This window comes from Myotis lucifugus, unplaced genomic scaffold (assembly GCF_000147115.1).
Source record: "Myotis lucifugus unplaced genomic scaffold, Myoluc2.0 scaffold_746, whole genome shotgun sequence".
Lineage (NCBI taxonomy): Eukaryota > Metazoa > Chordata > Mammalia > Chiroptera > Vespertilionidae > Myotis > Myotis lucifugus.
In genome coordinates this window covers 79659-151747 of record NW_005871794.1, presented here as the reverse complement: position 1 = coordinate 151747, position 72089 = coordinate 79659, and the positions used below count along the sequence as shown (strand labels likewise).

General features: G+C 37.6%; 1 non-coding gene across 1 annotated transcript; it reads right to left on the bottom strand.

Annotated features, from left to right (window-relative positions):
• Nucleotides 1-29910: 29910 nt before the first annotated feature.
• On the bottom strand, nucleotides 29911-30030 carry LOC111823927. Its single transcript, XR_002827037.1, has one exon. It is a non-coding gene; the product is annotated as a small nucleolar RNA SNORA61 (small nucleolar RNA).
• Nucleotides 30031-72089: the final 42059 nt, after the last annotated feature.

The window sequence follows — 72089 nt, the reverse complement described above, 5'->3', positions numbered from 1 at the left end:
TATACTCTCAGTTCACCTTCCTCTCATGTTCTATATCCAGTCCTAGGTCTTGAATAGTTCTTAGAATAAGCTCACTTCTTCTTGCCCTAACCAGTTTGGCTCAGTGGATAGAGCATCAGTCTGCGTACTCAAGGGACCCAGGTTCGATTCCGGTCAAGGGCATGTCCCTTGGTTATGGGCACATCCCCAGTGGGGAGTGTGCAGGAGGCAGCTGATCGATGTTTCTCTCTCATTGATGTTTCTAACTATCCCTCTCCCTTCCTCTCTGTAAAAAAAATCAATAAAATATATTTTTTTAAAAAGAATAAGCTCACTTCTTTACTGTTTCTGGGGAGTTCTGACTTTTCATTATTATACTAGAGGCCCGGTGCACAAATTCGTGCATGGGTGGGGTCCGGCTAGCCCACTCTGATTGGGGCCGATTGGGCTGGGCCGGCCAGGGGGAGGGGATGTGGCCAACCCCACCCCTGATTGGGGTGCGGGGGGACCGAACGGGGGGTGAGGCCGGCTTGGGGAAGGGGCCTGCCCCTGGTCAAACTCTGGTGAAACTCCGGTCGAGGGGACAATTTGCATATTACCCTTTTATTATATAGGAGGATAACAAATTTCCTCAAAACTGTACTATATTTGAGGAATGTTCCTGCTATGAATTTTGGCAGAACTCAGTAGGATGGTTCTTTTGGGGTGGTGAATACACACTATAGTGTACAGATGATGTTTTGTAGAATTGTGCACCTGAAGCCTGTGAATTTTGTTAAACTAGTGTCACCCTAATAAATTAAATAAAAATAAAAGGACAATCTTCAGAACATCTCAAGCTTTGTAGGCCATTATAAAGATTTTGTACTTTATCTTAATAAAACTGAAAACTTCTAAGGATGAAAAAGACATTAATTTCATAAAATATATACATTTCTGTTGGCAAACTACTTGCTGCTTAATTTATGAATCTTGAACTGTTAATAATTTGAGAGTTAGATCCATCTACATTTTCTCTTTTTTTTCTTAACAAATACTGGTTATTAATCTGAACATAAGCCTGAGATATGCATTCTTTTGTCAGGGTGAAGAATTATGGGCTCAAATCCTTTCTATATGTAATGTGCTGCTTTAGGAACTTGAAGTGTACTATGAACCTGCAACTACACAGCAAATTCAGAAATATATTTCTGATATATCAGTTATGATATTTTTATTGATTATATAGTCAGGGTTTTATACCTTATTTAGATAAATAAGTAGCAAAGAAACCTAGGAGAGGCAGGATTGCTTAAGTAACTTGTTTGTTGTTTATTTATTTATTTTATTTTATTTTTTTAAAATATATTTTATTGATTTTCTACAGAGAGGAAGGGAGAGGGATAGAGAGTTAGAAACATCGATGAGAGAGAAACATTGATCAGCTGCCTCCTGCACACTCCCCACTGGGGATGTGCCCCCAACCAAGGTACACGCCCTTGACTGGAATCGAATCTGGGACCCTTGAGTCCTCAGGCCGACGCTCTATCCACTGAGCCAAACCGGTTAGGGCTATTGTTTATTTACTAGAGGTCTGATGCACAAAATTCGTGCAAGAGTTGGCCTTTCTTCCCCCAGCTGCTGGCACCATCTTCCCTCTGGCACCTGGGACCCGGGCTTCCCTCCAGCCGCCAGCAGGCACCCAGGACCCAGGCTTCCCTCGCAGCCCCAGCTTTGTCCAGAAGGTCATCTGGAAGGACATCTGGAAGGATGGCTGGACTAATTAGCATATTATGCTTTTATTATTATAGTTTCTTACTCTGGCCAAGGTCAGAGGGTGATTTGAGAAAACAGAGGATTTTGTTGAAGGAGAAAAAGAAACTTGCAATAATACAAAGTTTTCTTTAAACTGGCACGTGACACCGCCTTTCAAGCTGCCTGCTTACTCATATTCCCAAACCATGGGAGGTGTTACTCATGGGGCACCTGACTTACATTGTGTAGGGGAAGGAAAGGTTATCTCACAGCCTATCAGTAGCCCCAGCCTCCCCTGTAATTAACAGGGCGAAAGACTGAACCTCCTTGGCAGTGGCTAAATTCACGTCGTAATTTTACATCTCTTACTTTAGGAAGTTTTTAAATGAAAACCAACCAACCATTGAACTGCCCATATTTCCTAATAATGCATTGTTTGATTTACTATGTCAATAGAATTTTATGGGATTTATGCTGAAATGTAAGGGAGCCCATTCACATGTTAAGAACCCAATTTTGGAACACATAAAAGCCATGGGATTTATTTTACAATGTGCTGAACATTTATGATGAGTCAATTGCTACAATTGCATTAGCAGTAAACATGTAAACTATGGCTATTGTTAGCCTTACAATTTATTGCTACTGAATAAATTCCTCAATGTCTAATCCCTGAGCACACCAAACTCTAAATATTTTCTTTCTTTTCTCTTTTTAAAAATATAATTACAGCCCAGCCGATGCAGCTCAGTGTTTGAGCGTCCACCTATGAACCAGGAGGTCATGATTCTGGGTCAGGGCACATGCCCAGGTTGCGGGCTCAGTCCCCACACTGGGCCAATAAATGATTCTCTCTCATCATTGATGTTTCTAGCTCTTCCTCCCTCTCGCTTCCTCTCTGAAATCAATAAAAAATATATTAAAAATTATAATACTTTACTTTTTAGTACAGATTTAGATTTACAGTATAATTGAGCAGACAGTACACAGGATTGCATAGACCTGCCTATCTCCCCAGTCTTCTGCCCCAAATGTCTGCTATTATTTGCTCCTTGCATTGTTGGGTTAATTTGTTAAAATTAATGAACTACTATATATATATATATATATATCATTATTGCCTATTCCAGAGTTTTCTTTAAGGTTCATTCTTTGTGGTGGATAACTCTATGTGTTTTGACAATGTATAATGTCCAGCATTAACATTTTATACACAATAGTTTCACTTCCACAAAAATCTATTTCTCATGTATTCATATTTCCCCTTATTTCCTGTACAACCAGTGACATTCTTAACTCTATGGTTTTGCCTTTTCCAAAATCTGAAATAGTCGAAGTCATACATTATGTAGTCTTTTTAGACTGGCTCTTTTCATTTATCAATAAGTATTTAACAGTCTTCCATATTTTCGGTGGCTCCATAGTGAAAGGGTTAGCTATCTAGTTTAATTAGGCAGGTTTCGGAAATCTTAGAGATAAGGGAAGTCTATGGAGGGAGGAATACATAACGGAGACTGGAAGATGCCAGGGTGTTTATCTTACTTATACAGAGAATAAATAAATGCCGCAGGCAAATAGAAATATATCTGGCCTGTGCAATTAAGACAGCCATAAACCAAGGACAGAGGTTTCTCAGGCCTGAGCAATTACAGTAAAGTGACCATAAGTTAGGCCAAAAGTAGCCCTGCCCTGAATAACTAGGAAGGCCATAAGATAAGGCTTTCTCTGCCAGCACAACTGGGAGAGCTATAAGATAAATCAACAGTAACTCCAACCAACAAGATAAGGGGGAAAGAAAGTGGGGAGATACCATGTGGGCTTTGAGCTTTAAAATCTAATTCTATGTAGCAGAATGACCAATAAGAAGGGGTCAGGTTCAGACAAAGAACTGCAGCCTATGTAACGCCTCAAGACAAAGAAAGCAGCGGTCACCCTTCTCAGGGGGCCCTCTGTCCCTCCAGGAGGGACAGAGTCTTAGGCTTAGAATTTAGAATTAGGTTTTAGAGGTAGCGTCTGCTTGCAATAAAGTTTCTGTACTTTTCACCTATCACCTTTTGTCCATGGCTTCATTCTTCAAATCCATCAGGGCAAGAACCTGGAAATTCAGGGGGTTCCAATTCAACTTTTGCATTTCAATAGCTCATTAAAAAATATATTAACCCTAGCTGGTTTGTCTCAGTGAATAGAGTGTTTGCCCAAGGATTGAAGATTCCGGGGTTCCATTTCTGTTAAGGGCAGGTACCTCAGTTGCAGGCTGGATTCCCTGGAGGCAACCAATCCATGTTTCCTTCTCATATAGATGTTTCTCTCTTGCTGTCTCTCCCTCTCCCTTCTACTCCCTCCAAAAATAAATGGAAAAGTATCCTCAGATGATGATTAACAACAACAACAGCAATATATATATGTATATATATATATATATATATATATAGTTTTTCTTGAATGAAGCAGATATTGATAAAAATATTTTTATTATAAGAAAGTCTTTTAGTGGGGAAAAAATTCATGCAGCTGGTTCCCTGTTGCTACCTTAGTTGTCTCTCAACTACAAAGTTGAGTGATTCTATAGGGAAGGCAAAAAATAAGATAGAAAGAAAGTATATAACCAATGGGATCAGAGGGATCAGCAGAAAGGAAAATAGAATGGAGTGTAGACCTAGAGGAGCTGTAAGGTCATTAAAAAGAAGCTTGAGGTACAAAAATAGATGGTAAAAGTCATTATAATATCTTAAGACCAGTATCCGGGATGACAAAAATAGAGATGTGAGGGCAGGTAGGGGAGTGGAGGCTCTCAGGGAAACCACAAAACAAGCTTGACCAAAGAGAGAATGGCTGGAGGTGGGGAATGAGAAATTAAAAGCATGGTGTGTGCTTGAAGGCAGAGTACAACTTTAGTTACTGTTTGTTATGCTTTAATAATTTTACCTCTTGAGAGTCTATATTTATTCTATGCATAAATCTTATTCATCCCCTGAAATGAGAGAACTGGGAAAAACAAAAAACAAACAAACAAAAAACTTGTTCAGTCTTTGATACTTTATTGCATTTAGAGATCTTTTTTTTTAAATGTGTTTTTATTGATTTCAGAGAGGAAGGGAGAGAGAGAGGGTGAGAGAGAAACATCAGTGATGAGAATCATCGATCGGCTGCCTCCTGCATGCTCCCCACTAGGGATCGAACCTGCAACCCAGGCGTGCGCCCTTGACTGGAATCAAACCTGGGACCCTTCAGTCCGTAGGTTGACGCTCCAAACTGGCCAGGGCGAGATCTCTTTCTTGTTCTCTTAAGAGAAAAGGGGAAGAAAATAAATTGAATTATTAAACATCATTATCTGTATGTCTAGAGAACAACAGAAGCAATTACTGGGAGCGTTAAGGAGATGGGAGGAACTGAAAGCAGCCAGGATGCATTTCTACTACCTACGTTTCAGAAATGGATGGAGGGTAGATGAAACAAGGGCATTTTTGGGGTTGATTTTTTTTAGTTGGTTCAAGGTTGTGAAGCAGAAAAAGCCAGTTAGTGTTGACCTTCCATGAAAATATGTGTGCCTTCCTCCCTGAACCCAGCTAATGGAGCCCTCACTGCAGTTTTTCTACTCATTTGAAAGTCCATCTCATATGACTTGATTAGTAAACCATGCAATTGATAAATATTAAAATTTATTAAAGTATTAGATTGTTAAATTATTTAATTAATAAATATGCAGTAACCTAAGAAGATGGATCTCTTGTCTGTGAAATTTTTATAACTGTGCTATTTAAATTCAGTGGCCACTAGGAATATGTAACTATTAAAAAATGACTAATCTATATTTCAGGGGTAACTGAAATTCATGGAATTTCAAATACTTACTATAAAAATGTAAAAATCTCAATTTAGATATAGATTACATGTTGGAATAGTAATATTTTGGAAGTGTTGAATTAAATGAAATATATTGTTTAATAAATACCCACTTTTATAAATTTACTTTTAGTGAGACTACAAGAAAATTTGTAATTATATATGTTGACTGCATTCCCGTTTATATTTCACTTTCTTTAGACAGTGCTATTCTATCATATTTAGTAGCCTATATTGATAATGTAGCCTGTATTGACAAGATCCTACTGCTTACCCACTCCCCATTCTTAAATAATTCCACAACTTAAATATATCTCTGTTATTGGGAACAAACTCTGCTTTCTTAAAATTCAACTCCATAGACTTTAATGCTGCTCTTTCTATTTACAAAAAAATCAGTAAAATGTTTTAAATATACCAAGTTCATTCAACTTTCATAACATATCAATAACTTAATCTGCATCAATGTAATAAACCTGCAAACTATTACATGTTTTGAGGTGATTTAACTTGTGTTTGAATCTCTGGAAATCATTTAGGCTAGTAAGTGTGGTTTTGGGCATAGGTGAACCTTGGAGTCTGCCAAATTATAGCATGTGATCTGGACTCTTTCAGTTTTATGGCCACTATCTTGGAGTCCATACATAGCTTCCTCCACGTTTCTGTTATTCCTCTCACACTCCCCTTTGCCCTGTCGAAATTTTTGTGATGGCTTTTTACATGAGGCAAAGGCAAAAACAGTCTTTGAAAACATTTCTTCTGCATGATAAATCTCCTTGATTATGGGGGATGTAACGAGGGTTCCATAGAAGAACAAGGGGAAGATCAACTCAATTAATTAAAAAGATCAGCAGCTCAGATTCAACCAACAGGGTTTCTTCCAACACTGTTCCATCACATTAACCCTCTTCAAAATTACTACTTGAGAATTATTTTCTTCCAATTTTATGGCACTATCATAGACTCCACAGAACTGTGTGACCTTCATGTGAGCTTTTTGGAAGGCATAATTGCTTGCTAAATCCTGGATCTGACAGTCACAATGCATCTTGGTTGTAAACATAAAATATGCAAGTTTGACCATTTTTGCTGCTATATGGAGATGGAACAGGGTGTGAAAAATACTTTTCTCTGTAATTAAAGGGAAGTATATGATTTAGTATGATCATTCTCTGTATGCTCAGGAGAGTGCTAGGTCCTGCTTCAAACCCAAGGGAAGGTTAATCTCTTTCAGGAGTCATTCCATCATCTATATGGTGGGGAAAGCATACCCTAACCCCAGCTAGGAGAGAAAGTGCATCATATGAGTGGTGATGTAAGGCTCTAAGCATAGTGGAAACAACAATTAGAATAATCCTGTACATTTAAAAAGTGCTTTTGATATTATTGTGATTTTCTATACATAATTTGTTTTGTCCATGTCTATTATAACCAGCTAGAGGCCGGTGCACGAAATTTGTGTGTGTGGGGGGGGGGGACAGGGGAGCGGGTGTCCCTCAGCCCGGCCTGCATCCTCTCCAATCCAGGACATCCCTCTCAAAATCCAGGACTGCTGGCTCCTCACTGCTCAGCTGCTTGCCTGCCTGATCACCCCTAACCGCCTCCGCCTGCCAACCTGATCGCCCCTAACTACCCTCCCCCTGTGCTGGCCTAGTCACCCCTAATAGCCCCCCTCTGCCAGCCTGATTGCCCCTCACTGCCCCCTCTGCCAGCCTGGTTACCTCCAATCCCCCCCCCCTTGCTGGCCTGGTTGTTCCCAATTGTCCCTTCCCTGCTGGCCCAGTCGCCCTCAACTGCCACCCCCTGCAGGCTTGGTCGCCCCTCACTAACCCTCCTGCCAGCCTGGTCGCTCCACGCAGCCTGCTTGTTTAATTATTTGGATGTCCCTCACTAACTCCCCTGCCAGCCTGGTCTCACCATGCAGTCTGCTGCTCAGTTGTTTGGCTGTCCCTCACTAACCACACAGCCTGTCCGGTCGTCCGTTTGGTTGTTTCGGATGTGACGGCCCCTGGCTCTTTATATATATAGATAATCTTGGTGTTATCATTAATATTATAATATTAAACTTTAACAGTTAGAAAATCGAACCATAAATATATTGATAGAATAAAAAATAAATGTAACAGTTAATTTGTGGTAGAACTGGGCTGTGTTAGGTTATCTCTTTGATCATACTTACTCTTTAAATATACCTAATGGGAGTGCTATCAATATTTTTGGTTTATTACTTCTCTTTTATTTTTAAATAGATTTTTATTGATCTCAGAGAGGAAGGAAGAGGGAGAGAGAGAGATAGAAACATCAATGATGAGAAAGAATCACTGATGGCCTGCCTCCTGCATAGTTTGATGCTCAACCACTGAGCCATGCCGGTCCGGCTGGTTTATTACTTTTCAATGAAATGTACACAAGTTACAAAGGCAGTAGAAGGATGAACATGAAAGGTACCTCTCTCTGGTAAATATAACAGCTAGGATTTATTTTCTAAATTCAAAAACAGGAACTGGAATTTAAGAGGATGGAAGGGAGGGTGGTTAAATATGAGTGGCATTTAGTGGATGAAGGGGTAACATGGAGAGGAATAAGAGGACACCTTTTGTCTGAGAGGGGATAAGACATGGAGAAACAAGTATGATTCACCAGACATCAGTGTGGCCTTGTTAGGAACATGTCAATGTAGACAAGAAACTTTTCCATCAAACTTCAGGTAAAGAAGTGTTGTTTTAGAAGAGGCTTGGTGTCATGAGGTTTTGGAGAACTGAGACCTATTTCACTTAGCAGCTCAAAGGTTGTGGGAAAACACCTCCTTTCCTTTGATTCCACTGACATAATACGGCAAATAACAATGAGTGATGTGGCCATCAGGGGCTATGTGAGAGTAGTTGGACAAAATAATTTTATAGATGGTCAGTATTTTTGTGATAATAGGGGATTTTGAGGCCCTTTTAATTTGTGGAATGCTTTGTAAACGAGCTATATTTCATTCATATTTAGCTCTAGCAGAAAGCTGCATCAGAGGAGTTATTTTTGAAACCCACGTTCTCTAGTTAGTGACTTAGCCGTGTCAAGGGTGGCATATCTGAAAAGTGTGTCCTACAGCAAGTAGCTAAATGTTGCTGAAAGGTGGTTGAAGATGCTGGAGCTGGAACACCTAATGCAAAGAGATGGGAGACCATGCACAAAACTCAAGGATGCACTGTCTCCTCTATGAACGTCACCACAGCTAATTCTAATTCCTAAATAGAATCATCAATTCTTGTCATTTTGTTGAAGAGAAATTGACAGCAAGGATGCATTTATTATTATCCACGTAAAAGTAAATATATTTGAAAGAAATCAGTGATGGTGTAAAAATTATAACTGAAATTTGGCAAATAATGTCATCACTTCTAATCTGCTCAGATTTAGAGCAAATGGATATGGGGAAGCTCATGTGTGCAGGTATGCACAGAGCCACCTGACACTAATCGCACGCAACAGGAGTGAATGAACTCAGGCACTTGGGGAAGAAACACATTCGTTCATACTAGCATAATTTAAAAAACATGAATCCACAACCTTGGATTGTATTCAACATCCTTGGAAATGTATTGACAAATAAGACACAGGTTTCCTCTTATATTTTATAAATAAGTCAACACAGTGTGAGAAATGTACAGACATCAAGACAAATATAAAGGAAAGAAGAGCATAGAACATAAGGTCAAAGATTATTCCCTCAAGAAATACATAACTTCAAATGCAAAGAAAACTGTATTAGGTCTCCCCAGAGAAACAACTACCAACAGGAAATATATTTTATAAAGGGTATATATGTTATATATATGTTATATGTATATAACAGTATAATCATATCAATAATAGTATAACATATAATAGTATTTATGTGTTATATATATATATATATGTATACACACACACACAAATATATATGGGTAGGGCAAAAGTAGGTTTACAGTTGTGATTACATGAAACACAATTTATTCTTATATTATTTTTTATAAGTTATTGTATTTGAATAATTATAAACCTACTTTTGCCTCACCCTGTATGTATATTTATTTGTTTTTCAGTTCGGAATGCTGGGGGTCTGGTGGGTGGGGGGCATCACCCCAGTTGAGAACCACTGGCCTGGAGAGATACCTGAACCTGCAGCGGGTTTGTTTACAGGAGAGCATTGAGCAGGAGTACCCACTGCTTTATAGCATCTGTTAGTAAGTGTGGTCTTTTCTACAGAGAGACATTACCTCATTCCTCAAGGTGGCTCATCACAAACACAACGACGGCTGGACATAGCAGCCTGGGCCTTGACCTCCGAGTATAACCAGCAGACTCTCCGAGAAGAGTCTGCCAACCGCCACACAGTGCATTCGACTTTCGTTTATTAATAAGCATCCAATGAGAAAATAAGATCAAAATACAGTCTCCTCCAACTTGCATTTAAGTTCCCATATTTAATGTCCCCGATCCACTCTTCTCAATTTTTAGTGTGTTTTTTCTCTGACAATAGAGCCTCATTTAGACTTAGTCTGGATTACATCATCACTTGAGCATCTTGGGCATCTTTCAAGTGTAGTGAATTGAGCCAGTTCAGCACTCCTAAGTGCTTGCAAGGAGTAATATATAGCCTACAGAGCAAACTAATCAATGTGTCTTAGTCATTGATTATTTTCTTATGTGGTTTGGACATCTCAATATCATATGGAATGGTTGTGAGAAGAAAATATTCCCTGGAAGGTTGTGGTTGATAATGGCCCCTTGAATGGCAGATCCACATGATGAGGACTGAGAAATGAAATAAGTTTAACTTACCAGAACTCACAGATGGGAGCAGATAGGCCACCACTTCTAGATTTTTACTACAAGCATGACCCGACAAAATCTACAAGGGCCACACTGCTGCTGTTGGCCAGAACTTTCTCTTATCAGATAATAAGGAATCGGAGGCGAAGGGAACTTGTCACCATATTCATTCACAGAAAATTCACTTGGACTTAATACCTCATCTCTCAGTAAATAGCATGTTAAATGCTACTTTCTTCTTGTGAATTCATAAATTTAAAATTTTCTTTTATTGGCAGCTTTGGTCTACAGATCCTAACTATGGTTCTTTTCTTCCTATAAATGTCTTTCAGAAACCTTTAAAACCTTTAAAATTTCACCTTGCATTTTATCCTTATTTCCTTTGTGAGCAGTGCTCCAAAGAACATGAGCTCAAGGCAGAACATGCCCTGTCACCAAAATTATACTTGTAAGTCCTGTCCACAGACCTGCGGTCTTTCTGTCAAGTGTCCCATAGCTCATGAAGCTGCATACTAGGACCCTCAGAGGTTTAAAGGTATGTTTCTCCATTGATTTGAATCTACTTCTAGCTTTAAAATTGTTAATGGCTTTTTGGATCAAATAATTATTTAACACATGTAAGTTCATTCTCTTAATTCCTCTCCTTTGTTATGTGGATCTATGCATCCCATCTATCACCTATCTATCAATTAATATTTTCAGGCCTGCTTATCTGATCTGATCCAGAATTAACTAGAAATTGTCCAATTTTTTAAAGCAGATATATATTAAGGCATCTCTGTTTCTTGTTTAAAAAGTAAATTTCTAGCTGAGACATTAATCTAAGGGGCTTAAGCTTTCAACCTCTTTTTCCTATAGTTTTCCCTCTGTCTTTTTAAACTAGATGGATGGATGGATAGATAGATAGATAGATAGATAGATAGATAGATAGATAGACAGATAGATAGATTTGACTCTGGCATTATCAATTTTTTCTCAGCATTAGCTTTTGTAAACTTTTATTGACCTGGTTCTGAACGTCATCTCAAGCCACTCACTTATCTACTGCACAATCAAGACATATTCTTTACTTAACCCTTACCTCCATTTAAATGCATCTTTACTCAATGTTTCAGACTATTTTTCCAAGGCAAACATTTTTATGCTCCTGATTTATTAAACTTGCTCTTTTGCAATCCAGGACTAAATTAGGGCATCAGAAACAGTAGGATATCTATGGCACATTTCATATTGACTACCCATGTTTTCTATCTTTTATCATTGTTCATTCCACCCTCTTTCTATCCCCTGAATTAAGAATTAGCTCTTTTAGGTACCCTCTTCATGCTTCCCATTTGTCTCAGGATACAACATAGTCCCAGCTGAACTACCAAACCGGATTCAACTGATTCTGTCTGTGTCTGAGGCACTTTTTCATCTTTGCAGCCTGAGCATATGCTACATGTCATCAGCTTTTGTCCTGTGTGTAGTTTCTGATGGCTCAGCAAAGAAGGTAGGGAGGAGGAGGGTCATGCAAATAAAAGGAAGTGAGGAGCTTCAACAATAGACTGGGATTTATTCCCTTTCAAAATACCTGATTTAAATAAATGCACCTTGCCAGCCAGCGTACCCATTAAGGCTGACTTGGCAGGGACCCTCCTCCTGCATGGAGACTGGAGCCCTTGCTATCAGGCACAGCCAGCACTCACTGGGGTGCCTTCAGGGCAGTTCTGCGGGGCAGTGCTTCTCTTTCATGTGTCAACACGCACAAGTCTTATATTTCCTTTGTTACACTTTAAAGTGAGATTAAGTTAACTCCAATTCGGTGGAAAACTTTCTACGGGAGAAAACTCAGCCTACTGCCTTGGTGCAGGTAAATGGATGTTTTTTAAAAAACAAAGATGGTGGTAACTGTAAGTGGATTCTACTCCAGACGTTCATATGAAACAAGTATCATCAGAACCTGAAACTTTTCGTAAGAGGCGGAAGGATGAAAAGAAATATTCTATGTGCAGTAATGTCTCCCCAAACGAACCTCAGACCTTTATAAACACAAAGTCTACTGAGGAAAGGAACCGGGGATAGCACCTGTTCATTTCTCCTCCTATAGACACATGCTGTCATTGCCCTGAACTCTGTCTCAAACCCCTACTGTTCTTGCTTTGGTAAGATTATGTCTACAGAGAGGCTGAGGCCCTGGAATGTCCAAGGATCCAAACAATTAATTTATTTGTGTCTTCTGTTATGCTTGTATTCCTGACTTGTTTTGATGATAAAAATCTATACAGCTTTCTCAAAAAAATATTTTTTAAATTCTTTCATTTAGCTTATCTGAGAATTTCATGGTTCTGTTTGATATATCACTATAACTATATGTCTTGTAAATTAGTATCTTGTTATTACTAATGAAGAAATCAGTTGCTCCCACCTCCTCACGTATGAACTTTACTGTGAAGCAGCTTTTCATTAACAGATAGTGGAGATTATCATGCTGAAATGTGGAAGGCTTGCCTCGATTCATTGGACCCTAGAAGTGAACAGAGATAAATACCGACCTCGATTCTCTTATCCTAATAACAGCACTACCATAATCATCTAAACTACTCCCACCCCCACTCAGAACAACTGACAGAAATATCTGAACCACTATATAGCAACTGAAAAAATGAACTGAGAAGGTGAGCCTCTGAAATGCGAATCTAGAATATCTTTTCTATCTGTAATATAGCTCCTTCCTTTCCCTCTCCTCCTCCTGGTTGCAATTCTTCTTTTCTCCTGAAAACTGGAGTACAGAAACAGGGAAATATAAGTTTAGCAATGCACTCATGATTACAGTCAGTATACAAAGAAAGAAAGTGGATTTCCTGGCATTCTCTCTCTTTTGATATCTCTTACCAACATTCTACCTGGGACAAGCCACATAGTTAGCAAGGCCCAGTGCACAGTGAACATGCAGCGATGCTTGTTCAAGAATGATTCAGGTTGTCCTCAGGGAGACAGCAGAGCATTCTGTTATTGGTGGAAGTGGGGTATCCCTTTCCCCACCCAGTGCTTGGGGTAGAGTCCTTACAATCTCTCAAGAAAAAGAATTTGCTGAGACTCCCATAGGAGGGTGAGTGATTTTTAACTTTACATCTCTGAGTTTCCGAAGTCCCATTCCCCTGAATCCAGTCCTGGGAGAAGTGCAGCTGGGAGTTCAGCACAGCTAGAAGCAAAGCCAGTGTCCAGAGTTTGCGTTCCTTGGCACTGGTTCTGGAACAGCACCAGGCTAGTGGCGGTCCATCAGTCCATTGTGTGGGGCCCATATGGCTGTGAGCCACATGGGCGAATGCTGGAAAGCCAAGAGAGTGTGCCCCCTGCAACAAGGATCCCAAGAACACCAGGAGCCAGGAAAGCAAGAGCCAAGAAAGAGAACTCCTTTGTTTAGGGGATTAAATATCTCAAATCTTTCAGCACGTGCAGTGGCCACGCCTACCCTGCCCAATGATCTGTTCCCAGGTGTGACTGATGAAATAAGTATCTTCCCTATTTCACCCAGACTTTACTGGGCATGCGTCTATTCTCCATCCTGTTCAGTCCCTTCCCCACCTGTGATCAGCAGGGAATAGACCGGTGGCTTCCTGAAAACTGAACGTCAGCTTCCGGTCAAAGAAGCAAAAATGACATACCTATAATATTTAGCCATCCCTTTGCTTCTTTCCAGGTAGTCATAACTAGATTAATTCCAGGCAATCATAACTAGATTAATTACCAGTTTTCATGCTGGTATCAAATTCCACCGGCATGAAAACATTCTGAGTGTGGGGCCCTGTGTAGATTGCACAAGTCACACACCCTGAAGCCAGCCTCAATTCTGTCCCCCTCACCAAAGGCCTCTTGTTCTCGGAGATACATGCTATGTAAATAAGAATGGAAATTATGAAAGAATGACAGAATTGGCAATGATATCTTTTTTCTTGCTTTGGAAGCTGAGATGTCTAGAAATTGCAGGCTAGAAATAGACAATACACATCATAAAACCATGAAATATTTTAAATGCCAACAAAATCAATTTAAGTACAAACTGGGCTCTATTCTGAGAAAAATAAAAGGAATCCAGAAATAATTGAACCTGACCATTTTGCGTCTAGAGAGCCAGAAACCACAAAGTCGCGTCTTTCCTGGTAACTGTCCTTACATTTGTACATAAAACCTTTAAAATGGAGTTTTATTTAAATCTATTTATCTGACTCAGCTCCAAGATCAATTCTATTTGCATTAATAGATCTGGTCTATAGAATCCAAAAAAAGGAAGCAGTTGTTTCGTGTTTATGTGTACCTGTGTACACATACTGAGCTGTCTAATTTAAGAACTGGGACTATAGAAGGGAATCTAGACACAAAGATGTTTTTAAAAACACAGCAACTAAAACTCGTTATCATGCCATTATTGAGTACATAATATTCTTCTGCATAATGTGTCTCATATGGGATTGCATGTGTACTTTGTATATGTATTTCTCATAACTGACTGGCTCAAACGGAGTACACATCTTTTTAAAAATATTTTTATTGATTTCAGAGAGGAAGAAAGAGGGAGAGAGAGATAGAAACATCAATGATGAGAGAGAATCATTGATTGGCTACCTCCTGCACACCCCACATTGGGGATCGAGCCCACAACCCTGGCATGTGCCCTTGACTGGAATCGAACCTGGGACCCTTCAGTCCACAGGTCGTCACTGTATCCACTGAGCTAAACCAGGTAGGGCTCGAGTAGACATCTTCATCCACTGGCCACCCAAAGAACTCAAGAGAATCCAGAACCCACATGGGGATTAGAACTTTGGCAATATAAAGTTTAATATTTAAAAACACCAATTTATTCATGGTCAGTGAATGAGGGAAGCTCCCCTCCCCCAAAAAAGTTTCTCATCTGATGCCCCAAAAATGCAGTCAGATTAATTTCAAGCATGAATGGAGCTTACTTATGCACTCAGGCAAGAATAAGCTCTCAGGCTCCCTACCCAAAGAAAAGTACAGATTGCTCCATAGCCCCTGCTTTCAAATTCACCTTTTTTTTATGGAGAACATGCTAACGTGCACCACTTACAAATGTATGACTCAGTGAATGCTCACAAACACTATTTCTAATCTGACAAGCAGCAAAGCAAAAAAAAAACTGTCACAAAATTCAGCGTGAGTGATGTTTATGCTTTTAAAGGTCCCTTTCTAGGTTGATATCTAGTGAATGCAGTAGGTTTTTCTTTGTTTCTTTTTTTAATATAAGGAACTGTATCACACGTGAGAATGGGACTATGATAATTTTAAACTCGTGGACAATGTCAGAAGCAGTGACAACGTAATTATATCTAAAGTGCAAAAGGGCAGTGAAGTGACAAGGGATTGCCTGTGCTGCCAAGTGAGTAATACCACAATAATATCTTAAAGCTACACCTTTACCTAAAAATGTCTATTTAATCACTTATTTGGGGATAGTATGCAGGTGTTGATGGTCCTACAAAAACTCCAGAAGGTCATCTACAGTGTTCTAAGCCACTACCACCTACTGGTAGTAGGCCTAGAAAACCTTTATCATTATTTTTTATTAATTTTATTATTATAGTATTAGGTCAATGACATTACCCATGACAGATTCAAGGGACAAAATACAAAATGACATGAGGAGAGTGTGCCAGTGAAAATATGAAAAATTGGACAAGATGAGCATGGTGAGAGCTAAGAGTATTATGAAACTATATTTTCCTAATAAGGTCAGTTTTCCCTGGAGAAAGCCCTCTAACCGAGACAAAGACAAAATACCCAAACTTCTCTTACGTCACCTACTTGAGCTTTCTGAAATTTAACTAGAGAGGACAGAAAAAAAAGAATTCTCCACTTGTGTCATTTCTTGTTAAAGAAACACCTCTAGTTGTTTAATAGGCATTTATTTTCATCACTACCCCCCTTTTAAATGTTTTTTTATTGATTTTTAGAGAGAGGAAGGGAGAGGAAGGGAGAGAGAAACATCAATATGAGAGCGGAATATCGACCAGTTATCTCCTGCACACCCTGCTACCAGAGATCCAGCTGCAACCCAGGCATGTACCCTGACTGGGAATCGAACTAGCAACCTTTCAGTGCAAGGATGATGCCTGAACCAACTAAGCCACACTGGCCGGTGCCTTACTTTTTTTTTAATAGCAATTTTTTTTCTGTCTCTGAACTGTGAACTCTCATTAGATGCATACACACACACACACACACACACACACACACACACACAACACATTTATATTTCTCTACTCAGATATGTTCTTCTAATGTTCATTTTCCGAGTAAGGTCATTATGTTGAAACACATAGAAAATACGGGCATCAAGAGCTGCCATGTCTGCTTGGCTTGCTGAAGGTCAAAGTGTGGTTCCCCCATGGAAGAAAGCCCTCCAGCCGTGGGAGTGCATAATTGTGTCAGGACTGCAAAGATAACATCAACTTCCCTTCCAGAGCCCTTGCCATTGTTCTGTGCTGGGAGGGGCTCATCAGTAGAGGACTGCTCTGAGAACGTTGAATCAGCTTTGGCTCGGTTCATTTGTACCAGCATAGAGCGTAGGCTGGTCTGGGCACTGATGAGCTGCTTTTAAATGATTGTTTTCTCCAGCAGTACTTTATAAATGGCTGTTGCATGAAAGAGTAAATGAGACTTCCTTGAAGAACACACTCCACCATGCCTTTAATGCCTTTGCTGACACATCAGTGAAGACAAATGAGCCCTAAAGAGCTAGCTGCAAACTAAGTGGGTCATTTTTGTCTCCAAGGGATGTTTTATATGCTGCAACATGTGACAAAGGCCATTACAGAGATGATATTTCCCAGCAATGAATCCACTGTCCATCCTCTGCTATTGCAAACATTCAGACAATTGCTATGGAATTACTCGTGGCCCCGAACGCAAGCAGTCGTTGACTTGCTGCCCTGATCCTTTCCCTGAAGATAGGGCAATGGCAGTACGTTTTCCAAATTGAGATGGACACTGACAATATATTTTAAAAATTACTTTCTAAACATTACTCATTCAAATTTAAAAAAATATATATTTCAGAGTTTATGTTGACAATCAAGGATAAGATTTGGATGATCAATTAAAAAGAAATGTTTGATTCTGCAAAATATATATTGTTGGCTTTCCCCTAAAATGAGTATCTGTGCAAACTGGCTTTACAGATGTTAGACTGGCCATGTTAAATCAACTAAAACACTGCTCCTATTTGTTGAAAATTTCTAAGCTGGCAACAGGGTATATATAAAAAGCTAATATGCAAATTGTCCCTTTGGGAGTTCAACTGGGAGACTGGGAGTTTGATCACTTGCTATGACGTCAGCTGACCACCAGGGAGCAGCGCAGAATGAAGGAAGGCCCAAGCTGGCAGCCGGAATGCCCCAATGGGCCCTGATCACCGGCCAGGCCTAGGGACCCTGCCCGTGCACAAATTTTGTGTACTGGGCCTCTAGTTATGATAGTAAAATGAGATCACCCACAGGCAGCAAACGTGTACAATGAAGGGGTGAAGTATGTGCTACATATCTGAAAGCATTGACAGGAGTACATTTACCAAATGCAATCACTGCCAATGTTGGGCTAAGGTAGGTTTACAGTTATAATACAAATAAATAATACAAAAATTCACAAACAGCAAAACAAAAGTAAAGTCTGTGTTTCCCATAATCACAACTACAAACCTACTTTTGCCCACCCCGTATGAGTTTGAATCGGAACTCCCTGACAAGGTTACCTTAGGCAAATAACTTTAAAACACTAATTCTCAATGTTCTCATATATCAATAATGTGGATCATATTACCTTAAATATTTTTTGTGAAAAGTGAATGAGATTATGCATACTTGGCACATGGTAAGCACTTCATAAATGATGTGAAATTAAAAGCATCATTATTATCAACATAAAAGTGTGTATACAACTTATATTCGTTAAGCATCTACCATCAACTATTGGTATTACAGATACAACTATAAATAAAACAGATTAAATTTTCTACTCTCATAATACATTTGTTCCTTTGGGATAAGAATACAAATAAAAATTAACAAGAACAATCTATATGGAGTGTGTGAGATAGTATTGAGTACTGTGGTGAAAATAAAACCGGAATTACAGTCCAGGTTTTAGGAGTGGAAGGAGAATGTCACAATTTAAAATGAATGGATAAGAAAAGTTTTTCTTAAAATGTGATATTTAAAAGTTTGCATCTTCCTAAAATTGTATGTGTGCAGAACATTTCTGATAAAGGGATTTCCCATGCTATTTTATTTTGGTTTACAAACTATATGTTCAATATAAATTGTTACATATTTACTTCTATATCACATTGGTCATCTTAATCAGCACACACACAGATGCACATATTTTGCATATGTTTATATATTTATACTTTTTATGAATTCATACATAATTCTCATTTTTTCCATGTTTATATACCCTTATTTTTATATGCACCTAATATTTTTCACAAATATTTGTGACACTTGCATTAGGAATGGGCAACCTAATTTTAGCTTAGTTTTTGCTAGATAAAGTTGTTCTCTAAAATATCCGCATTTTTCCATCTACACTAAGGAAGTTCTAGATGTGCAATGGTGCACACAGTAGATAGACGAAGGCCTAGGATTGCCATTATTTGAGAAGCACAATTGCACTGGGCTTTGAGAATGGTAAAATGGCTGGGTAAAACTCCATCTAAACCAATTACTAGAGGCCTAAGGCAATAGAAAGCACAAAGTCTTTGGGAATTCCAGAGATCATGGAAATATTATGAAGAAATTATCAAGTTGGTCTAATTAAGGGTAATGCTCATGGTGTTAAACACAGAGGGTAAGAGGAAGTCAAGAGAACTTTTTTAGCACATTGCATTCTATCTCAGACAGTCTTTTGTGTGACTTTCACTGAATCTTCAAAGCCAAGGACTGACCAGACACCATTACAGGAGGCTACTGCTCCCCCAGCCCAGTCCATTTCATGTCTGACAGAGGAATGGGGGCAGACCTTGACATTCATTATCAAATGCAGAAGTGTACTGGGTAATTGCTTTTATTTTATGCTCAATACATGAAAAACACATCTGCTCTTTCAAATTAATGAAAATTAAACAAGAAAAGAAAATCTAGATAGCATACCTCATTCATCAGAAAAAAAAACCTATCAGCATTTTACTTAGCAGTACAGGCTTAATTATGTTAGTTAATGTAGAAGGTGAACTTGAGGAGTAAGGTCTTCTGTTGAATTAAAATTGATTGACTCCAGAACATGTCCTTAAATTGAAGAAAAGAAATAACTTGACCTTTGAAGCCATCAAAGTTATAAAGCTTCCTTTAAAAATATAATTTTCTCTTGGGGAAGTTTGATTGATCACTTCTAAGCACGCTGTCAGCAAATGTTATAATTTTCCAATAATTTGGACAGGCTTCCTCTAAAGATGGAGAATGTTGTTCAGACAGCAGTGGAAGAAACATTATTTGCAACCCCGGATAGGGGAAAGCATTAATTTCCAATTTATATGCAAAACAACAAATATGTGTAATCCATTCCTTCTGGCTTAATTAGTAAAAAAAAATAAATAAATAAGTAAGCAAAAGGGAGTGAGAAAGACTGACTGAGCAACACTGTATTCTATGCATAATATTGGTGTTTGGAAAGGGCGCCAACTAATTGGTCACATCAGTGCTTTGCCAGCCTAGCAAGTCACACATGATGAGCTGGGCTATGTACCTGACTGAAAAGCATACAAGCCAAAGCTCAGGGAAGACAATGAGTGGAACATTGGAATATATTTCTGAGTATGTACTTGAAGATTTACCAGACACAGAGCACAATCAGACATTGGATTGGCAATAAAGGAGAATGTGCATTCTAGTTGCATTTTCCACTGTATTTCTAGGGCAGGGGGAAACTTTCTTAATTTGTAATTAAGTCTCAAATAAGCTTTATGTATCCTAGTTCTTGTTTAAGCTTATTCTCTACCTCCACCCTCATGTTCTTTCCCTCCCCCTGCTCTCTCTCTCTCTCTCTCTCTCTCTCTCTCTCACACACACACACACACACACACACACTCACACACACACACACTCACACAAGCCCACACACGCAACATTGACTTTACACCTAACCAAACTTAATAGAGGATTTAAATGGAGAAAACCTGGCACTCTAGCATTCATACAGCTGGAAAATACCTGTCTAATGTAACCTCATTTAACTCTTGTGCAAACATACTGTAGTTCAGTTATAGCAGAAAGGGGTCATCTTTACATTTTAATTGCAGGCCAAATTTCAATCTACTGTGAAAGGAAAGTAGGGAAATTGCAGTTGGAAAACTGCAAGTCGTGCTAAATAAGAAAATGTGCCTCGTGCTATTGATAGTTTGACATATTCAGTGGGTCTAAAATTGTACCAAAAAGTCATATATTTGACCAAACAGGCTGAGGTCAATTGCAATACTCTGAAGTCCAGCACTCTTTTCCTGAAATCTATCTTTTCTTCCTATCTGCCTTCCCTTAATGGATGTGTCCATCCATACCACACTATGCAGATTCTAGATCTCTTTCTGCTTCTACTGCATGTGCGTGGATGTTTGTATGTGTGTGTGTCTAAATGGTGGCTGGGTTAATTATAAAAAGATAATATTCATCAGTCTGTTCTATGATGAATTTCAGAGGGAAGGTGGGGGTGGGTGGGTGGTGGGTGGGGACTGGTTAACTGAGGAACTTATATGTATATATGTACAGCCCATGGACACACAGACAATAGTGTGGTGAAGGCCCAGGAGGGGACAGGAGTGGGGAGGAGGAGTGTCAATGAGGAAAGTATTACATCTGTAATACTTTCAACAATAAAGATAATTTTTTAAAAATCTATATAATAATTTAATAATTAATGCCTCAATATCTATATGTGCTGTTTGTGCTCTGTAGCTTTAGTTATTTATCTTGTGTGGTACTAATATTTCTGACATTGTCTTGTAAGCTCCCTGTATATTTCTGCCATTCTTTATGCTCTCACAAATCCCGGCTAAATTCCCGAGAAACCTTGTGTAATGGAAATAATAATGAACTCTGAGAATCTAAGAGATTATGTGGTTTGTTTATGAAAACAACATTTTATATTCATAAAGACTTGTAGTTCTTACCATGACAGCTACTTAATATGGGAGAAAATACATTTTCCTCCTTTATAAAATGAAATCTTTGGAGTAATTGTTAAGGGATTCAATGAAAATGTGTTTAGAATGTAAAAAATCTGATATTAATGATATAAGAAAAACTTAGGGCTTTAAAATATCTTTTATATTTTTATGTTCTTCAACAATGGGGCAAGGTTTAGGATATTTTTCACTTAATTCCAATCCATTGCCCTTGGTATTAAATACATTGTATGACTAAGATCCCATAATGTTATTCAGTCATGCTTCTGTCATACCTCCTAACGGCTTAGTCTTTGTAGCAGTTACTAGTTCTTGGAAGATGGCTGAAAGTTTGCAGAAAAGTAGATGCATTCTGAAACAGAATCTTAACAGCTGTAAAGGGCAAGTACAGTTTCAAATGTTTGCATGTTAGGGATACATTTCTAGGTTCAAAATGATTAGTCTTTCATGGCAATGTTAAATTAAATCGTTATATCCATAAATAATTATCTGAGTGCTTCAATAAACACCAGACCATAGTAACTGTAGGAATTCGGTGGGAAGCTGTGACTGTTCCCCTTCACTGTGCGAAAAAATAGTACTGTTAACGTTTGTGTAAATAATAATTTCCTAAATGCCCACTATATTGTAAGGTATTAGGATGGACACTGGGAAAAGAAAAGATAATGGTAGCAAAGTAGCTCAGGCCTTCAAGAAGTTTAAAATCAAAATAGAAATGCCCTAGCCAGAGTTGCTCAGTGCTTAGAGCATCAGCCCTCAGACTGAAAGGTCATGGGTTCCATTTCAGTCAAGGGCACATACCTTGGATGTAGGCTCCATCCCCGGCCTGGTTGGGGCACATGCAGGAGGCAACCAATCGATGTTTCTCTCTCCATTCCACTCTCTCTAAAAATCAATGGAAAAAAATATCCTCAGGCGAGGATTAACAACAAAAAAATCAAAATAGAAAAATATTTTTAGAATAATTATTAGATAGGGGTGAATAAAGGTCACCTTCCTCTAGACTACCTCATATGCACGTGTGTAACAACAAATCTTTTTTCATCTAATGTTATTTTGTCAAGAAATTATGCTACTCTCATTTTCTGTTTGACACTCTGCTTTTCTTTCTTCATTTTTTCTATTCTTTTCTTTCCCTTTCTTTTCTGGCATTCCCATATTTTACATTGTTTTATTTCTGCCAGGAATCTTTCTCTCCCCTAAAACAGGGCATATTTTGAATAGTGTTATATTTTCTGTAATAACATACTTGCTTTAAAAATGTATTTGTACATATAGTATAAAAATAGTATATATGTGTATTTCCAAGTATTTTGCTTTAGTAGGCAGTTTGCAATCAAATTGATTACTTTTTTATTATATTTATTGGAGTGATATTGGTTTATAAGATCATATAGGTTTCAAGCATATATTTCTATGCTACATGATCTGTATATTGCATTGTGTGCCCACCACCCAAAGTCAAATCATCTTCCTTCACCATATATTTTTCCTTGTTTATCTTTTACTACCCATCACCCCATCCACTTTCCTCTACCACCGTACTGTTGTATGTGTCTATGAGTTTTAGTTTTATAGCTCATATATGCATGAAATCAAATCGTTCCTAGCTTTTTCTGACTGACTTATTTCACTTAGCATAATATTCTCAAGTTTCATCTATGTTTCACAAATTGCAGTATTTCCTCTTTTCTTATGACTGAGTACTATTCCATAGTATATATGTGCCACATCTTCTCCATCCAATCCTCTATCAAAGGACACTTTGAATGATGCTGCAATAAACATAGGGATGCATATATCTTTGCAAATAAATATTTTTGAGTCTTTCACATAGATATCCAGAAGAGGGATTGCTGGGTCATATGGTAACTCTATTCTCATTTTTTTGAAGAACCACCATACTGTTTTCTATAGTGGCTGTAGCAGCTTACATTCCCACCAGCAGTGAATGAGGATCCTTTTTCCTCCACAATCTCTACAACACTTGTTATTACTGGTCCTGTTGATAATAGTCAGTCAAGCAGGTGTGAGATGGTATTTCATTGTAGTTTTGATTTTAGTTTCCCTAATAGCTAGTGAAGTTGAACATCTTTTCATATATCTGTTGACCGTTTGTATGTGTCTTGGGAGAGAAATCTGTTCACATCCTCTGCTCATTTTTGAATTGGTTGTTTGTTTGGTGTTGAGTTGCACGAGTTCTTTATATATTTTGGATATTAACCTCTTGTTGGAGCTGTTGTTTGCAAATATCATCTCCCATTCAGTTGGTTGCCTTTTTGTTTTGTTGTCAGTTTCTTTTGCTGTACAGAAGTATTTTTTTCATCTTTATTGTTGAAAGTATTACGTATGTCCCCTTTTAAAAAAATATATATTTTATTGATTTTTTACAGAGAGGAAGGGAGAGAGATAGAGAGTTAGAAACATCGATCAGCTGCCTTCTGCACACCTCCTACTGGGGATGTGCCCACAACCAATGTACATGACCTTGACCGGAATTGAACCTGGGACCTTTCAATCCGCAGGCTGACACTCTATCCACTGAGCCAAACCGGTTAGGGCCATATGTCCCCTTTTTTCTCCCATTGATCCCTAATAGCCTGTTCCCAACCCCCACCCCAGGCATCCACCACTCTATTGTCTGTGTCCATATTATGCATATCTGCATACAAGTTCTTTGGTTGATCTCTTCCCATCCACCAACCCAGCCAGCCTTCCCTCTGAGATTTGACAGTCTGCTCTATGCTTCTATGTCTCTTGGTCTATTTTGTTCAACAGTTTATTTTTGCCTTTACTTCTCTGTTCCCATTAATTGAAGTGATCCATTTCCTGTGTTTCTACTTTTTCAGTGTGTAAAGCCCATTTGTGTATGTTATTTTGTCTGATACAAATAGGTACCTTGAGAAGAATTCAGAGTAGTTACCATAATTGGATTTCTTTAATATGAGATAATAAGTTAGTTTTTTTAAAAATCCATACTTCTAGTGAGAATGGCACATTCTAAAACAGAATTCAGGTCTTATGTACCTTGTGTAATTTACTTTCTAAAACTAGAAAGTAGACTCATGATTTTCTATAGATTGCTAACAACAAAAAGACTTTTTTGTTGTATTTGTTATGTTTTATTGAATTTTGTTTGTTTGTTTTTATAGAGAGGAAGAGAGAGGGATAGAAACATTGGTGAGGGTGGAACATCATCGACCAGTTGCCTTCTGCAAGGCCCCTACTGCAATCCGGGCATGTGCTCTGACAAAGAATAAAATCTGCTACCTCTTGATTCCTGGGTCGACACTCAACTGCTGAGCCACATTGGCCAGGCCAAAAATGATTTTGAATTAAATTCTCAGTTAATCCAACCTTTTGATTAGTCACAAGCCCCTTTCATTCAGCAGTTCTTTTAGGTAAAATGTTCTTATGGAAAATACATAATGTATTCTCTGAAAACAGAAACATTAAAATTTTATGCCATATACCCTCCACACATTTCCATTTACATATTTTTTGAAATAAAGAAGAGTTTATAAAACCATAAAAAGAATTTTTAAAAAGATATCACAATCTATCTGCCAGTTTGGTATCATGATCAAATATTGTGAGTTTTATTTATTTCTTCATGTAATAGAATTTAACATAAACTTGATATTGATCATAGTAGCTCAATTATCTCCTGTTTTGATGGCTGGATAAGTTCATTTATGAAGAATGACATAAAGTTGTTAGAAACATACATGAATCACCTTAGTAATTATTTGTCAAAATAATATATAGTGAAAACCTACCAGTGAGAGGCACTATACCATGTCTGTGTAATACAAGGGAAAGCAAAACTGAGATGGTCCCAATCCTAGTGGAATATCTTTTCCACCATCTGAGTCTATTTTATAAATCATGCATTATTAAATAAATTGTATACATGCAGTTTCCCCTATGTAGTAATAGTATACTTTTTTTGTTTGGTTTGGTTGTGTCTGTTGAAATAGCTCTTAGTTGACAAAATTATTAACCCATGTAGTATTATCCATTCAACTGTTCTACTTTAATGTAGTTTTTGTCATAATACAGAGTCAAAGAATATTAACCAGAAGGAAACTCATCTAGTCCAAACCCCATTTTTACCATAAACTATTTTCTAGATAAGCAAAGTGATTGATTAAACATCATAAACCAAGATCCTTGGGACTACATCCGGTCACTATGATGCATCACAGTGGAATGTAGTGAGAAGTCATTGTATGCCTAATATTTTAATGGCAAATGTTATCAATTCATATTCCTGCCACTATGTCCTAACCCTCAGGTAGATTATACAGAATTTAATACTGTTTTAGAAAGTTTATTTTTATAATCAAGGACTTTACTGTAAGTGCTTTTATGACAGCGATATTCATTCATCTATATTCATCAATATTCATCTATTTAAATTGATCACTGATAAGTGATAAAAATAAAATTCACTCTGAATTTTCTATCTATAATAATAAAAGCATAATATGCTAATTAGACTGGACATCCTTCCAGATGCCCTTCTGGATGAAGCCGGGGCTACCCGGGTCCCGGGTACCTGCCAGTGACAGGAGGGAAGCCCGGGTCCTGGGTGCCAGAGGGAAGCCGGTGCCAGCAGCAGAGGGAAGGAAGGCCTACTCTTGCACAAATTTTGTGCATCAGGCCTCTAGTATTACAATAAAACAAATAAATAACAAAAAACTGTTATGAATTTTTACTAATTGACCACCAGCATATTCTTTAGGAGAAAAGAAATTAAACTTTACTCAATATGTATGTATTTTTCCCAGTGTAACATCAAATAATAGATTATTGTAATTTATTGGTTCTATAGACTCATGATTTTAAAAGAATGCAACTCTTCTATGAGCCAACTGTGATATTTCTATATGGTGCTATAATAGCAGGTATGAGGCATACACACCTGCGCAATGCCCAAGTCAGAGGTACATTAACTCATCATTATTCTTGCCACTGCTGAATCAATCCAAATACTCTCCAAGACTTGGAAATTGGTTTTGTAACAATATTGGAGAGTATGTCATGATGTTGTTTAGTTTATTGGTCTCAGTCTCAAAATTAAGGATCCAACTTTATAATCTATGATTACATTGTTTAGTAGGCTTGGCAGCCAATGTTAATTAATTAGTTTTGGCAAATGAAATGAAATCTACTTGATATCCCTTAGGTAGGTGAACAATTACTTTATCATAAAGATACTTCTTCTCCTCTTTTTGTTTCATTTTAGCTATTCTTTAGATTTTGACAATTAAGTTTTAATAAAATAGTAAATCATGTTATTTTTGTGGCCATCATGGTATGATATAATGTAGTATTTTATGTAGTAATTTATAGAGAGGAAGAGAGAGGGATAGAAACATTGATATAAAGAAATCAAATTAACAGGTTTTTGTTGTTCATTTAGTGTCTGGCAAACAGTATCCCATTCTTAACAACAGAGAGGTGGTACGAAAAAAACAACAACAACAGAGGTTTATTCAAGTGCCAGCAACCAGAAAAGATAGGGGACTATTGTCCCAAAGCCCATCTCTACAGCTCTGGTCAAGCTAACAAATTTTATAGGGACAATAGAGGGGGAGAGGATACTGTAGATGTACAGGATATGTAGGGTGTACAGCATGTATAGGATGTATATAAAGTCTTCCTGTAGACCTTGACATAGATATTTTATGGCCAGCATTTATGAGCTGGCCATCTATTTTTTTGTCAGCTGAATTCCTGTGGCTGGGCAGTGAGTGTCAGCTGGAGTCTTGAGGCCAGGCTGCTTCCTAGGTTCACACAGGAATGGAAACTTTTGAACTGTAAGCTATCCTAAAAAAATCTTTTAACATGCAAGCTCTAGTTTTGAGAGAAAAATCAGGTTAGAGTAAAAAGCTGATTTTAACATTTACTAAGATTAGCATAAGTAGCTTTATATAAATTATTTTATAAGTTTACTATGTTAGTTTTATACTATGGCTAGTCAGACTAATAGAAGTAGTATGTCACATTCATTACATGTTACATTAAGAGGATCTCAATTTGGAAATTGGTTTTGTAACAATATTGGAGAGTATGTCATGATGTTGTTTAGTTTATTGGTCTCAGTCTCAAAATTAAGGATCCAACTTCATAATCTATGTTTATATTGTTTTGGTAAGGAGAAGAACAGTTAAGAAAATATTTTCTATCATTATGTCCAAAAATGCTTGATAAAAGTAATTTCTTAATTTTGGAAAATCATTTTTAAAATTAAACTTTTTACTATTTTAGATTTTATCAATTCTTGAGATAATGAATTAAATAAGGCCATACTGCTTAGTATGTACATGTTGGTTTACTTGAGCTTCCAATCTTTAAGATGCTTGAGGTAGAGGGTTTAAAACACTTAATCTGATTTCTTCTGATAAGACTTGAAATCATGCTCAATTTGGTAAATGTCAGATGAACAGCAATGATTGTAAGAGGTATAAAACTTTAGATGTTTAATATTAGTAAAAAGTTTCATTTCATTAATATACTATGCTAAATGAGGTACCTATCTACTAACTATTTTCCCCAGATGTTTATCTTTATATCAGAAGTAGCTTCAAAAGATAAATACTTAGAATTATCTATATTAAATAATTTCTATATAAACCTATGCACAAAAGTTGAGATTGATTGATTAACATCACATCATAGCAAGATATTGGCAAAGCCTAGAATTCAATAGTTCTAATAGATCCTATATCAATTTTACACTTTCTAGGAAAAGGAAAGATTCTTAATTATTTAGTGTGTGCTCCTAGAGCAGCATATCTATGTTCATATCCCAGGTAAGTCTAGTTGTTTAATTATGTATGTATATAAGATATAAGTATAAATAGTGCAATCTCATAATGTATTTTTATTCCCTAACATCCTGCATAGCTCAAAATGAATATTTAATCAATCGGTACTTCTTAATTTGAAAAAAGGACAATTTATTTTGGTTTATTTTTCTTTTGTTTGCTTGAATATGTAAAAAACAAGAATAGAAGATTTTTTGTGAGCAACATGTTCAGAAAAAGAGTACACTGTTTTATCCAGAAAAACATAAAGTAGACTACTTTAAGCTGATAAGAGCCATGATCCTATAAAAGAAAATGTGGTCATAAAACTCCAGATAATTTCTACTTGTTGCAATTATAATTGAAAATAATCAATTCTCAAGAGTGGCAGGTTTATTACACATTGATTTTATGGTCCCAGGCACTGCTTAGTAAGAATTCTATTTTGTAATGCCATTAAAATTTTTGTAAGTTAGATATGTACATAGTTGTTTTGTATTAAATAAGTTTGGCATTTTAAATCTGTAATTTGGGGTTAAGAATGAATTCATTTAAGTGATAGCTAAGAAAAATCCAATAGTAATTCCCTTAAAATTAAAATAAACAGGAAAACAAATTCAAGAATTTTATTTCACCTCTTCTGTTGGATCCATGCTAAAGTAATTATGCAATCAGCAATTAATCACTTCTAGGCAACAGTAGGATATTGTAATTATGGAAAATAATGTATTCTCCTAAAATGGTTGGATAATAACCAACTGAGCTTTTTAACACATACATTGAGATAATAGAGAAGAGACAATAAAAATTAGTTGTGCTCCTCTGGAAAAGCAAACACAAATTAAATTAGCATGCAAATATGCAAATTACTGAATGCCATTCCTGAATGTACATTAAAATGGAACAAACTAAGCTAAAAAAATGTTCACTTGGGTTTCTACAGTGATGATCTCTTTCTTTGCCTATGCCTGTTATGAATTATTAATATTAACTAACATTTTAATATCTCAGAAATATTTTAGATAATAAGATCCATAGGCTAAAAGAAAATAAAACTATGTGAATTAACTGAATAATAATTTATAGTGATTACTGTGATAAAATGAAACATTAACCCCATATTTACTAGTAATTGCCATTTTTCTACCTACCAGGAAAAGATAGATTCAGTTAATTTCTGCACATCTTTTCTTAGAAACAGCTGAGAAATAACAAAAAAATGAGTGAATTCTAACTCTAAGCCTTGTTTATCCATTTACTTGTTATCTTCCATAAATTATTAAGCTCCTCAAAATTTTAAAAGATATCTCACAGTTTTTTGTTTAGGTCCAGTGTGATAATTTGTAGGTTGAGCCTCATGATTTGATATTCTAAATATATTACAGAGATAGATGATAGATAGATAAATAGCTAGATAGATAAAGAGATATATTTATTTTTCTTATTTACTTCTCCCATAACTCTATCCACTAAATACCTCCCCACTTAACATATTTGTCTTAGCATAAGTTCTCATAATTTTTGAAATTAGCATAGCCTGATTTATATTTTTTTTCTTTTTTACCTTGTTTGAAACTAGCCCACAGACTGTAAGCACTGTGAGGCCAGCTTCATTATTACTTTTCCTCCTCTACGACCACCAAGATCGGTGTTCAGATCCGATGGGAAAGGGAACTGGAGGGTCTGATTTGTATTTTTATAGCTTTTCTATTTTCCACAATTATCTGAATTATTGATAAGCAAGGGTAATTTTTAAGCTCTTTAATATCCTGAGCTTATAAGGTGCTCAGAAGTAGTTAGGCAGGCAATGGTACAATTTCATAAGAAAAATAAAAATTTATAGAATCTACTGTTAAACTAAAAAGACAAGATTTTCAATAAATAAATTCATTTAATGCAGTGGTTCTCAACCTGTGGGTCGCGACCCCTTTGGCAGTCGAACAACCCTTTCACAGGGATCACCTAGGACCATCCTGCATATCAGATATTTACATTACGATTCATAACAGTAGCAACATTACAGTTATTAAGTAGCAATAAAAATAATTTTATGGTTGGGTCACAACATGAGGAACTGTATTTAAAAGGCCAGAAGGTTGAGAACCACTGATTTAATGCAAAAGCAATCACATTGATAACTCCAAATTAACTCAGACCTGTCCCCTTTGTCTTAAGAATTTATTTACAGAGCTTTATGAAATAGTAGAGGCCCAGTGCACGGATGCATGTACATTGAAAGGAAATTAATTAGAAGGTGGCCAGCAGGGTGGAACTGGGGGAGACAGGTGGGACATGCCCTGGAGCCAGTCTCCAGAGGTCCCTCTCCAACTGGCTGCACCTGGGGCGGCGTAGTGAGCAGGGTCCTTCCGGTAGGTGGGGTCCCTTGGCCTGGCCTGCAGGGATCAGGCCAAATGTCACTCGTCAGGCCAAATGTCACTCGGCAGCTCCTGGGTTGAGCATCTTCCCCCTGGTTATCAGTGCACATCATAGCTACTGGTCAGTCAGTGCGTCTGCCCCCTGGTGGTCATTGTGCATCATAGCTACCACTCGGATCGTCGAATGGTCGAACAGTCGGAAGGTCGCTTAGGCTTTTATATATATACTAGAGGCCCAGTGCACAAAAATTGTGCACTTGGGGGCGGGGTCCCTCAGCCTGGCCTGTGCCCTCTCGCAGTCTGGGACCCCTCAGGGGATGTCCACCTGCTGGCTCAGGCCCGCTCCCTGGGGGATTGGGCCTAAGCTGGCAATCAGACATCCCTTCTAGCAGCCCAGGAGCCCTCGGGGGATGTCCACTTGCCAGTGGGGAGCAGGCCTAAGCTGCAGTCAGACATCCATAGTGCTGCTGAGGAGGTGGGAGAGGCTCCCGCCACCACCGCTGTGCTGGCAGCCGTCAGCCTGGCTTGTGGCTGAGCAGAGCTCCCCCTGTGGGAGTGCACTGACCACCAGGGAGAGCTCCTGCATTGAGCGTCTGCTCCCTGATGGTCAGTGTGTGTCATAGTGACCAGTCATTCCCAGTCATTCTGCTGTTAGGGTCAATTTGCATATTACTCTTTTATTATATAGGATATATATAGATTGGTTTTCTCCTCCAGAAAACTTGTTAGAATGAGAAGTTGGTGGTAAGAGAGTACAATAGTAAAGTATTAAGGCTGATGGATTTATAATGATAGAAAAATTGAGAAATTATGTGAATTTAAAGATTATTTTGAATATATATGCAATTACTGACAGTTAAATAAGAAACATCTGAGTTGCTTTTTATACATTATAATTCCAGCTGCCACACTGTCATGCTAATTCAGTTGAAACTAGGAGTGTAGTATAGGAATTACCCTTAGATGACTATTAATTTCATCAAATTTGAGAACTCTTAGTCTTGCTTCAAACATAATACCTTATGAGTCTTAGTGAGCTCTAGATTCTCTATGACAGGGGTGGGGGAGTTAATCTTTATAAACTACCAAAGAACATTAGGTCACACCAGGTTATAATAGAAAGAATCTGTAGTTCCAAGAACTTGCTTATATCACATTCCATCTATTAACTGCTATGCTCCTTTTGTTAACTCTCATCTTTGTGGTCTTTCTTTCATCCATAAGTTAACTATGATCTAAGCTGTTTTTCTAATGAAAAAACAACAACACGTATATAAATATACATATACAAAAAAATATGCTAGGCACACTTTGGGACATTTTCTCAGAAACACCAAAGTCATCAGGATTTTAATCACTAAGCAAGGATTTTGAAGTCTAGAAGAGTCAAAGTACAGTTCCTGTGGTGTTGATTCTAACTATGCTTTCCAAAGGATTTTCTCACCTTCTTAGGTATAGCATCTCAAAAAAAAAAAAGAGATAATATTAGAGATATTCCTCCTTTTAGGAAGATGGGATAGATATATTTTCCCTACTACTTCTTCTAAGTATAATTAAGAAACCTGAACATTATATTAAAACAATGATAATAAAACTTAGTGTTATAGAGAGAAGAGAGGAAGACTAATAAACCAGAGCCCTCAGAATCTGAAGAACAACATGGCAATGAATTCTCATTTACTTTTTCTTCTTTTTTAAAAAAAAAAAATTTGGTTTTATATATCCCAGATATAGAATAGAAGAAACAGAAAGATCCAAAATGACACAGAATGAAATGGTGAGCACAGAAAGAAATGCTGACAAGTGTCTCCTTTCTCTATTCAGAGACCAACAAGACCAAGAGGATCAAGAAAGATATGTTGTGTATATATAATGTTATACCTAGAACAACCTCTAAGAAAGCTGTTCAAGGATAGATACTCAAAACACTATAAGTTAATCAAAATGTAAATACAAAATTGTTCAAGTAACTCAAAGGCAGAAAAAAATTTTAAAAGAATAAACAAAAAATAAATAAAATACCTGGCAGAAGCCCTAAAACATCAATAATTACATCATATGACTCAAGTACAAAACAGAACAAAGTAAAAAATGGAAAAACATAAATCTAAGGAAAACAACAGTGGCTATATCTGGTAAAGTTTATTTCAGAGCAAAGAAATAAGAGGTATAAAGTTTATGCAATGAGTAAAAAGTTGTTCCACCAAAAATACCGAATAATCCTCACTGTATATGTGCCCCTCCGCTCCCCCCAAAAAAGCTGCAAAATATATGGAGTAAAATTTGACAGAATTGAGAGCAAAAATAGACAAATTCACCATTGTACTGTAATACTTCAGTACCCCTTTATCGGAACTTGTTAGGACATCTAGATATAAAATCAGCAGAAATACAGGAATAACTAAACACACTATCACCCAATAGGATCTAATCAATGTTTATAGAAGTTACATTATCATTATATATAGTTATATATCAAGATAGACCATACCCTGGAGCATAAAAACAAACACTGGCGATTTGAAAAGAATTAAAATTGCACATACTATGATATCCAATTAAAGTGGACTCAACTAAAAAGCAGTAACAGAAAAATAAAAAAGTCCCCAAACTCTTTTAAACAAACAACACACTTCTAAATAATGCATGGATTAAAGAGGAAGCTTCAAAGGAAATCAAGATGTCAATTTCAGGAATTGAGTCTGCAACCTGGGCATGTGCCCTGACTAGGAATTGAACCTATAATCTTTTGGTGCATAGGATGAGGCTTAACAAACTGAGCCACACCAAGCAGGGCTAGTTTTAGATATGTTTTTATTGATTTTAGGAAAAAAATGGAGGGGAGAGGGAGAGAGAGAGAAACATTGATGTGGTATAAAGGCGAGTAGTGTCTCCTGAGTAATAAGAAGGTGTGCTTTGGAATTCAACAAATCTGCCTTCCAATTCTGGCTTCACCACTTTCTACTGTGTGTCCTGAGACAAACAACTTAATCTTCTTGAATCCCAATTTTCACTCTGTAAAATTGGGATAATATACGTTTGTTCAAGTCAACATGAAGATGAAAAATAAGAATGTAGCCCAGCTGGTGTGGCTCAGTGGTTGATCTTCCACCTATGAACCAGGAGGTCATGGTTCGATTACCTGTCAGGGCATATGCCCAGGTTGCAGGCTAAATCCTCAGTAGAGTGTGCAGGAGGCAACCAATCAATGATTCTCTCCTATTATTGATCTCTCTCTCTCTCTCTCTCTCTCTCTCTCTCTCTTTCTCTCTAGCTCTCTCTCTCCCCCTCTCCTTTCCTTTCAGAAATCAATAGAAATATATTTTAGAATAAATAAAAAATAATAGTGTATATAATGTGTTTAACTCAGTGCCTGGCTTAAATTACTTAATAAATGACTATTTCATGTTATTATCCTTATTTTGTTCTAGGGCTGATGTTTTCCTATATAGGCCTGGACAAGTAGGAAATTAACTATTGAGTGGATAAGGAAAAGTGAAGGGGGAACTAATGAAAATATATAAAACAAGACAAGCCCCACCCATTTCACAGGGCTGCCTGGGGCTACCCTGGCCTACTGAAACTTTAACTTAATCTTTTCCAAAAGTTGACTATTAAACTGATACAATTTGGTCATTTATACAAAATTATCTTTCTTCAAACTATTAGTATATAGATAATTAGAAATAGGATCAGCTGATGACTTCATTCTATCTTAATAGACATACTAAATTAACATGAAAATAGAAGATGGACAAAGGGAAAAAGGATAAAGTAACTGCCATTTCTTGCTCTGACTCAATTCAACACTAACTTGATCTATTTATCACCATAATTAGAAGCACTGCTTTGTTCTTCAATGAAGGATACTGCAGATAAGTCAATATCAGCCATTCATTATCCGTGAATGCTGAATAATTCAATGCACAGTGTTTGTATCTCAGGTAAGTAGTCTTGGATATTCCCCATCCCATCCTCATTCCTCCAGCAAGGTTGAGGAACAGTCACAGGAAAGGACATACTATTGAGATGCAGTGTACGTGAGGAAAAATTTTAGTGTAAGAATTAAAGCAATTCACATTTTTGCCTGAATAATGTTTTCTACATCCACTTACTAAGCTTTTCTCTCTCACAAATCCTGCAAAGTACGGGCAGGGAGGGCAGTTCTTGTTTGTGAAATATCCTAATCTGAACACACCCGAGATGAGTAGCCTTGCCTTGATATATTACTAAAAACAGACATTTCCCTATACTGACTCATTTGCTGTCTCTGATGTGGCTTTTTTCTGTTCTTACTGCATAGTTATAAGTTGCAGAGAATAGTAAATTAGGCCCGGGTTAATCAGAACAAAAGTCAAAGTTGGCATCCCATCCTAACTCTAAAGAGGGCAAAAGGAACTCTCCATTTGGCCTTCACAGTAGATGTCAATGTGGACAGCATAACAGAACCATGTGAGGAGGCATTGCTTCAAATTTAGTGACTGCTGCCCTTTGAAAGAGAAGCGCCTCAGATAGAAGTCATACGTCTCCCTCAGCCCTCCCTTTCCTGTTTATGTTCTCTGTGTCTTCCAAGTTTCATGCAGCTAATTCTTAAAACTTCTGGGACTCCAAATGGCCTCTTGAGTCTTAGTTTAGTTCTCTTTCCTTTATTCTCTGTCATTAGAATAAAGAAGTCAAAATGCTTTCGATTTGTTAAGACACTGATACAGGCATCCCAGAACTCCTGTGATGTCCTTAACTCCACTGGTGTGAGAGGCCTGGCTTTTTAAAAAGTGTGGCCAATTTTGCTTGTGGGATTGAATCGATTGTGCAATGATCTGTTCAATTGCTCACCGCTTACCTGCAAAGAATCAATCTAGCTAGTCATGTAGATATGCCTTCCACTCTCACTAATTACAATGAATGAATCCAGTTTCTATTTAATATACCCATAAAGAGGAGGATTCGGCAAAACAGACAGAAATTCAAGAGCTATTTGGAAGGAAATTACTCATCCTTTCCCATTCATACGTAGCTTGAATTGCAATTACAACAGGAGAGTAAATGTGTTGTAAATGTCTCAGAATAGACTGATCCTAACCAAATTTATGAACTGAGATTTTTTATTTTTTTTTAGTGCCCTAGACAAACAATGGCCAAAGATATACAAACAGGGTGGGCAAAAATAGGTTTACAGTTGTGAGTATGTGAAACTGAGTTTATTCTTGTATTATTAGTTATTAATTATTGTGTTATTTATTTGTATTAAACTATAAACCTAATTTTGCATTCTATTAGATAGTAGCTAAGTATCTTCTCCCATCAACCCTGTTGTCAAAACTAACTTTTGAATCTGGTATGAACGCATCACAATTTAGTTTAAACACGTTTAAATTCAAACTTCATTTCCTGGAAGAACGTACGGTAAGGTTGACAAAATACATACCATGATTAAATTAACAAAAGTGAAATTTTAATGATGAAAACTAAAGCATAATTAGTAAGTAGAAATAAATAAAAATAATTTGTTAAACAGAATAAATTTAAACTTTAGTAAGCAGGCATGTATATAAAGAGACTCAAAGACATCGATGGGAGAGAAACATCGACCAGCTGCCTCCTGCACATCTCCCACGGGGGATGTGCCCGCAACCCAGGTACATGCCCTTGACCGGAATCGAACCCGGGACCCCTCAGTCCGCAGGCTGACGCTCTATCCACTGAGCCAAACCGGTTTTGGCAATTTACTTTTCTTAAATGCAAATATTCACATCTCTGAACTTAAAGTAGGACATTTCTTTTCCCTCTTTAATTTTTGTCTATTTCACCCCATTTTTATTTGCTTAAAAAACTGAAATACAATAATACATTGGAAAGAGCTATGGATATTACATTATATAACATTTTAATAGGTTAAATTTTCTCTACATTCTAAGCAGTCAGGAGTATAAAATCCTGGAAGAATGTGCACAAATAGTACAGGATTTAATTCATGCAGTGAATTCTAGCCATGTCTAGTGTAATCAATAAGAATGTTCTATTGATTATTGTTCTTAGTGAGGATCTATAAACTAGAAGCATTATAAATTCTACAGACAAGTTCTATCTGTGTCTGCACTGCTTTAGAAGACAATGCAACTTGTTGCTACTCAAGCTCAGTGCAATCAATACAAGTAGCTCAGTATGTAGTTTGTTATAACAGTCAGCTGCATTCAATTATATGAAATTGCCATTTCTACCCCAAGAGGATTTTAAAGTAATAAAAATAAATGTAACATCAAAGCCAAATGAAACACTGTATTTTAGTTGTTGACATGGTGATGCAAACTTATCTACTTTTTATTTAAGTCTATACTACAATTAGGCCAAAAACATAAGGTGTAAATCCACACAGATATAAAAATAAGATGGGGAGCATCCGCTACTACGCAGATCAATAAATTTCCACATCAAAATAGAATAAGTGGCCCTGGCTGGTATGGCTCAGTTGGCTGGGCATCTTCCCATGCACCAGAAAGGTTGTCGGTTTTCTTCCTAATTCAGGGCACATGCCCCAGTTACGGGCTTGATCCCCAATAGAGGGCTTGCAGGAGGCAGCTGGTCTACGTTTCTCTCTCACGTTGATGTTTCTCTCGCTCCCTCTCCATTCCTCTCTCTCTAAAAATCAATTTAAAAAATCTTAAAAAAAGATAGAATAAATGGAGGAATATTTGCTATATCAAAATAGGAGAAACTGCATCCTTGAGAGTGGGGAAGCATGGGATTTGGTTGGAAAGTCTGTGGGAGGATTTTTAAAAAAATATATTTTATTGATATTTTACAGAGAGGAAGGGGGAGAGATAGAGAGCTAGAAACTTTGATGAGAAACATCTATCAGCTGCCTCCTGCACACCTCCTACTGGGGATGTGCCTGCAACAAAGGTGCATGCCCCTGACCGGAATCGAACCTGGGACCCTTCAGTCCGCAGGCCGACGCTCTATCCACTGAGCCAAACCGGTTTCGGCTGTGGGAGGATTTCTGAAAGGTTAGAGGCCTCTGCGGGACCTTGCCGAAGGCCACAGACCCTGCCTTGATTTTCCCAAACAAGTCTGAGCCCCCGGGTGTTTTACTAGAATCTTTATGTTTAGATTTCAAAACGTCCTTGTCTGAAAGACACTACAGATGCAGGTGTTTCTTCAAGGATGCTTACCCTGCTGATTGTATCTGGAGGTTAATTTTAGTTCAAGCTATTGTTCCAATAAAAGCCAAAGGAGGCAGGTGAACTGGGCTACTTGGTGGCGATAGCCAAGTAGTCCATTAGCTTCTCTTTCACAGAAACACGTGTCAGAGTAATCATTCATCTGTCATTCAGGGTCTGCCCTTCAGGGTCTGCCAATCAGTCCCGGCACTTGAGTATGTGGCATGTAGGGTCAGAGCCAATGCAAGAGGCTGCCAACCCAGCAGAAACCTGAGAAAGGTCAGAAGTACCAGGTCCCAAGGGGTGGACATGAAAGTGAGGTCCAAAGGAGGAGGATTAATTAAAGATTAGGGTATGAAACAATTGGACATTAACCAACCGTTTTCTCTACCTATGTGGTATTTCTCTATTTATTTATTTTATCTGGACAAGTAAACCCAAGGTAAAATTTGCCATGCAACAAGCTCTAGAGGCCTCTGTTATAATTTAATCACTTTATATTGAAATACATACACACACAAGCACGTGCATGCACTTATATGCACACATGTGGACACAACCTATAAGGAAATGAAATTCAGATATTTTAAGAGATCAATATGAATAAAAAATAAGGAATAAGAATATATTTATTACTTTTCTTAGAGGAAATAGAATGATTTGAAGGAATTTAATTTTATAATGATCATAATAAATATCTCCAGGGAGAATTATAAAAATAGTGCATCTGCACAAAAATAATATTCTATGAAAAAGGAATAACCTAAAGCTACTGGAAATTTAAACTATGATATCCAAAATAAAAGAAAACCAGAAAAGCAAAATAAAGTTGGTACTTAAGGTATAAATATTTGAAAAGTGAAAAAAAAAATTACCCTGAGTAGGAAGTATATATATCTAAATGATTAAACAAATAGATAGCAACATAGATATTAGAAATATGACCATGACAGTAAGTACCAGAAAAAAACACGAAACAAAAAAACAGCTCTCAGATGGTGGATAAATCTGAGGCCAGAAATCCTGCTTTTCATTGTGAGCCCTTTGCACTATTCAATGTTTCAAAGGAACACAATTTATTGTTTTTATTTTTAAAACAAAAGTCAGACAAAACAACAGCATGTCTTTAGAAATCTACATAGTACACCACACTTTAGATTTTTTTTGAGATCAGAAATAATTGAAGCACTGTTATTTTTTAGTACCTGTAAGTCATCAGTGTGAATCAAAATCTTATGAATGTACTGGGTAATAGAGTTTTTGTTAGTGGGATGTCACAAAAATTATCATTATGGAATTATTGAATTTGTTCTCTTCCTTTATTCTTTTCAGAAATATTTTTAAAGTTGTCGGGTACATCAGTTTGTTATCAGTACAATGATGTCGAGAGCCAAATGAGAGAGGGGCATCTGAGTTACCTCTCTCTCTGAGGGCCAAGAGGTAAAATGCTATTCCACTGTATACCTGAGTAAAGTTATTGAAACATCAGAAAACTCTAAGCAAATCCTGTTGAAGAAGAGATCATATTTTCCAGTGAGAAGGGTAAATTTTTCATTCATTTTCCAAGAGCAAGGAAGACAGCTGCCAAATATTGTTACCTAAAACCAAGAACACATCAGGCAGAAATGAGAACTTCTAGATTAAACCCCAGCTTTAAAAATTTTTCTTCTGAAAACTAGATTTCCAAACAGATTTTGTATGCTGTTATTTTGCTGAATCTGTTTACTCTTATATTTTAAAATATATAAAATGAAAGCATTCTTGCATATTTAACATGTAGTCAATAAAATAAAAGAAGCAATAAAAGAGAAAAATTACGTTTTCTAAAGAAAATGGCAATAAGTTCTTCTGAAGTATATTTTCCATTTTTTAAATTTAAAGTTAATAGTAAAAATCAGTGCTTTGTATGGATGTCCTTGCCCTGAGATATCCACATGAAAACAAACCAAGTTGAGTGAAAACTGTAAAAGACTTAAAAAAATACCCATTAAGATAATCAAAGTCATTAGATCTACATCAGATCTAATAGACTAACTGGGCATAGAAGTTGGTACTTAAGGTATAAGTATTAGAGGCTATTTGAAAAGTGAAAAAAAAAATACTACCCTGAGTAGGAAGTATATAGGTACTATAGATATATCTAAATGATTAAACAAATAGATAGCAGCATAGATATTAGAAATATGACAGTAACTACCAGAAAAAAACACGAAACAAAAAAACAGAAGGGGACATGTGTGATTTTGATATCTACATGGTTCTCTTCAAGAAACACAGGCATTTCCAGGTAAATAATGACACAACCCAATGACCTCCATACTGGCTGACACTATAGAATTAAGAAAATAGCTGTTAGGATCTTCTTAAGGGTCTGTCTTATTAGATTTATTGTATTATTTATTCATTTATTTAATTACTTAATCACCAAACTTTTTACAGAGTGCCCTCTATGCCAGGAGCTGTACTAAGCAATGGAAAATAAGGAAAAGTGGATGTGATTGGTCAGCATCAATTGAGTGTTCTTGGCTGCTATTAACACTGTGTGACTACAAAGAAAGGGGAGTATGAGTGTCCTTTGGCTCCCAGTCCAGCGGGCAGTTCAGACAGACTCAATATGACCAATTTGTGTTACATGAGTTCAAATATCAACAAACATTTGTCTATAGGGACCACTGTATGTTAGACTTTGTGTCTGGACCTGTAAGGCTCTTAGAGATGGCCAATGGTGGGCTCTGTGATGTCATCCATCTTGTATCTTTCACAAAAAGATGCTTACCAAAAATATTTAATAATGTTCAAGTCTCTCCCATCTTAAAACAAACATATTTAAACAAGCAAAGGCTAAAACAACCACACCAACACATACCAGTTGCTCAGCTAATCTCATTTTGGGAGGAGAAGGGTGCGAGGTGACATTGTTTTCTCCTCTCTCGGGAGCCAAACTTTTGCCCAAAATTCATGTTTCTACACTTCGTTGCTACTTTTTTTCTTTTGTAAAAAATTTCCTACCTTCTATTCCTAATTCAGTCTATCGTTATTTCTCTTTGGCCCCACTCGTAATGAACACAGGAGCCTTGCTAAAATCACCAGTTAACTATATGTTGCCGAACTCATGGAACATATTTTGGGCTTTCCTTAATTTTATTTATCAGGAGTACCTCAAATATTTCCCATTATTACTTTTTAAAACTTATCTTTCTTGTTGAAAATATTACAGATGTCCCCATTTTTCCTCCATTGGCCCTCTCTACCCCACTCTTCCTTCATCTTCTATGACACAGTGACCTCTTTCTCCTGGTGTGAACGCTCTTTCTCAGTCTCCTGGGTTTCATTATTCTCTACCTTGACATTCCATAATACAATTTCTAAGGCTCATCTCTGGGCGTTCCTTTACTTTTCATCTTCCTCATTCTCCCTAGTCAATCTTAACTGTGCCTAAGGTTCGCATTACTAAATGCTGATGACTTAATTGTTATTCCTGCACAAACCTCTTTCTAACCTAAAAATAATATACATAACTTGCTAAAATGTTTCACTCAGACATTCTAAGAATACTTCAGGAGGAAGAGTATTCTCTTTGCTTTGCTTCAAGTTTTCCTCTTACTCTCTCTTTCTGTAATTGGCATGAATATTCACCCAATTGCCAAAGCCTAAAAACCTGAATTATCCTTGAAACTTATTTTTCTCTCTCTGCCTATACACAACCCATAACAGAGGCTTACTTATTTTTGTCTCATAAAACTGTTATGAATATCTCGACTTTTCTTCTTCTCCATTGAGAACTCTTTTATATATAGTAATAAATATATTGCTGATCTCATCATCCAATATAAGGGGGTAGGTGAGTGGGAAGAGATCAACCAAAGAATTTATATTCATATATGCGTAACACATGGACACAGACAATAGTGTGGTGAAGGCCTTGGAGGTGGTCTAGAAGGGGTCAATGGAGGATAAAGGGGGACATATGTAATACTTTCAACAGTAAAGATTTTTTTTAAAAGTCATTATTTGTTTTGTAGCCAGAGGGGACATATGCATATGGAAAACTTATTGTTATTCTCCTGTTTAAAATCCTATATAATAAAAGCCTAATATGCTAAGTGTCCAGTTGGCCGTTCAACCAATCAAAGAGTAATATGTTAATGATATGCTAAGACCACTCAACTGCTCCCTATGACCTGCACTGACCACCAGGGGGCAGATGCTCTGACCAGTAAGTTTGCTTGCTGCTGGGGTCCAGCCTATCAGGACTGAGCGAGTTGGGCTGGACATGCCTTGGAGCCCTCCTCTAGTCCCTCCCCAGCTGGCCAACCTCCCGTGTCCATCCCCAGCCCTGATCATGCACTGGTGGGGTCCCTCGGCCTGGCTCGTGCCCTCTTGCAGTCCAGGACCCCTCAGGGGATATCAGAGAGCCAGTTTCAGCCCAATCCTGCAGGCCAGGCCAAGGGACCTCACTGGTGCACGAACTGGTGCACCAGGCCTCTAGTACTTAAGTAATTTCCCAAACTCCTATACAAAGCTCACAACTTTGTTCTCTGAATCTTTGTGATCATCCGGAGCTTGGCAAGGATTTATAAACTCTTTAGTTCATCGTCTCTCTGTTTGCACCACACATTATTAAATAATTAGTGAATTTCTGATATATACTGCATCTGTAACACTCTCAATAATAAACATGACTTAAAAAACTAAGCAACTTAACAAAAAAGCAAAGTTTAAATTCTAACATATTATTTATTAAAAAGCCTTTTTCTTTTTTATCTCTGGAGGCTGTACTCCTTTTATCTCAGTTTTCATAGTAATTAATGAATATACTCACTTATATTAAAACTAGAGGCCTGGTGCACAAAAATTTGTGCACTTGGGGGGGGGGTCCCTCAGCCTGGCCTGTGCCCTCTCGCAGTCTGGGACCCCTCGGGGGATGACCACCTGCTGGCTTAGGCCCGCTCCCCGGGGGATTGGGCCTAAGCTGGCAATCAAACATCCCTCTGGCAGCCCGGGAGCTCTCAGGGGATGTCCACTTGCCAGCGGGGAGCAGGTTTAAGCTGCAGTCGGACATCCTTAGTGCTGCTGAGGAGGCAGGAGAGGCTCCCACCACCACCACTGTACTGGCAGCCATCAGCCTGGCTTGTGGCTGAACAGAGCTCCCCCTGTGGGAGCACACTGACCACCAGGGGGCAGCTCCTGCATTGAGCATCTGCCCCCTGGTGGTCAGTGTGTGTCATAGTGACCAGTCATTCCCAGTTGTTCTGCTGTTAGGGTCAGTTTGCATATTACCCTTTTATTATATAGGATATATTTTTTATGCACTCTGGTAAGGCCAAAAAATGAGCTCAATCACAGCAATCTAGCAATAAATTCTTGTTGTTTCTTAATATTTTCATTGGTTAACATATATAATAAAGAATCATTACATTTATTACTTTTTTAAATATAAATTTTCAATGATTTCAGAAAGGAAGGGAGAGAAAAAGAGAGATAGAAAACCTCAATGATGAGAGAGAATCATTGATTGGCTGCCTTCTGCACACCCTCTACTGGGAATGAAGCCTGCAACCTGGGCATGTGCCCTTGACCTTAATGAAACCCAGGACCCTTCAGTCTAGTCTGCAGTCCAACACTCTATCCACTGAGCCAAACCAGCTAGGGATACATTTATTACTTTTACCTGTGATGGCTTTTAAGGGTCTCCCCCTCCCTTTCCTTTTTGCCTTTTATCAGGCCAGGCAGGAAAGAAAGTCCAGGTGCTCTGGGAAGATCAAACCATTTAAGACCCTAATTTAGCACCAAACCCCCACTTCAGTCCCACTCCCCTAATTACCATGAAAGCCTCAAGCATCCAATCTCCTCCCCTAGCTCTATAGAACTATTTTTGGACCAGATGGGAAGCCTACCTTACTCTCCTCAGAAAACCACATTATGTAACTAATAAATCTTTTCCTAGCCTCTTGGTTGCATAATATTATGAGTCCCAGCATTCAAACCAAACTTTGGGTGGAGGTCTATCTCATTTCTGTGGAGTGGTTAAAATAACGGCCTTGTCACTATTAGAATAGAAGTTGAGTAACCACAATATGTCTAAATCATATCTTGGGAAACTGTAATTTTCAACAAAATGGTCATCCAGGTGACTATATTAGCTAGATAATAGACAAACATGCAGATTTATAATGTCAGGGTATGAGCTACAGATTAAATTATCCAAAACATGTTTTTAATATATTTTATTGATTTTACAGAGAGGAAGGGAGAGGAATAGAGAGTTGGAAACATCGATGAGAGAGAAACATCGATCAGCTGCCTCCTGCACACCCCCTACTGGGGATGTGCCTGCAACCAAGATACATGCCCTTGACCAGAATTGAACCTGGGACTCTTCAGTCTACAAGATGATGCTCTATCCACTGAGCCAAACCGGTTAGGGCCAAAACATTTTTTTTTAAAGTTACTTGCTCATTCATAATTCAAAAAGTATCAGTTGAGCCAACTTCTATGTTTCAGGCCTAGAAGTTGATAGTAAAAAATAACTATGGATCTTTTTTTGTTTATAGTAAGAGAGAGTTCATAATATTTTTACCATCTGGTGTCAAAGAGTAGGCATTATCTTAACTATATGCACAATGGTCTTGGTTTAAGTTTGGAGAAAAAATGCCATGGATTTTATGCCACTGTTGGCCCTCATTTGTGCAAGAAAGAATCAAGATAACAAGGAAGGAACTCATGTAAGAAGAAATTAAATAAGAATTAAAATGCATGCAAATATACTCATTTTTTTTTAATATTTTTTTATTTTTCGCTTAAAGTATTACAAAGGGTATTACATAAGTGTCCTTTTTTTTCCCCCCCGCCCTTGACACACCCCTACCCTCCCTTACCCCCCAGTGTCTTATGTCCATTAGTTATGCTTATATGCATGCATACAAGTCCTTCGGTTGATCTCTTACTCCCCTCCCTCCTGCCCCCCAACTCATTTTTTACTGTTATTTGTGTTATGGTTTATTTTACAAGTAATAAAAATAACATTCAGCACCAGAAAAGTCATGGAATGTTTGGAAAACAAGAGGGTAGTGATTCATTTGTGTAGGTTGTTTGTTAAGTGACTAGCCTTGTGGTTTGAAAGGTTTTGGAAACAGGTCTTTAAAAAAAGTGGACGAAATGGATATACTTTAATTTACTGAATTAAATTTTTTCAAGAGTGGCGTTAATATTGAGTTGAAGGGTACTTTTATGCAAAGACATATTGTACCTGGAGTTATTTTATTGGTTAGTTGTACATATCAAAGTCATTAGTGGAAACTTTGTAATTTCAGAGTGTGTGGCAAGATAAAATGATCAACAAAGGCATATGTTGCATATGTCAATAGTGTGTCATGAACAATGCGATGAGTTCTTCACCTGGCTGTATACAGAATCAGGAGGTTTGTGGCAACTTAATTATGGTGAATGAAAGCTCGTGCAGTGATGACAAACTGCTTTACATATTTCGGAATTAGTCTGGTACACAGTCATTGACTCCACCTGGATTCTCTCACAGTCCTTGTCTCTGTCCATTTATCAGGCCACAATACGTGATGTCCTGTGGTACAAGATTAAATGGGATAATTCATGTGGAAACACTCTGAAGTTGTAGACTGAGTATTCAGTTATGTTCTGCATTATGCATGAACAAGTGTGATATTTCAGACCAAACAAGCTGGATAGTAGATCACTTGTTATTTTGTTGGCACTGGGAATAAATTCCGGTCTTATATTATTCACAGGTTGCCAGAGGAGCCTATATTTTGGGGTTATCTTTAATGGGAAAACAAGTGTTCTATTTGAAAATGTCATGCTCTTGGGGAAACTAACACACTAAGTTACTGGTATTTTCATATTAAAGTAAAATAGCATATTTGTCTTTTCCTTTCCTATTTCCCTAGATAGCAAAACATTGAAAAAGGAGGATCTTGTAGAGAAAAAAAATCAGTAAAAATATGCAGCAGAGTAGACTTCACTATACAGGGCAAAAGTAGATAAATGACTCTGGACAGCCGGAGGAAATTGAAACGAATGAGCACTGCCCACCCAATCTGACTCAGTGGTTGAGCATCAACCTATGAACCAGAAGGCGGGTTCGATTCCGGGTCAGGGCACATGCCTGGGTTGCCGGCTCGATCCTCAGTAGGGAGAATACAGGAGGGAGCTGATCAATGATTCTCTTTCATCACTGATGTTTCTACCTCTCTCTCCCTCTCTCTTTCTCTCTGAAATAAATAAAAATGTTATTTTGTTTTGTTTTAATAAATGAGCTCTGGTCAAGAGGTCAGGAGAATCCTGTTTGCATCTTGGCTGTGCCACCGACTGGACTGTTTTTATGACCTTGAGCATCTATAATTACTATAATTTATAGTAAATTTACATATTTTGCTAGCAGTGTTGTGAAAGTGCTAAAATTCTAAGTAGTTAAGAAGATGTGAGCACCTTCTAGGAAGCATTGCTTCTGTGCAAAAGATCTGATAACAAATGGATTTATGGTTAATTATTCCCGTACACTTTACCATGGCACATCTAGTAGCTCTAATAGTTTATGAATCTTTATTTTGCCTTATTTATGTTTCAACTTTATTAGTTATTTTAATTCTGTAACTGAAATTTATGCCAGGCTTATTATTAACATTTTATTGTCTTTATATAAACTATAACTAAACTTTCTTAAACTTTCTTAATAAAATCTTATTTTCCAGATAATTATAAAAATTCCCCAAACAGTGAATTCAAACAAAATTTAATAAGCAGTGCTTCCAAGATTAAGTGTAAATGAGTAGGAAACAAAGAGATTATGTGACTTTAAAGGGAAGTAAATAAGAGCACTTCAGACAAAACTCTTTTGGATGGACAAATTTGTAGAATTTAATAAGATATACATAGCACTGCATTTATTCTGGTTAACCCGTTCTTTGCAAACTGCTATAAAAATTTTTTTCAGAGTGTTTCCTCTACCAGTCTATAGGGAGTATTTAATTAGACTTACTATGACCTGCTCATTCTTTTGAAATTAAATACTATATATTGAAGCTTTAGTACATTGCTTAAAATCAATGATCCATTAGTTAGAGGTAGAAGACAAGCATAATTTTTTTGAATATAACATATAGAATTGCCCTGGCTGGTGTGGCTCAGTTGTTTGGAGTGTTGTTTGTACACTAGATGGTGGTGGGTTGGATTCCCGGTCAGGACATATACTTAGGTTGCAGGTTCTATCCCTGGTCATGGTGCATGCAGGAGGCAACCTATAGATATTTCTCTCTCACATTGATATTTCCGTCTCTCTTCCTTCTTTTATCTCTAAAATCAATAAAAAAATGTTCTAAAAAATGTGGAATTGGGAAAAAAATGTATGCTCTAAAACACCTTTTCCAGAAGAAACTCAGCTTTCTTTACATGTCACATTTCTGTTTAATTCACTTTTAGGTATTCTGATATTCAGCCACTCTCTTATGTTTAATGTCTTATGTCTTGCCTTCACAAATTAGGTTTATGAAACAAAAGTGAAGTAGACAAAGAAAAAAATCAAACTTTTGGTTTGGTTTTCTATCACTTAGTACCATGTTCACACATGCCACAAAATATACAACCTTTAATGCCCTGTTCTCTATGTCTTAGTTTTTCTTGGTTTATTTTTTTGGTTTGTATGAATTACTTTTAGAAATTATGATATAATCTTTAGGCCTGCAAGGCTCCTTTTAGGTAGTCACTCCCCTATCACAGTGTGCATTGAGCATCATGGGAAAACGGAGTTCCTGTTGCATATTACATGTAGGCTCGGATTCTGAAGGGCTCTCAACAACGTCTTGCAAATGTCTCAGTCATTTCTGCTAATGACTGTGCACTCTGGTCTCCTGGATAACCCTCACCTTGTACTTTGTAATTTGTTAGAGTTTAAAGGATTTTCTCAGCAATGATTTCACTTCTCATTCCTACAGCTGTTCCTCAGTGAGACCTATGCCCCTCTGAGACTGACTGCACATGACAGGCTGTACCACCTCCAGGCACCCACTGTCCTCACCAGGAGGAAGGGCATCTGTGTAAACAGAGCCTCCACATGTATTTTACCAAAATATTTTAACCCCTTCCAAATTGACACTAAAGGTAAAATACTATAATTAAATTAGTTAATGATAACTTATATTTATTAAATTAAATGTCCCGACCTGATAATGAGTACATTTTATTGTCTTACAATTCAGGTCATAAAGTAATATTGAGATACTTATTTAAAATGAGGAAACTGAGATACAGAAAAGTTAATAACTTTCAAACAATCTGTCAATGTCACAGAATAGGTAAATAAAAAGCTTAGATTAATCAAAATAAATTGTTCTGATTCCAAAGTTTATTCTCTGCCCCTTTCCTTAAAAATATAAATTAGATATATAGATACATGGTTAGATATACACTCTATAAATCTAATCTAATAATACACAAACAGGGTAATTGAGCTACGCCTCCCATTGGCTAATCAGAGAGATATGCAAATTAACTGCCAACAAAGATGGCTGTCAATTTGCATATGTAGGCGCGAAGCAGAGCAGCAAAGGCACTAAAGGTGGCTCCAGCCAGAGCAGCGAAGGCTGAAGGCCTGGGTGCCGGGTGCCAGAGGAAAACCGGTGCCGGCAGCCAGGGGAAGGGAAAGCCTATTGCATGAATCTTTTCATGCAACAGGCCTCTAGTATGTATATAAAATAAAGACATTATTTACCATACAAGTAATATTTGCTTAATATGGAAAAATGTATAAAATAAATGTAAACTAAAAGAATATCAACAACAGAAAGTAATCTGGAATAGTAAAGATCTTTAAAAATATCCAATTTTTATAAGGGCAATGGGAACATTAGCAAAACTTTCAAAACCAACTGTTTTAGAACTCTTGGAAATTTACTAAATGCCTGCAAACATCAGAGGAATATGTACTGTTTTTTAAACAATTAATCCTTGTAAAAATATCGAGGTGTGTGACAATTTACTTGGCCTAATCCTATCAACCTTTGGTAGCTTTGCAGTAGCTTCCATAACCAAGAGACGCATAAGCTTTGAAACCATCATTGAGCAATTAACTGGAGAAAGCAGATTAGATTTGGTATTTCCCCAAAACCGTATACCTGGAACATTTTCACTACTTGATCTGATTTACAATTAAGTGAAAAGTTCAATTCCCAGATATTTCTTATTACTTTACTGATTCAGAGTGTGCTTTCTCAGAACAGCCTTATCTTGTCAAAAACAATTAGCAACAATTGTTTAAGATTACAGATGCTGAATTGGGGATATAAACCAAATTTACAAGAGGCTGACCAAAACACTTCCGACAAAATTTAAAGAATGAGATGTCCATAGAAGTGCTCAATAAACACCAACATACACTTTTGAATTTATAAAGCCATCTATGCACACAGGGCTCTGAACACTTCCAAGAGTGCACGAATATAGTTCTAATCTCTTATGTCTAGCTCATCTTCAGCTCATGCACATACAGAAAGTGAAGACTAAGACAGAGGTATTAAATGCCAGACAAAGGTTTTAAGAGGTATCACAACTCACACAAACAGTTTTGGAGAATTATTTGTCCAAGATATTAATATAACATTAGTCCTTTCATTAGCTGACCAGAAAGCTATCTAATCAGAGACTTGCACACAAAAAAGAACAAAACTTTACAAAATTTCCTAGAAAAGATGGGGATTGATGGGTGGGAAGAGATTAACCAAAGAATTGATATACATATATGCATAACCCATGGACACAGACAGTAATGTAGAGAAGTCCTGGGTGGGGGGCGGGGAGGAGCAGGAGCAGGTGCAGGCTAGGAGGAATCAATGGGCGGGAGGGGGGAAAGTTGACATCTGTAATACTTTCAACAATAAAGATAATATTTTTAAAAATTGTCTAAAAAAGTCACAAAAAAACAAATGGCAAAAAGTATAGCAAATAGCTACAAAAACAAAATCTGGGGCTCTGATTTCCAGGATTGACATACAATATGATTTAAAATATCCAGTTGTTTGGACCTGGGAGTCAACCTTGGAATGGGTCCATTCTCATTTAAGATCTGCCTATTATCATGGAAAGATTAACAACCTTGTTGCCCAAACAACAGAGTCCCATCCCAGGCTATATAGCCTTCTTCTTTGTGCCTGTAATCTCTACTTCCCCATGTAAACCTTGTCCTACCCTATATAAACAGCTGGTTTATGGGGGGCTTCAGAGCAGATTTTTGTGGATGACCTGCTGCTCTCCCATACTGCTGGAAGTATTGGAATAAACACTCATATATGATTAAAAAAATAAAATACCCAGTTGTAAACAAAAATTTATGAGAACTACAAAGATACAGTATGGTATGACCCATGAAGAAGATTTTTAAAATCTCAATAAAACCAAATGTGAGGAGAACCAAATATTGAATTTATTAGACAAAGACTTTAAAGCAGGTCTTATAAATATGTTCAAACAATAAAATAAATCATGTCTAAGTAATTAAAGTAGAACATGAGAACAATGACTGCCCAAATAAGTGTCAATAAAGGCATAGATATTATAAACAGAATACAATTCTGGAGTTGAAAATTGCAATAACAGAAATAGAAATCCCATAAAGGGTTTTATGATTGGATTTGAACTTGATGAAAAAAACTACAAACTTCAATGCATGTCAATTAAAATTTTTATTTTGAAGAAATATATTAAAAAGTGTAAAACATTGAATAAAGTCTCAGCACCTGTGGGCACCATCAATCATACCAGCATATGCAAAATGAATGTACCAGAGGGGAAAAAAGATATAAATGACAAGAAAAATTGTTTTAATGCCTGAAAGCATCCCCAATTTGATGAAAGATGAATAAACACATTAAGAAGTTCAATAAAATCTAAGTAGGATAAATCAAAGAGACCCATGCTGAAACACATCATAATCAAACTGTTGAAATATAAAGACAAGGAGATAATCATTTTTGTTTTTTTTGCTTGTTTGAATATATAGCATTAAAAAATATTTCAAAACATTAGCTGAACACAAACTAAGGAAGAGACTTTCCTGACAATATATGAAAAGGAATATGGTCTCTGCAAAAATAAATGAGAAACCAACCTTAAATAATTTTTTAAAAAGAGAGAAAAACCTTTGAGGTATGAGAACATGATTTCCAGACTTATGACATTATACTATTCAACTGCTCAGTTTTCTAACAAAAAATTGTAAAGAATGCAAAGACAAAAATATGGCCCTTTCAAAGGAACAACAACAAAAGAAAATATAACAGAAACTCTTTCATTTGACCCCAGATATCAAAATTACTAAATAAATACTTAAAACAACTGTCTTAAATATACTTACAGAACAAAACGGTAACATAGACAAAAGACAGTGCAAGAAAAAAAATATGGGAATATCGATGAAGAGATGGTAATTATAATAGGGAACAAAACAAAATTTCTGGATCTGGAAAGTATAGTAACTAAAAATTCATTAGAAGAGTTCAATGGCAAATATGAGAAGGCAACAGTCAATAGGCAAATGTTAGAATAAAAAATAATTGATTTTATTTAGTCTGGGGGAAAGAATAAAAATGAACAGAACATTAGTGACCTGTGGAACACCATCATGTGTATGGCATACGCATGATGAAAGTTCTTAGAATGGAAATAGGCACAGAGAGAGAAAAAGTATATGAATAAATAGTAGGGCAAACATTTCCAAATTTGAAGAAAGATATGAATAGACACATTCAAGCTCAATGAACAAACTCAAAGAGAGGTCTGAGACATATTGTAATCATTGTTTTGTTGTTGTTGTAAGGAAAAGACAAAGAAAATCCTGAAAGCAGAAAAAGAAAACTGATCCATCATATACAAGGAAACCTCCATAAGATTAACAGCTGGCTTTTGATTGGAAGCCATAGATTCCAAAAGGCAGTAGAAAGACATTTTCATAGTACTGTAAGAAAGACTCTCAACGAAGAAATTACACTTAGAAACACTATTGTTTTGAACAAAGGAGAAACCAAGACATTCCCAGATAAACAAAAACTGAATTTGTTGCTAAGTGACCTGCCCTGTAAGAAATATTAAGAAAGCATTTCACAGTTAAATGAAAGGACATCAGACAGTAACTTGAATCCAAAAAAAAATAAAAACAGAAAAAATATATATTTATTTCTAAGCCTTCTCCTGAGTCAAAATGCAATTTCATGCAACTGGATTTATAAACTGTGTTTATAGGTTTACCTCTCATATGAGCTTCAACCAGGGATTAAACCCGAAAGCTACATATGTACCCTGACCAGGAATTGAACCTGCAAACTTTTTGGTATAAAGGACAATGCTCCAACCCTCTGAGACACTCAGCCAGGGCAGTGCTTGTCTTTCTATATCTGATTTATCTTACCATAATGTCCTCTAGGTTCATTCATGTTCTCACAAGTGGCACTTTCCCCCCCCAATCCATTCCTCCATTGGAAGACATTTAGTTTTCTTCCAAATCTTGGCTATTGTGAATAATGCTGCAATGAACAAGGATGTTCAGGTATCTCTTTGAAATTTGTATTTCGTTTTCTTCACATATATGCTCAGAAGTGGAATTCCTGAATCATAAGATACTTCTATCTATATATTTAAAAGTCTAAGCATCTGGCTGACTGGCCAACCATTCAACTGTCTAACCGGTAGCTATGAAATGCACTGACCACCAGGGGGAAGACTCTCAACACAGGAGTGAAAACCACAGGCATGGAAACATGGAACAGACTGATGAATCTCAGAGGGAAGAGGGAAGTGTGGGAAGAGATTAACCAAAGATCTTATATGCATACTAAAGGCCCTTGGCCTGGCCTGTGCCCTCTCACAATCCAGGACCCCTCGGAGGATGTCACAGAGCTGATTTCAGCTCGATCCCCACAGGTCAGGCTGAAGGACCCCGCCAGTGTATGAATTCGTGCACCTGGCCTCTAGTTTTTAATATTTTGAGTAACCTTCATATTATTTTCCATAATGGCTCTGAAAATTTACATTCCCCAAAACAGTGTACAAGAGGTTACCTTTTCTTCACATTCTCACCAACACTTGTTATCTTTTGTCTTTTTGATAATAGCCATCATAACAAGTGTGAGATGTCACTGAGGTTTTGATTTGCATTTCCCTAGTGGTCAGTGATATTGAGCAACTTTACATATACCTGCTGGACATTTGCATGTCTATTTTTTTAGAAATTCTATTCAGGGTCAGCACCATACTGTTTTGATTGCGGTAGCTTCACGATATATTTTGAAGTCAGGAAGTGTGATGCCTCAGGCTTTGTTGTTCTTGCTCAAAATTGTCTTGGCTATTAATGATTTTTTTCTGGTTCCATAGAAATTTTAGGATGCTATTTTTCTATTTCTGTAAAACATGCCATTAGGCTTTGATAGACATTATATTAAATTGTAGGTCACTTTAGGTCTTATAAACATTTTAATAATATTAATTCCTAAAATCCATGATTGCAGGCTGTCTTTCCATTTTTCTGTGTGTCTCAATTTATTCATTGATATTTTATATTTTCAATGTACAAATCTTTCACCTCTTTGGTTAAGTTTATTCCTAAGTATTTTATTCTTTTTGTTGTTATTTTGAATGAGATTTTTTATAAAATTTCATTTTTAGTTAGTTCATTGTTTATGTAGAAAAATGAAAGATTTCGGTATTTTCACTTTGTATCCTGCACTATTAACTAAATTCATTGTGTGCTTGTGTGTGTGTGTGTGTGTGTGTGTGTGTGTGAATTCTTGTCAGAGTATATTTTTTTCCATTGATTTTTAGAGACAGTGGATGTGAGGTGGAGAGACAGAGAGAGAGAAGATCCATGTGAGAGAGACACATCTATTGGTTGCCTCCCACACATGTCCCAACCAGGGCCGGGGATTGAGCAGTGCCCTGGACTGGAATCAAACCCAAGACCCTTCAGTCTGCAGGGCCAATGTTTTAACCCGGCTAGGGCAACTGAATTAAATTTTTAGTTCTAACGGTTTTTGGCTTGAGCCTTCAAGCTTTTCCACATATTGGATATGTCATCTCAAGCAGAGATAGTTTTACTTCTTCCTTCTTTCTTTCTTTCCCAATATTTAATTTCTACTTCCTTTTTGATTATCAATTCAGTCTTCAAGTTATTTTTCTCTCCTGGCATGTTATTATAATCTCTTTGGAGGAACGATGTTGCTCCATCAACACTTTGCTTGGAGATTTCTCAGCAAAGTAGTCAATTTTATCACTTGCAAGTTCAACCTTTCACAAAACATTAGGACACAGACCCAGTTGAGCCAAAATGTTTGCCAGTTTATTACAAAGGTGGCCTTTCCTCCATTGTTGAATGACATGTTCCTTATTTCCTGTGAGATTTTGTAAGAATGGCCTTTACCATCCATACTTCTATCCACATTCTGTTCAAGACTATTTACGTATTCTATAAGATCAAGATTTTCTGTACAGCTCTTCTCTTTTCATCCTGAGCCCTCACCAGAACTATCCTCAATGGTCCAACAACAATGGAGACGTTTGCTAGCATGCATCTTCAAACTCTTTCACCCTCTGCCCATGTCCCAGTTCCAAAGCCACGCCCACATTTTTAGGTGTCTGTTACAGCAGCTCCTGTACCTCCTGGTATGAGCTGTCTGTCTCAGCCTGCTGCCATAACAAAAATGCCATAGACTATGTGGCTTATAAACAACAAACACTTATTTCTCTGTTCTGGAGGCTGCGGAGTCCAAGATCAAAGCATCAACAGATTCAGTGTCTGGTAGAGTCAGCTTCCTAGTTCATAAACTACTGTCTTTTGCTGTCACCTCCCATGGTGGAAAGGGCAAGTGAGCTCTGTGGGGTCTCTTGTATCAGATAATTACTGCCACCCATGAGGTCTTTACTCTCATGACCTAATCACCTCCCAAAGGCCTTACCACCAAATATGGCCACATCAGGGAATAGGTTTCAACACATGAATTTGTGTGAGACAAAAACATTCAGCCTAAACAATTATTTAAGATGGTGTTTCCTGGAGAAGATGGGACTGGAAAAATCTGAACGTCTCTAGATCTTTGTTTTCTTCTCCCTTAAGGCTCTTATCTTACATTTCCTTGCAGTATCGTTATTACTATAAGCTGTTCAACTTTATTGGTATAATACAGGAAAATAAAAGTATTATCTATGTCCAAATTGTTTTTCACTTTTTTTTGCAAATATCTTACAGTCAGAATATAAATTGTGTACTTTAGTATCACAGAAGACAAAGCAAATTCTGACAATCACAGGGAGAATTCAATTATCTATAGAAAGACTAAAGGGCCCGAGTTTGGAGTAATTTAAATTCTGTTAAGAAGATAGAAATACAAACATAGAAAATAAGGTTTGCACCAAACCTTGCAAGAAGAAGTGAAAATCAAGTTTAGATAATTGCATATGGGGCAGTGAATGATCTGGCCCGGCTCATGTGAGGCAGCTCTAGGAGCCGTATGATTCATTAAAGGACTTGACTTTTTGACAGCTGGGAGTTGTCTGAGGAAAGACATTCCCAGGAGTAAAAGTGATTGAAGAAGAGAAATATCTGGAAGACAAGATGCTAGGGTGAGATGCCTCCCTTGTGATATGCCAGCAGATGTTTCAGAAAACGTAGTCCCCATGGAACTTTTATAGTTTCCACAGTGTATGACCCATAATTACAGAATAAGGAGCTTTTGCAGTTATCATTTAAAACCCCTATTACCTCATTTGTTATAAAGTTCACCCAACATTTCTTTCATGACTAATGTGCTCAAGACATGAGAGGTGGCATAGAGAGTGATGGAGAAGAAACAAGACCCAGTCTCCAATAGCAAAGGGCTTATGGTCTAGCGCAGTGGTTCTCAACCTTGGCTGCACATTAGAATCACCTGGGAATCTTTTTTTTTTGGGGGGGGATCTTTTTAAAATCCTGATTTCTGGGCCTCATCCTCCAGAAATTCTGTTTCTTTGTTATGGGGTAGAGCCACAACATTAGTAACAAAGAAACAGAATTTCCGGAGGATGAGGTCCAGAAATCAGGATTTTAAAAAGATTCCCAGGTGATTCTAATGTGCAGCCAAGGTTGAGAACCACTGGTCTATCGGCTTTAGCAAAGACACTTGATGCAGTGGAATAGCTGCTCTAATGGAGCTGCTTCCTGTGGGAGGGAGCATGTGCTGGCAGAGACATTCTGCCTGAATCCATTCAGAAAAGAAGACATCTTGTAGATTATGTAATCTAGGAACCAATGATCACTCTGTTTCTCCAAATATCCATGACCTGATCTAAAATAAAGGCTATTTTGAAGTTATAAATGGGAAAGGCGAAGTCAGTAGCAGGGAGTGCCTTTGACAAAATCTGGCCTGCCTGGGATGGGCTGCCAAGGGTCTTTGGGCTAATCTTGTTTAGAACAACATGTTAATGATTTTATAAGTATCAGATGTTTTATTAAACTTGACAATGCCCATTTCATTAATGAACTTCATCAACACAGGCATTCATTCTTTTACCAATTAAGACAAAAGGTATGAAGTAATTTCCTTAGGTAATCCAAGCTATCACGGAGGTATTACACATGTTTAAAACGCATCTCATTTTAAAGCCCATCACTGTATGCTTAAACTTAAGTTACTTCTTTTAAAAGGATGAAATATTCCTACCAATCTCATAAACCGCTATCACTCAAACCCTTCCTGTTAAATGCTAAAAGTCAGAGTCTTCTGTTCACATCATCGTAGAAATCACTGGGCTGCAGCAAACCTTAGAGGCTGTAGAGAAGCAAAACTGAGACCCAGGGCGTGTTAGTGACTCGGTAAAGGTCAAACTGCTAATTGGCAGGCGTGACATTTAGAAGCTGAAGTTTGCTCCATGAAACATCTCTTTGAGAAAATACATTTTTGCAGAAATCAAACAAATAATCTGACAGCATAGACATTTTCCTGACGGCCAGGAAAGGCTTCCGACCAGAGAGTGGGAGAGGCAGTGAGGGCAGCAGCAGAGAGCGGGTGATGTGTGTGATGTGCCCATTAGAGGTTATTTACAGGGAACCTTCCTTTATCACTCTACCTGTCAGTGCACCAGCACAGTGTAGGCTTGTAAGGACAGGTGATGGATGGAGTTGCTGGGCTTTGAATCCCAGCTCTGCCTCTTACTAGCTCTGTGAACTTCACCTATGTGCTTAAACTCTGTGTCTCTGTGAATGAATCAGGAGATAGAAAGGGGGAACATATGTAATACTTTCAACAATAGAGATCTAAGAAAATATAAAAATGGAGAAAATAAACTATCTCATAAATGACTGCACAGAGTTAATATATTAGTTAATATATTAATACATTTTGGAGGGAGCCTATGGCATATTGTAATCTCCAAGTTACTATTTATTCTTCTTAACAATGATGATCTCCAGGAGGACTGTGTATATGCTGGCTTATCTGATCTGATGGAGAATTAGGTATATTTTTAATATGTTTTTATTGATTTTAGAGGGATAGGAAGGGAGAGGGATAGAAACACTGATGAAAGAGAAATATCAATGGGCTGCCTCCTGCATGGCCCCTACTGGGGATCAAGCCCACAACCAGGTCATGTGCCCTGTCTGGGAATCGAACAACGACCTCCTGGTTCATAGATCAATGGTCAATCACTGAGCCACATGGGCTAGGCAAATTAGGAATTTTTGATGAGGTAGAGAAAGCTGGAGAGATGAAGACTTTGGAGACTAACTAGTCAATATACAAATGTGGATCTCTATAGTGACAGATGGATTTGGAGTACATGTTTCTCTGTGTCACTAGAAAATCAGTCTCACAGACATCAGTGGGCATAGCAGTACAATCTGAAAATACAAATAGAAACGTTTAATAAAGCATTTGCAGCACAAATGAAAGAATGGGGAAGAACACACTATCCTCTTTTTCTATGGTCCAATTGTGAAGCCCTAAAATATCAATTATGTTATGATCATTATAAGAATACTAGAGGCTCTGTGCACAAAATATGTGCACTGGTGTGTGTGTGTGTGTGTGTGTGTGTGTGTGTGTCCCTCAGCCCAGCTCACACCCTCTCCAATCTGGGACATCCCTCTCATAATCCAGGACTGCTGACTCCCAACCGCTTGCCTGCCTGCCTGCCTAATTGCCTCTAACCACTCCCCTGCCAGCCTGATCGATGCCTAATTGCTCCCCTGAAGGCCTGGTCCCTCCCAACTGCCCTCCCCTGCCGGCCATCTTGTGATGGAGTGTGGTCAATTTGCATTTCACCTCTTTATTAGATAGGATTAGAGTTCATTTAGTCCAGCAGACCCATTTTAAAGATATAGAACTCAATTTTCAGGAAAGCGATTTTTATCAATATCACATCTTACCTAAAAAAGAATTGGAAGAAAACACACAGTTTCTGGCTCCCAGTCTAGTGAACTCAGGTAAGCACAACTGGTGCTAACCAAACTGGCATTGACAATAATAGTTTATTTTATATGTGGCTTTCCTCTTTCTTGGTAACCCCACCTCAACTCAACAGTGTGAATTTCAGTTTTGTAGAATGGATCAGAAGTGCCAGAGGCTGGCACCTAGGGAGTCTCCAGGGACAGAAAAATAGCTAGGAGTCTCCAGAGTTGAGCTTTCCACATGGAGCACTGAGCCCATCAAGCAAACAGGTTGTTAGCACAGCCACTGGGGCCCACCTGAAACTAGCAAAGAGAGGCCAGACTCCAGGGTTGTAATGTAAAGATCCAAGCAGAGGCACTGCCTCTGAAGAACTGCTGCGTTGCATTGTGAGTACGGAGTGAGGGTTACTCATTCCTAGGGCAGTAAAACGGTATCATATTGTGGGGACAAGAAATAACAAACAAGAACTCAATAATCAAAACCAGGCCACAGAATCATAGTAGGGCCAGCTAAAAGACTGACCTAATGCTAAACATGGAAGACTCAGCCTCAGGCCCTTTTGGTTTCTGTTGATTTGGGGGATAGGTTGCTAAATGTGAGGCACAGAGGAACTTGCAGGTGAAGAGTCCTCAGCAAAGTCAATTGAAGTGTGTGAGGGGAGTCGGGAGAGGCAGTGATGCCGTTCAGCACCTCTGGACGGATGTCCTGTGAACTTATGATCTTGAGAACAATTCAGTTCAATGGTTACAAACTGACTGTGTAAACTTAGAGTTGCTCAGAGATACTCCTGGTTTAGGGCAAAGGCAAAAGGGCCAAACAATTGGTGTTGACCCCTCATTCTCTTTTTATCTATTTTATATGGAGGATTTTTAAAAAATATATTTTATTGATTTTTTACAGAGAAGAAGGGACAGGGAATAGAGAGTTAGAAACATCGATGAGAGAGAAACATCGATCAGCTGCCTCCTGCACAGCCCCTACTGGGATGTGCCCACAACCAAGGTACATGCCCTTGATTGGAATCAAACCTGGGACCCTTCAGTCCGCAGGCCGATGCTCTATCCACTGAGCCAAACCGGTTAGGGCTATATGGAGGATTTTATGTAACTTTTATTTGAGGGACAACAGTACTGTCAAAATGTACTAATATTTAAAATTATTATTGAATATTTTTATTACTACTTATCAAATTTTTCTCATTCCAAACTCTGTTCTTTCAGTCTTAATTAAAAAGTAGCAATGTTTAGGCATTTATATAACCTACAAAATGATCACCCCAATAAATCCAGTACCCATCTAACGTCATACATAGTTATTACAATATTATCGACTATATTTTCTATGCTGTACTTTACATCCCCGTCACTATTCTGTAACAACCAATTTGTTCTCTTTTATCCCTTAACCTTTTTACCAATCCCCCTAAACCCTTTGGCAACTGTCAAAATGTTCTCTGTATCTGTGATATGGTGCATCAACTGTAATTGAAAAATAAAATTATTATGGAAAACTAGCTAATTGTATAAGCCTGGTTAAACTCAGATCTTTACAAGTGATAATAGCTTTGTTCACTCATTCAGTCATCCATTATCCATCCACCCATTCTCTCAGCAAACAATGACAGACTATGAAGCACGGGAGACACAGTATTGGCGTTCTACAGTGAGATGCAGATATGGACTTCCATGGAGGAGCAAGCTTTTCTGGTGGAGTTGATATTAGAGGACAGTTAGGGGCCTCCTGGAGTACATATATTTGAGGTCAGCAGAAGGATGTTTGTATCAATCATGCAAGAAGAGTCTGACAGAGCAACATGCTCAAGGGCAAACTGGAGTAAGAAAATGTCAATATTTGGCTTTTGCTGGTTACTTTAAGATTAAGGCCAGCTCTCACTCACTTGGAGCTCAGTTTTGAGAATGTGCATCTTGTCTTCAGGGCAGGCTGTTTGGGAGGCCGCCTTGGATATGACCCTCACCACCATCCTGGCTTCTTTGTCTATGTTATAACTAGCTCTGGACAGTACAATCTCTGGGATTTCTTGTACTAATGAAGATTTTTCCTGATTTTTCTTAAATATATGAACTAGTACTTAATGCATTTGTGTGTTTTTAAAAATAATTTTTAGAAACATATCATCCCAACTGAATATTAATATTCAGGGGGAAAGCCTGGGACTATGTCCCTCTAACAACAGCAAGGAAATATTATGATCACATATATTTTGGCATTGGTAGGACCACGTTCATGATACTCTAAAGAGAATATTCATTTAACTAAACATTGGAAACACACTCAAGGATAAAAAGGGAGCATGTGTATACATGAATGCAGTCTGTGTGTGTGTGTGTGTGTGTGTGTGCGCGCGCACACGTGCATTACTATTGGAATGTGCTGAACTTGGGCTTAGAGCAGACTTTGGGAGAAAACTGCTTTCTGAATTCTAAGCCTTATTCTAAGATTTAACTTTATAATGTCTACATGTTCTATAATGTATACATGTTTGATTAAAGTAAGATATTGGGCATTTTTTTAGAGGCTATTGACTCACTCGAATTGTGGTGTTCTACTAGAGTTGAGGTTTTGAGGCAGTTCTATGCTATCTATATGTTGCATAATGTTGTCAAAGGCACCTAATGCAAAAAGGTGGGGGAGGGAAAGAGAACACTGGCTGCTACTTCTCTCTTTATAATCAGCTTATATATCATTTAGGACTGCTCATCACTGATTCCATGTGCAGCCCAACTGTGTCTTTTTATTCTCTCTCTCTCTCTCTCTCTCTCTCTCTCTCTCTCTCTTGTTAATCAGTGAACTCTCATATTACAAATAACTTTTGGACAACTTTTCATCTGTTACCTTTAAAAAACTCTAAGGATGGTTCTCCCATACTATCCAATAACTTGTTTATTTTCTATACTAGAGGCCCAGTGCACGAATTGGTGCATGAGTTGGGGGGGAGGTCCAGCTGGCCCACCCCAATCTGGGCTGATTGGGCTGGGCTGGCTGGGGAGAGGAGCCGCAGGCAGTTGGCAGGCCGGCCCCACCCCCTGGTAGAACTCCCTGGTCGAGGGGACAATTTGCATATTAGCCTTTTATTATGTAGGATAATTTGCAATTAATTTATTATGATTATTTTAAAAATTATCAGAGTTTTGTGTCTTGGGACAGAGTTTTGTGTCTTGGGACTTTTAGCTCAGTGTGTGTGTGTGTGTGTGTGTGTGTGTTAAACAAAATTAGGATTAGCCTTTTTTTGAGGCTCTGCCCTCCAGTCGGGCCTTTCATATCCCGTTGCATTTTTTCCTCTGAGAAATGATAATGTTACAAATATGGTCAGGCTTCATTTTTTTAATTTAAAGACCCAGACAGAGCAATTTATGATTTAGCAATAGATTGCTGTAGACTGATTTCAGAACTTTGTGTTAGCCTTTTAGCTTCATGTTCACTAGCTTTATACTTGTTGAATATATCACTATAATATTGATTCATCTAATTCTTTAGGGAATTGTGTGAACCTGACTGTTGCCAACTTAATATGAGCTACACAACTCTGTGAGGATTCAATATGTTGAGGAATGAATGTGCAGTGCACATTCTGTTGTGAGAAAATATGATAAAGAATCCCATTTGTAAATGACATTAAGTAGAACATGTTTCGCCTACTGAAAAGAACAAAGCTATCTAATGGCTCTAACATATTAGCTATCTCTGTGCAGATAGATTCTGCTACTGTAATAGCCAATAGAAACATTAAAGGATCTCCCCTTGGAAACAGTTCCTAAGCAATATGTTCTGGTTACTGTGTGATTTTTGAAGTAGAATTGTCTGGTCTACAAAGACTTTCCTTCAACTTTACATCACTTTATTTATATATTTATTCAACACAAATTTATTTGGTGTTGAGGTTACAAACATGAATGAGACATGCTCTCTTCTCAAAGTCTGTAGAGCTTATTAGAAAACATACATGTAAAGGATCTGAGCAAAAAATGTTATAAGTGCAGTTGTTTTTAATTAAGGAGTGATTTTTCTCAAAGGGAAAAATGCTAACCTTTTTCCTAAAGGGATACATGACGTAGTGTGCTCTACTAGTAGAGTGAGAGAATAGCATCTACAATGCTCAAAGGAACACATTTTTTAAAAGGAAAGTAAGTCATCTGTATGACTGTACAATGAGTAAAAGGTTATGAGCCTGGAGGTAGGGGCTTAAGTTAAAAAAATTATTAAATTATACAAGATAAAATGTAGACCATCAGCAATATACAAGGCTTCCAATTTCTCAACATCTTTACCAACACTTGCTATTTTCCAGTTTTTTATTATAGCATCCTAAGTGTGAAGTAGTATTTCATGTATTTTTATACTCAATGTGTTTTACATTTCCTTACACTGAGATTTTATTTATATACTAGAGGCCCAGTGCACAAATTCATGCACGGGTGGGGTCCAGCTGGCCTGCGCCAGATGGGGGCCATCAGGGCTGGGCCAGTGGGGGTGAGGGGTGCAGGCAGTTGACTGGCAGCCCTGCCCCCGATCAGGGTGGGTGTGGCCACTGGGGGCATGGCTGGCCCTGCCCCTGATTGGGGTGGTGGAGCCAACTGGGGGTGGGACCAGCCAGGGGGATAGGGACAATTGGGGGTGGGGTGGCTGGGGGGAAGAGCCTCAGACAGTTAGCCAGCCAGCCCTGCCTCTGATCAGGATGGGGGGCCAATAGGGGGCTGAGCCAGCCAGGGGGAGGGGCTGTGGGAGGATAGGGAGGCTGATCAGGGCCCATATCAGGCCAGTTGGCCACTGTAGTGAGGTCATCGGACATCCTTAGTGTTACCATGGCTTCTGGCTGAGCAGGGCTCCCCCTGTGGGAGAGCACTGACCACCAGGCGGCAGTTCCTGCATTGTTCATCTGCCCCCTGGTGGTCAGTGCACAGCATAGTGACCGGTTGTTCTGCTGTTCAGTCGATTTGCATATTAGCCTTTTTGAGATAGGATATATAACTATATGCATAAACTATATATGTATAGTTTATACATGTATATGTATATAATTTCATTTTTCATTCAAATTTAAAGTAATTCTTATAGCCTATAATTTCTTCTCCTAGGTGTGCACTAAACACAAATTTGTAATATTTTAATAGTCAACAAAAGTATTGTGTCTGTAGAGTGATATATAGATTGTGGATATTCATGAAAGAAAATGCTATACAACAATAAGTATGAACTAATTACTTCACAAAAGTAGATGAAATAATAATAATGCTGAGAGAAAGAAAGTTCATATAAAAGACTGCATAAAATGTAATACTATTTACACTTCAAAAACAGGCAAAAATATGTCAGGTTAGAAGTAAGGGTAGGTTTTTTTGTTTTGTTTTTTTATCATAGCTGTGTCTAGAAGACCTTAAGAGGAGGGTTTTGAAGTAATAGTCATGTTCTGTTTCTTGATCTAGGTGCCGGTGTGTTCACTTCATCAATATTCATCAAGCTTTACATTTGCAGTTTTCACACTTTTCTTTATACAGTCATTGTAACTGTTAAAAGAAATAAAGAGTGATGAAAGCGGCAATGGTATTCTATTTGGTACAAGAAAAGTTTAATGGACTTTATAAAAAATTGAACTACAGGAGTTTCAATGTTGGCCCAAGCCCATACTAAACATGGGCATAAAATATCAGTGCTCACTTACTATAACTGTAAGATTGTGGAATATATATTTTCATGAAGTATGCTCTAATTATTAAACTATGTAGTATATATATTCTTTTCCACTAATATGATGTTAGTAAATATTGCTTCCCTTTCTCTACATTTACCATATTTGTGATACTAAAAAGCTGATGTTGTTATTGTTAAAGATGAAATATCAGAAATAAAGATTGCAATATCATTTTGCAACCACTTAGGATGCTTATAATTTCTCAATTTAATAATTAATTTTTCCATTTTCTCATTTCAGAATAGTTAAAACATGTAGTTAAATAATCATTTTAATTGAGAGATTCTTTTGTGATTCCATGAATTATCATAAACTATAACTTGGGGGGAAAGAGATACTAGTATATAGGAAATTTGATTTAGCACAGTAAGTAGATATATAGAAAATAGATATGAAAAACACATCAAAGAGTTTCAACTGAAAGCTATTAATTGATCCAATACTATTTTCTTCACAACTGAAATGCACAAAAACTTTGGTGTATTATATAAAACGCAAATTCTATGAAGTCCTAGGAAAAATGTATAGATAGTTATCAAAATATGATGAGTTTATAACGATGACTATGTAATATAGCTCCAGGTAACAGTATAAAGTGCTCATCAGAATAGAGTCTAATGTAATTTGTTATTTTAGATTATTTAACGTCTGAAAGGTGTTCTATGTTCTCATTTCTAACGTTTCACCTTATCTTCCTTACCTCGCACACCAGGCCTGTACTGTACATATGACAGAAGGCAGTGTTCCTACCTTTAGGTGTAAAAAAATGAGACCTGGGGAGTTTGACTAAACTTCCAAAGATCCCACAGGCAGGAAGAACCTGGAGACAAGGTCTTCTCACTGCTGAGCACTTTCTGGTCAGCTGTACTTCCAGATTTTCTCATTTTGGAGCAAAAAATAACTTTTTAGCTCATTAAAGCTCATTAAATACGCAGGGGTTTGGATCACATATAAGCAGCCCCCCCCCCCGGGACTTTGAATAATTAATTCTGATTTCTGTCCCAGAAATCTGCCTTTTCAATAAGTGTAGCTTCTCTAATGGTTACCCTGTAGGTCACATTTTGAGAAACACTGTTGTTTGGTCTTCATCCTATTTTACCTCACTTCCTAGCTGTGCTCTGTTCAGTGCTGCAGACACTGGAAGGAGATTTCAGGGTGACAAGAAGGGAAAATTCAGAATGCCTTCCCCACCCACCCCTCCCCTCCACAGGCTGGGTCTCTAGCAGCCCAGGCATATGGTGGAGGTAGGGACTCCTCCACGGCTCCAGCTCACACCTGAGAGCTCTACCTTGGTTCCACCTCCCACCAGTTGACCTTGGTCTCGGCTCCAGGAACATCACATCCTCCCGTTGTCCCTACATCCCTAGGACTGAAAGGGTTTTCTTCCTTCCCTCATGTTTGGGTTGCCACACCCCCATCTCTTTTGGCTTCTTGGCTATTCCCTAAGGTTTTTAACCAAACTTCCTGTACTAATTGTTCTTTTTCTTACATAGTTAGAATGAGTTTCTCTTTTCCAGTTTGAAACTTGACTGTACAACTGCCATAGTTTTTTATCCAAATGAAATCAATTTATGATTTCAAATGTCAGGTAAGTCACTTAATGCTACACGCTATCCCAAATCCAGGTTATACTTAGTACTTGCCAACTGAAGCAAAGGAGTCCAATTAGTTACATGGTCAAGTATCAGAGCACAAGGGTTAAACAGAAATGCTCTTATGACAGGTCCGACTGGATAAGCGAGTGGGAATATTATTTGTTTATTTATGTATATTTATCAAAGCACAATATATAGCACAAAGATGAATAAATGGCCAAAATATGGTGTAAGTACTAATTGATTTATCTGCCAACTAAGGATGCTGCCAACATCAAGCTAATGAAATAAGATTCAAAGACTAGAGGATCTGGGAGTATTGAATTTAAAAGCTCTTGTGATCCATTGTTTTCCCTGGTTTGCATTTTTTATTGCTTCTTCCTCATTATCGGATTAATAAAATCTAGAGCAAGCATGTCAAACTCAAAGGCTAACACAAGCCAAATAAACAAGGTTTAAGTTTATGTGGGTCTCAAAAAAACAAAAGCTTCAATTTTCATAGAAACATAGGTTTATTTTGATAGAGACATGCTTGATACAAAGGGCTGAAATAAATGAGTAATTGTTAGCATAAAATAATAGAACATTTTAATAAAAATCAATATTTTTTCTTGAACATTAACTTATCAGACACTGAATAACTGCAAAAATTAATAAGTGTCATGCAAATAAATTTTTCTTGTTCTCTGAAAGTGAAATACTTCCTGTTGCACACAGTCAGTCCAAGACTAATGATATGGCAATCAGCTGCTAAAATATTCGCTGCTAGAATTAGTGGAGAGAAATGGTGCGCCTGCGCATAAGGTGCTTCAGGGAAATGAAAATATTCATTGTGGGCCGCATGCAGCCCGCGGGCTGTGAGTTTGATGTGCTTGATCTAGTAGAGGGTCTAAGTTAAGGTGTAGGCCTAAGCAAACACAATGTGGATTTGATGTGACTGGAGAGTTCCAAGACCTAAGTTTACCTGAAGAAAAGACAGGGGAATCCTTTTGCCTCCATCTGATTCAGCACAGTTACCTGGAGACTAGATTATGGCCTATGAAAAATGCCATTTAGATGAGTGCATAAAAAAGCTGTCGTGCATTTACATGATGGAACACTACATGGCTGTATAAAGGGGGGAACTCTTGCCTTTTGCGACAGCATGGATGGACCCTGAGATTATTAGGCTAAGTAGAGAAAGCCAGGCCCAGAAAAATAAAAAACACATGATCTCACTTATATGTGGAATCTAATGAGCAAAATAAAATGACAAAATAGAACCAGAGAAATGGGCACATGGAACAGACTGACAAATGTTAGCGGGGAGGTGGGTGGAGTGGACTGGATGGAAGCAGGTGAAGAGAATAGCCAAAGAACATATATGCATAGCCCAGGGACACAGAGAATGGTGTTGTGAGGGGTAAGGGAGGCGAAGATAGGGTCTGGGTGGACGTGGGACAAGGGGAGTGAATAGGGGACATCTGTAATAGTGTCAACAATTTTAAAAATGCCTTATGGCAAACTAATTTTTGGAGCAAAGTTTCACCACATTACTCTTGTAAACCTTGTATAGATATAAGCAATCTCTTAGTGTCAAGGTTTCTGCTATCAGGTAATATATTTTGACTAATGTTCTTACCTCTTTTTGATTTTGGTTTGTTTACTTTGGCTGGTGTTTTCATCTCTGTTCAATCCTTAAGAACGGCATCATTCTAGTAACTCTAAACTTAATCCTCTATTGTTTCATACTCGCTGCATAACCTTACATATTTTCAGTTCTCAGCTATTATCTTTAGGCCACTAAGTACAATATCTATAATTTTAATCTGGTAACAATTCCATATGACAAACTGATTAAATAATGCTGATTGAACATTTCCATCTGCAAATCCAGTAGCACAATATTTCTGCAACAGAATTTATTCTATGACTTACAACTCAGGCACCATTTTTAAAAAAATATATTTTATTGATCTTTTACAGAGAGGAAGGGAGAGGGATAGAGAATCAGAAACATCGATCAGCTCCCTCCTGCACACTCCCCACTGGGGATGTGCCTGCAACCAAGGTACATGCCCTTGACCGGAATCGAACCTGGGACCCTTGAGTCCGCAGGCCGACGCTATATCCACTGAGCCAAACCGGTCAGGGCTCATGCACCATTTTTAACCCAGTTCTTATATTTTTTATATCACTTAATGATATTTTTTTAAAGTTAAAGACAACAAAAACTAACAATTCTTGCACACCAATAAATGTCCTTATCCTGTGTAGTCACATATTCAGTAAATTGTAATTTAAATGTATCTTAATTTTTTTAAAATTTATTGATTTCAGAGAGAAAGAGAGAGGGAGAGACAGATAGAAACATCAATGATGAGAGAGAATCATTGATCGGCTGCCTCCTGCATGCCCCCTACTGGGGAATGAGCCTACAATCTGAGCATGTGGCCTTGACCGTAATCGAACCCAGGACTCTTCAGTCCCCAGGCCGATGCTCTATCCACTAAGCCAAACCAGCCAGGGCTAGAAGTATCTTTAAATCAGATTCTTCTTTCTATCCTGTTACCACTCATACATCCAGTGGTCATCATTATCTTTTGCTTACATTTCTTAACATCTCACCATGCTAATGGGTTTATAACCATTCTGCGGCATCACTGCTATTATTTTTTAAATCAAAGGCAGATAATATCACTCTTCTTCCTAAAAATAAGTAAATAAATAAATAAATACTTATCTTTGTCTTTCACTTCCCACACCCATGGAATAAAACCTTTATTCCTATTCTTGTCTATGTGCATATTCTCATGTCTTGTAATTAAGGTCCTCTTCATTACATTGGATAAATCTGGCCAACTTTTAGCTCATTAACTTTGCATTTGCAATGACACTTGCCCTAAATATCATTCCTCCCTCATATGTATAGCCTACTCACATTCACTTTTCATGTTTTAGAAAAAGTATGTCTTCAGAGAATTCTTCTTTAGCAACTGAAGGGTGAGTTTTAGCACCCATATAACATTCAACTAATTTCACATTAAAGATATTTGTCTGGAAACTCAGGTGTACAGACACCATATTTTCTTCAACCAATTTTCTGTCATCACACTTATCCAATAATCTATTACGTAGCCTGTTCTTGATAAATATACAGAAGAAAAATCCCAATTCTAAGACCAAAAGAAATTATCTCCAATCACAGAGGAGAAAACACATATAAACAACTTTAGAAGAAAGTGTATGCACAACATAAAAGCATATACATGGCATTAGATGGCTCAGTGGAGAGAGTAATTACCTCTGGTTTCAGTATGACCAGGAAAAGATTCCTGTCAGATGTGATCTCTGATATAAAATGTAAAGAATGGATTGGCATGGGCCAGCTGTACTGGGCAGCAGATAAGGAGAACTATCCAGGGATAGAAGAAGACACCTACAAAAGCAATGTCTGCCTATTGAATTAATTGCAATGTTCTAATCACTCAACCAAAATTTTGAAATAACTATTATGTGTAAGGAACATGTGATGTTACTGATTCAGACATGCTCCTGCATTCAGACTTCACTATCCAGATGAGAGAGAATACACTAATGCCCAGCAGTAGGGAACCCCTGTCTTTCCCACTAATTCTAGGCATTATTTAGCAATGAGGCAGCAAACACAGTGCAGGCAATTCAGTACATTGTTGTCTGCCACATTAGCTAACCTAAAATTATCAGAGAAAGCTGTGAAACACCCCAAAATGCACTAACCTACCAAAAAAGAAAGCAATTTTTACTGGTTAAAATCCCCAAACTGTTTATTTCCCACCAGAAGCATGAAGATGAATGGGCTTTCGGATTTTTATCCCAGCATCTGTTCATTCTATTCACCAAGCTCCTTAATCATGTTCTTCTGCCAAGAGTGACAGGCCATATTTCCTAATATGTTTTATTAGTTAAAATTACAAAATAGTAGATGTGATTTATTTGACACAGAAACTACAATTTGGAACATTCTCCAATGTTCTTCTGGGTTATTTTAGGCAAAAAAATGTCCTCTGGAAAGTGCGAATGGTTTGTATAAATCCAGTCAAATCTTTAGTGCATCAGATTTGAGATGCACTAAAATCCAGGCAGAAGAAACAGTCTATAATAAAAAAGAGTTTTTCTTTTTATGATATGCATGTGTTTGCTGTGTGTAACAACCTATTTCTTTTCTAAAATTTGTCAAATTTTTCAATTACAGAAGAGAACACATTTCTTTATATGTATTTTTTCATTGACTATTTAAGCTGCTTTTCAATTACAGAAGGAAACACTGTTCTTTTTATATATTTTTCTTTGAGTATTTAAGCTGCTCTTCAATTACAGAAGAGAACACATTTCTTTTTATTTCTCTTTTTTATTGAATATTTAAGCTGGTTTTTCCGTTACAGAAGGGAATATATTTCTTTTTATATTTTTTTCATTCAATATTTAAGCTGCTTTAGAATCTCTTGACAAGCGCCTACTGACCAGAACATACCATCTAAAACGTTTGAGGCGGTCCCTTTGGCCTGGCAGCAATTAGAGCACGCGTTCAGTCCACATTTCATTGTCTGATCCAGCTTTCATTTTATGTGGAGTGTTTTTGAAGTGCATAAGAGCTTCCATACAAGAGCGGAGGTGGCTTAGCAGAGAGAACACCAGAGATCACAAGTGAGATTCTGATCTCGAAGGCAAAGTGCTTTCTCTGTCTGAGGAGAGCATGCCAGTTGCACGTAAAGAGGGGGGAAGCAACCAATGAGCAAAACGATATTCTCCCCGTCCGTTGAGCTCAGGTGATTTATCCCCACACTAACTGTCCTGAAATAGTTGAGCCAAAATCCTGTGAAAATGTCTAAACACGATGAATCAAATATCCCCTTGTTTTGTCAGATGGGTTTTAGTTCATTGGTGAGCCTACTATGTTGAGCATGTAGAAAAGCATAATTATTTTAACTCTTCGTTTTTTGCATCACCTTTCTTGCTACATTAAAACACGACATTCACTGACTCTTCCAGGTGGCTTTTCTGTAAATGAATCATTGTTTGTCTAACTGCTTGACCTCATTAAAATCCTGAGAGCTATGTTCTAACTAAATTTTGATAATGCCACACAGACAGAGCTGGAGGTTAGAGGCAGTTTTGAGTGTTCTTTTATGAGAGACAGTTAAGAATAAATGTCATACACTTACCAACTTATTGAAAGATTTAAGTATACCAGGCAGCTACAAATTCACTCGCACACACACGCGCGCGCGCATACACACACACATTGGAGTAGCTATTTTGTTGAGTTACTTTGTTTTGTCAGATGAGAAAATGCATTATGAGCTTCCCAAACTCAACAATAATATTCAACTGATAACCCATCATATTTAATTATTGTGTAAAGGGTAGTGATTCCTCAGAGGCTAATCTGAAAGCTGTTTTCTCATAATTATAAAGGATGAAGGTCAAGAGAATTACTGAGGAAAGGAAAGCTGCTATTACAGCCGCTTCTTTTGCAGGGGAGTAACTTGACCTGTAATTTCAAACAGGTCAACGAACTAATTCTCAGAGGTTTCGCAACATGAATGAAACAAGGGAGTTCTGAGCAACCTGTGCAATAAAGCGGTTAATGACTTTATTAGAGATTTTGGTCACCTCACCACCTAAATAGATCCATTTATTTTTGTTTTCTTTATAATTCCCCATTTTAAAAAATGGCACAGAAAAACAGTTGCTAATCCATCGTTAATCTAGGAAATTGTATGGATAAAATAGCATGTGACAAAAATCTGGATCTGGTGCCTGTACTCTTTATCCCAAACACCAAGTACACTTGTTCTTGCTCCCTCATATGTAGGAGCAGCTATGGGAGGGACAGATCAACAGTGACATCTCTTTTGGTCCCCAGAAATGCATTATATTTCACCCCTTGTAGGGCGCGGCTATAGGGTTAAGCCTCGGACTGACCTGTTGGCAAAGCCACAAACAAGTCCCAGCTTAGAGGGCACAGTCCTTTTAGCATAATTAGGCTTGACCTTATGACACTCCCTAGATCTTATCTGGGGAGCTAATGGCTGTGGGAGGTGCAGCAAGTGCTGCCAAAACAAGTGAAACTCACAAGAACATTGTAACTATGGTGACCACTACCTTGTTTACCTCTGGCTATAAAATAAAGGCTCAGCTTGCCTCTGGATCTCTCTGTGGCCTCAGCCAGGCACAGGAAGATCCACCTAGACCCAGCTTATTCTCTTTGTCATTTCTTCATCCATTCGTTGCCCTCACTCAGGCTTTCGAACCCTTGGCTGAGCTGGCTCGGTACAACCCCTAAAGATGAGATTGGCATTGATCCTAACCTTCAATAAGTGGTGTTAAGTTCACACACAAAAAAATGAGCTCCTTCCAGCCAGTTCATGCAGAACTGAACAGTGCTGGAAAGAGGCCTGCTTGAAGGAAGTGTAGAATTGGATATTCCCACTTTGTCCCAAATTGATTAG